The sequence below is a fragment of the Scomber japonicus genome, chromosome 16 (assembly GCF_027409825.1).
Source record: "Scomber japonicus isolate fScoJap1 chromosome 16, fScoJap1.pri, whole genome shotgun sequence".
NCBI lineage: Eukaryota > Metazoa > Chordata > Actinopteri > Scombriformes > Scombridae > Scomber > Scomber japonicus.
In genome coordinates this window covers 13573303-13634250 of record NC_070593.1, presented here as the reverse complement: position 1 = coordinate 13634250, position 60948 = coordinate 13573303, and the positions used below count along the sequence as shown (strand labels likewise).

Sequence of the window (60948 nt, the reverse complement as noted above, 5' to 3'; positions counted from 1 at the left end):
TTTTCAACTCAAATAATATAAGGCATTATAAGGAAGTACTTTAGTGTAACAGTCATAAATATCACAGCTGGAGCTCTTTTGTATTTTACCAGATGTTCTTTGATTTTCTGATCATCAAAACGTGATCATTTGGTTAACCTATAGGCCCTTTAGTGCTCAAACCTTGAAAGGCTTTATCATTACAGGCCCTTAGTTATGTGAATGTGACTCTAACATACTTCAGATGCAGAGTCTGCTCCCTCTGGTTCATCCTGCATATTGACAACACACTGTCTCTTTCTCTGCCCCGACTCCACCTCTTCTGTCTCAGGGACACTCAGCTTTCTCTTGTGAAGAAACTGAAGGTTACAGGGGCTGGGGGATCTCTCCGAGGAGCTATCCACTATCTGGGATGAACTCCTTTCCCCTGGGGTTAGACATCCAGGTGTGTGAGGCGTGGAGGATCTTGTAGCATGCAAGCCCGAATCATCAAGTTGGCTGTGTGATTCAATATCCATGGTTTGGGTGTGCATTGTTGAATCATTTATTTCTTCTGCAAGATCTTTGTAACCATCCCTGTCACTGTGGGAGGGCAACGAGTCAAGCTCACAGACCCACAGCTCAGAGTCACTCCCACATTTCATCTGGACATCTCTCATCCCATTTATCACAACTTCTTTGCAGACAGGGGGAGGGTGATGAAGGATAAATCGCCTGCTCCGTCCTGAGAACCGACATCCTGCTTTTCCCTGCTGCCTTGTTCGCCTGCTGGAGACACCCACATCGATGTTTGACTCATCAGAATCCTCTGAGCTCCCATCGTATGGATCCAAAAACTACAATCAAAGTACACATGCATTCATTCATAAGCACACAGAGTAGCGGGGGTGCTGTTGCAGCAGAAATGGAAGGATTAGAGAGAGGAGGATGCTTACCAAAGAATAACAGCCATGCCTTCCTGCAGGCTTGTGCACTAATGGCAATGTCCGCCCTAAACTCCCACTCTCTGGCGCACTGCTCACACACCCCTGCTCAGTTAGGAATGCAGTGGTTTTTGCATTGACAAGACAGCTATTTAATTTCAAATTAGAAAGCTGCATGCATGCCATCTCACTGTGCCTTCATTAAATGATTTTACTGAAACCACAAAAAAAAGGCAAAACTAGACATGAAGGTGTGTACGTGTGCAGTGATCAGTGGTGGAGCCAAGATAAGAGTCAGTTTCTGGGGAGCAAATTCAATTTGATTCCATTTGAAAACAACATTTATGGAGATATCTGATTTAAAAATATCCTTAGTATAAGTCTGGGAATAATCCCTGCCTAGAAAACTTTATTTACTTTTTTTTTTTTTTTTAAATACTAAAATATAGCCTACTCATACTGTAAAAATGTACATTGTCACTTATCCAATTGTGCCCAGTGTGTCAGTGTGTGAGCAAAGGTTCACATTCAGAACAAAAGTAATACCATAGTGCTGGTGTCTGACCATCTTGGGCTGATCTCAGAGTCAGAATCAGTGCTGGACTCCACTTTACACATCTCCTGATGGAAAACAGGAAGTCACTCGACTCCACATTTGTATGTCAACACAAAAGAAAATCCAATGCGAAAGATTTAAAGTTCATAAACTGATAGCATTCACACTAAAGGTGACGACATGCCTAATTAGTCTCACCATGTATTTGCAAGCAAGCTGGTCCATGTTGTTGGGTACATGGCCATCACTGTGGTCTGGAAAAAATATGAAATTAGAGTGCATTTAAGCATATTCAAAAGATACAACAATGAATAGAGGTTGCTTTACTTCAACGTGACACTAAAAGTCAACCAGTGGCAGGATATCACAGCCAATAAAGGATTTAATACTGACACTTACCTGGAAGTGAATGTTGTCGTCTCCTCCTGTAAGCCATTTTGTTTGGACAAAGTGAAATAAACTACTGAAATTATGTTGTAGCGCTGGAAATCAGTCTGGTGGACCAGTTAATTAACCCAGCGGAGCAGGTGTATTTGATATATAGCCTAAATGATGCACAGACAACGTACAGGTGAGTTTGCTATTTCAAGTTTTTAAACTCTCGCGAGCTTTAAGGTGTGACAACGCTGTGGTTAAGGTCTGGTTAGGTTTAGGCACAAAAAACAGTTGTTTAAGGTTGGGAAGATTACGGTTTGGGTTAAAATGGTCACTTAAAGTCGTGGATGTGGCCATGTGGGTTAAACTTCCTTATAAATCTTGCGAGAGTTGACGCGAATTTAGTTACCATCTAGACGCGACTGACCACTGCTGGATGAAATTCGATGAGCCGCACAGGTCAGGACAAATCTGGAAAAAAAAAAGAACTTTAAAAATTATATTAAAAAGACCTACATTAGCTATCCAACCATATAACAGATTGAGCAAACATCACATAACTGTGTTATTTTCAGGATCGGAGGTTACTTTGAAAATGTAATAGGTTACAGATTACAGTTACCCTATTTAAAATGTAATAAGTAATGCATTGCAATTACTCAAAGTAATGTAACTTATTACATATGCATTTTCTAACAAATGTTTTCAACTGTTATGGTGAATGTACCCATCAAGCCCACCAAAATCTAAGTTCAGGGGTTTTTCATGGATACTGACATGATGTGTAAGGGAGATCATTTCTTATAAAGCAAGATTTATCTCTCCTTTTAAAATGTTTTCATTAGCACACATAGATTTTGGAATATAAAATAAAGATATTTTATTTAAAAAGTCACAAGTCTGGCATGGGCTTAATTGGTACTGTGACCATTTAAACCCATGTGTGCTCCAAATAAACCCACGTCATGATTTATTTATAAAATGTAAAAAAAAAAAAAAAAAAAAAAAAATGTATTGATTTCAAATAATTAAAAACATCAATATATGTATTAAGTAATATGTTAAATATTTTCAAAAGGGGGGGGGGGGGCTCCTCCTAAGCAAAATTTTAAAGGTCTGACTTCAGATGTAAGCCCCTTGTAATCATCATCAAATCAACATTTTCATAAGTAACTGTAATTTAATTATACATTTTTCTCAGTAACTGACACGGATTACAGTTACATGTCTTATGTAATTAAATTACATAACGCCGTTACATGTAACTAGTTACTCCCCAACAGCTCCCTTCGTGTCCTCCTCCAGCAGTTCCCCGGTGAACCGCAGGGGGGAGCGGATGAGTCTGCGTGCCCGCTCCCGTCTGTGCGTAAGATCCGGCCTGGGGGAGAGGGATGAATGTTAATTTCAAAGATGGCGGCGGAGGGAGGAGGGAAGGAGATGAACGAAATTAAAACTCAGTTCACCACTCGGGAAGGCGTCTACAAACTCCTCACTCACTCCGAATACAGCCGTCCCAATAGAGTGCCTTTCAACTCGCAAGGCTCCAACCCCGTCAAGGTCTCCTTCGTGAACGTCAACGACCAGTCGGGCAACGGCGACAGGATCTGTTTCAATGTGGGCCGTGAACTCTACTTCTACATCTACAAAGGCGTTAGAAAGGTAGCGTGCTAACAAGGCTAATGTCAGCGGAAATTCACGACACTGCAAGTTAAATTAGAGTACACCACTGCCGTCCGAACTGTTGTTATGATGTGCTTTTCCTGCTATGGTAAATAAACAACTCTGGCAGCTGATTTGACTATGAAATAAGCAGCTAAGTTAGCTCGGAGCTAGCCTCAACGCAACTAGCGTTAGCGAGCCAGCGGCTACTCCCGAGGCCAGGGGCTACATTTCGTCTCCGTTCCCCCCTCCCCTCCAAGTCCAGTCAGTGTGTTTTAAATGTTGCTGGGTGGTGCGATTCGTGAGGTTGGATAGCGGCTACCAGGCTAAAAATGACAACTTGATCAGATTGAAGTTGTGAGTTGTTGTAATAGTTTGTGATGACAGTGACAGCTCTACCTGTCGACGCCCTTTGACTGACAGGTGTCGGCTAATCACAGGGTTTGTTGTTTCTGTGTCCGGACACATCGATGATTAAAACTAGCTGTAATGTAAAACAACTCAGCTCGTAGCTTGGGGGTATGTCTGGACGAAAATCAATGACCTGATCAAACTAAAGTTGAGTTGTAGGGAAATGCGCTAAAGCTCAGTTTTGACAGCTGTAATGCTAGCTGTTAGTCAAGTCGTTTTTATTTGTATAGCAACCATCATACATAATGGAAGTTTCCAAAAGCTGAAGGACAGCAACAAAGCAACTGGTCAACAGGATAAAATGGTGTGAAAGCAAGGTTTATTAATATTCAAATAAAACAAATAAAAATGAGCACCAAATCAAGCACATTCACACATGTAATCATAATAGTAATAGAAAGAGAAAAAAAAACTAAAAGTGATTTTTTTAAAAGAAAGTTTTTGAACAGTTGTGCAGTCATACATAATCAGGTTAAAACAATGGCTTGTCGTAAGCCTGAGAAAACAGAAAGGTTTCAAGTTTGCTTTTAAATGTGGAAACAGTGTCATGACTGATCTCTGGTCATCTGGTAATTTGTTCCAGAGAGCAGTCACTTATGCAGGGTACAGTTAGACGACAACTACCATATAATCTGAGGGTTCTGGTTGGACTATAGTGAGCAGGCATGTCAGTAATATTAAGGGCAGACACACCACAAAGTTCTTTATAAACTATTAGCAGGATTTTGAAGTTGAAGTTCTGCACTGTACAGAATAACGTCACTAAACATGCTAGTGCTCATTTGGGTAAACCATGTGGGATATACGTCTCAGTAGGTGCCATTACTATACAGTATATTTTCATATTCTGCGTATATGCTCTGTCACCAACGGATAAGTCATATAATTCTTAAATGACTCATGGTCCTGGCAAATATCATATTATATTTCTTGTGAAAGTAAAGGAAGAGAGTGAGTGCTGATCTCAACTCATGATATGTTGTCTGCAGTAATGTTGGTGTCCCTGCGGTGTATCAGAATACAAGTTCAGCTGCATTTTGAGTAATTATACCTCAGTAATGTATATTGTCACTACATTTAGTCATTTCAGCTAACAGCTGACTTGGCATCACAGGTTTACAGGAATCAGCTGACTGCAAACTTGAAGAAGTCCTATTAATAAACTCAGAGACATGAGCGTGTCATGTGTGTCAGTCCACTGTAAACCAGCTACGAGCGTGATACAGAAATTAGAGCAAGTTTAGCGTTTAAATGTCTGTAGTTAAAGGACAAAATATGGAGAGATTTTTGTTGGAGCAGATACGTTGCTACAGGTTTAAAACAAAAATAGCTAGGCTCACCTGTGTATTAAAGCCAAGAGGTTACACAAATCCAGCAGCTCAAGAGAGTTTATTACTTAAAAGTATTCATCTCCACTGATGGCATATCTTTCGTGAGAACATCAGCCATCGAAGCAGTGCTTAATACATGTATGCTACAGTGAAGACTAAGACCTACAGTATGTGTTTTTAAAAAGTTTGACTGGACTCCTAACCTGTGTTTAGGATTTAGTCTGTCTGAGACATTAAGTGGAAACATTCAATGGCACATCTAACAGTAGTGGAGGGACTACTGAGTCATCATCTTACACACAGAGAATTTTCCATTTCATCAGTAGTGTAAACTACAAATCATTAACAAATGGACCTGTTGTTATACTGATCATCTGCAGCATTTGCCTTGGATCACTTGTTCAAAGCAGCACATTAAGTTTTCATTGTAAGACAAACATCATACAGTATGATCGCTAGCATCTAACATCATTTTAAAGTCCTTTTATTACAGAGAATCATACTCCTCTATATATAAGATCTTCCTCATTTTTGCTCACTCACTGTCAGCTATATGATGCTTTGGTAAAAATGTGGCATGCTAAAGGTTGTACACTGTCCCTAGAAGATCTGTTATCATTTCTACACTGTCTATAGTTGTAACACTTTTTTAGAGTTAATTAACTGTCCCTTCTGGGATGAAACACAGGGAACAATAATATACTGCAGACTCCACTCTAATGATTTATTACTGACGGTTTTAACAACTAAAGCCTTTGTAAAATGCATACTTTACAAATTTAAATATTTAAAGGTTACTCTCCTCTTTGCAAATTAGCTAATTTCATGTGAGTTCATAGTCTTTCTCTCTCTCCCTCTCTCTCTGTCTTTTCAGGCTGCTGACCTGAGCAAGCCGATAGACAAGCGCATCTACAAGGGAACGCAGCCCACCTGTCATGACTTCAACCACCTCACGGCAACAGCAGAGAGCGTGTCTTTGCTGGTGGGTTTCTCAGCAGGACAAGTGCAGCTCATCGACCCAATCAAGAAGGAAACGAGCAAGCTTTTCAATGAGGAGGTAGGTCTCTGAAGGATGGAGGGTGGATTGCTAAGAGCAGTGTTTTTCACAAGTTGTACCTGCTGGCCAGCTCAGCAACTTCTGGAGAGGCAGTTGATATTTCTTTTTGCTGACATTTTCACTAAAATGATTATTGTAGTACTTTTCAGACAGACACACATCTGTGTACTTTTTATGCCGTTGTGGGAGAAACTGTACTTATTTTTGTTAGATCCAATTCCACAGGTTTGAACTATGCCTCACAGTGGAGAGCCATTCATTTACAATTCACAGCATATTGCCTTGTATTAAAATTCTCTCTCACATGAGGTGTACAATACTATTTTCACTATGTCATATTTGTATATGTACTCATGTAGTGTACTCTGCAACCTTCTTATGTAGAGGATTTATAACATGTGAAAGAAGGAAAAAAATGTGTTTTTAAGGCATGTTCCTTAGCATTTTTGGTAATTTATGCTACTGTTTGTATTTTCCTGCCCGACCTAGAAACAGTCTGTGACATATTTTCAAGTGGCCTAAGACTTTAACAGATAGCAAGACCTTCAGCACACTCAGAATATCTTTTTCCTGATGACTGCACTGACATTGTTTTTCCCTCTTCCCTCCCTCCTCCCCGTTTGCCTCTCAAACCCCAACCTCCCTTCTCTTCTGCCAGAGACTAATAGACAAATCCAGAGTAACATGCGTGAAATGGGTGCCGGGCTCTGAGAGCCTGTTTCTGGTCTCTCATGCCAGTGGGAATATGTACCTGTACAATGTGGAGCATAGTTGTGGCACCACGGCACCGCACTACCAGATGCTCAAACAGGGAGAGAACTACTCTGTACACACTTGTAAGAGTAAATCTACAAGGAACCCTCTCCTAAAATGGACAGTGGGTGAGGGGGCTCTGAATGAGTTTGCTTTCTCTCCAGATGGGAAGTTCCTAGCTTGTGTAAGCCAAGATGGCTTCCTACGGGTGTTCAACTTCGACGCTGTTGAGCTTCATGGCACCATGAAGAGCTACTTCGGTGGCTTGTTGTGCGTGTGCTGGAGCCCTGATGGAAAGTACATAGTTGCGGGTGGAGAGGACGACCTAGTGACTGTGTGGTCGTTCTTGGACTGCAGAGTCATAGCCCGAGGTCACGGGCACAAGTCATGGGTGAGCGTGGTGGCATTTGACCACTACACTACCAGCGTGGAAGAAAGCGACCCCATGGAGTTCAGTGGTAGTGACGAGGACTTCCAGGATCAGATGATCCACTTCGGACGAGACCGGGCCAACAGTACGCAGTCCCGACTCTCCAAGCGCAACTCCACGGACAGCCGGCCTGTTAGTGTCACATACCGGTTTGGCTCAGTGGGCCAGGACACTCAACTGTGCCTATGGGACCTCACTGAGGACATCCTTTTCCCCCATCTTCCACTCTCACGGACACGGACACACACTAACGTGATGAACGCTACCAGCCCCCCTGCGGGTGCTACAATAATCACTAACACCTCTAGTAACACTACTAATGGAAACAACAGTGGTGCCAATACTCCTGGCATTAACTCCCTCTCTACCACATTACCACGCTCCAACAGCCTACCCCATTCAGCCGGCACCACGACAACGGCAAACAATACCAACAAGGCTGGCAGCGGTGGTGGCATCGGCAGCGGTATTATGGACAGTTCCATCGCTACAGGTGTGAGTAAATTTGCCACTCTGTCACTCCACGATCGGAAGGAGCGCCACCATGAGAAGGACCACAAACGCAACCACAGCATGGGTCACATTAGCAGCAAGAGCAGCGACAAGCTCAACCTGCTGACAAAAACCAAAACAGACCCTGCTAAGACTTTGGGCACTCTGCTGTGCCCACGCATGGAGGATGTGCCCCTCCTTGAGCCCCTCATCTGTAAAAAGATAGCACACGAGAGGCTCACTGTACTCATATTTTTAGAAGACTGTTTAGTGACTGCTTGTCAGGAGGGATTTATTTGCACATGGGCGAGGCCAGGCAAAGTGGTAAGTTCTTTTTAATGTAGGAAATGTGGGTGAATTTGAAGTTCTAACATTGTGTCTGTCAAATATTTAGCTGTCCTAAACTCAGTTGGTGGGTTGTGACTAAGAAGCAAGACATATTCTGAAATGATACAGTAAACTATTGACATTTGGTATAGCATTTTTAGCTTTTATAGTAAGATTGTCACCCTCTGCAGGCAGGCAAGTTTGTTTAATGTACATTTGCTTTCCACTGAAAGACCTATTATGCCCAAGTTTAAAATATAATCAGTGCTATGAAAATTCTATATTTTTCTGGGTATATAATGCATTCTGATAAGGAGGATTTTCTGTGTGGGGAAAAGGATGGTAATCCATAATTGAGTGTGCTCATTGGTTCATCAGTCATCCCACAATGCATAGCAACATAGCCAAGAAGTCATCTACATACACTCGAACATTTCAGCTTTTATGCAAAAGGCTCTGTATTTGCCCAAAGAATCTGCAGTTTCTCACATGCTTTCAGCTTAATATGTGCTCTTTTATACTTCCCCTTTTGTCTGTGTGTTTTGAACGAGTTTGCTATAACGAGGCACACAATAGTCTGGATCTGGATCATAGCTGGCAGTCTGAAGGCTTGTTAGTCCAGTGAGATTGTTACTTTTAACTAGAGTCAGACAATAGCAGGGGCTTAGGGTAGCAATGCCCTTATAAATGTCATCACATATCTCTGAAGTTAAAAAAAAAAAAAAAAAAGTGAGAGCACAAGCAGTGCTATGATACTGTTCAGTACCAATGCAGTCTGAGAGTTTATATTTGTCAAATCATGTGTGGGACTGCTGTCATTTATGGGCCACTGTGGGTGATTTATTTGATTGTCTGACAAAAGTATTATTCCGAATGCTTCCTGTGTGAGAAAATGAAACAAATAACATCCAGAAGCTGATACATTCAGCCTGGTAATTAAACTTTGAGCAGTGGAAATAGTGGGCACCACACAGTCCCCTGGTGGGTAGAACGTCTAATTAATACAAACCACTTAATATGAAAATTAGCGGAGTGGAAGATGCAGTAGTTGAGGTCAGTCTTGGGTAAGGTGCAATTAGTATTCAATGATAAGAAGGAACTTCAAACAATCCTTATTTTATATGGTTAATAGCAGAATTGTAATAAAAAATGCAGAACTGAACAGAAGTAATCCTTTATATTAAAAAAAAAGCCAAAAATGCCCTCAAAGAAGAGAAAGAACAGATCAAAAGGTTTAAAAGAGCCCTCTAGAAAAATATTTCTTGTCTTTTTAAAAAGTGCCTTCATCAAGCAAACCTCTCAAAGAGGACGCTACACTTGGCATCCACTCTGACTGCTGTGCACAAGCTTTTAATGAAATGCAGGGGACCGGGATATGAAAAGAAGATGCTAGAGGCACATTTTTAATGAGCTATTTGTTGCTTGATTTTTGCTACACTATGTGAACTTTCCCAATGCAAATCTCCTTGTTTTCCTTCTTCCAGGGTTTATTGTCATCCCAAAACCAAGCCAGCTCTCCCAGTGGAACAGTAGTATAGCCACAATATTTCTGCTGCTAAAGAACCCTGCAACCCAGAGTCTGATGCTGCTCTTCACCCTGCAAGCATTGCAAGTTTTCCGTTTCTTTTTTTTTTTTCCTTTTCTTTTTTTTTTTTTTTTTTAAATCCCTCCCCCCTCCCAATTTTTTGTTAATGGCTTTTCTGTTGTTTTCGTTTATCACTCACTTGACCTAGAGGAAGAATGAAGCAAGAAAAGGTGTGGTGTGGACTACTGTGCTAATATATTGTTCTCTGGAGTTTTAACACATTTTAGATTTAAAAAAAAAAAAAAATCTTTCTTTCATGTCAGATCTCATCAGACTGTTGTCCCCTCTGGAATTAAGGCTTGGCTTCGTTAGATGCAAACCAGACAATTGTGGCTTGAGATCAAAGGGATAGTTCATCTGATTGTCATACTCTGTGTAGCCCTTCTCCTCCTTATTTTTTTTTTTTTTTAACCTCCGTGGTATAGCCCAATCTCGGCTCAGGGTTACTAACTAAAATATGAATTTTCAGGTGAACTATCCTTTTATGACCAAGTGCGTGAGCATCTGAAAATTTTGCATCCATCCACATTCACCCACCACTTCTGTCTTTTCTTGAGTAGAATCTCCCCATCAATGACTTTGCACTGATTTTTGTTAGTTCTTTTGTTGTTCGTTTTGATAACTATACTATTGGAACAAAAAAAAGAGGGTTGAGGACTGCCTTGTTGCACTTGGCTTTAACATCCTCAGTCTTGAAATCTGAATCTATAAAGCTGGATGCTGCAATCATAGTCTTTTTAAAGAAAAAAAAAGTTTGCACTTAAATTAGTTTATTAGAAGAAAATGGCTTTACATTTTTGGGTGTGCTCAGAACTCACAGATGGCTAATACAGTAGGTGAAGAAAATGATAAAACTATTAAAACCTTTATCTATTGAGCATTTATTTTAATATTATTTCAGATTCAAATCTGCTCTGTATCATAATGTGTATATTGTAATTAATTGATTTGATGGGGGCCTAAGCAAACTTACCATTACTCCAGTGGAAGTTTTGTCATTGATAGTTATATTTCTAAAGCCTAAAGTATACATATTAATAATATTAAAATAATCTTGAATACACTGTTTTCTGTTCTTTTCTTGTCCACCCTCATGTGATGTGTTTACACCATTAAGCTGTGATGCAAAAAGAAGTTGCTTACATTGTCAAAAAAGTGCCATTGCAGCAATAAAGGTGCTGCCAAGTATGGAAGTCTCTGACGCTCAGGAAGTCTCACAGATAACGCTTGTTTCCTTGACTTGATACTTGAGTCTCAAAGATATTTTGCTAGAAAAACATGGAACTTCATGTCCTCTAATTTTCTCCTTAGAAGAATATTAACAATAGTCACATGAAATATTTTAGACTGGAAATTGAGTCTTTCCCATTTGACACTTTTGCACTATTAATGTGTTTTATTTTTGTGTGATAGCCAATCATTGATGCCATTAAGAGTTGAGTGACCCCTACACTAGACAGAAAGCTTGTGAGAGGTAACATTTATATTCCCCACTTCATTGTTGATTAAAATATATAATAATGTTCATCAATTCACTCTGAACTTTTGTGTTTAAGTGTTTATGCAGGCTTTATGTAAGCTTAATACATTTTAATGATAACATCATACAAATGATACTTGACAACCTTTTTTACTCTGATTATGCATCACAATAAACAACTGAGTCACAGTTTCATGTAAATGAGCTCACAGCTCATGAATGAAATGGTACATATTTTAAGCCTCGAGCGAGGGGCTATAAAGGTACTGGCCAAGCTACATTCTACACAGTAAAAAAAAAACATCTGATCAAACTTTTAAAGGCCTAGGCGATAATTTCTGACCACATAACATACAGGCATGTTCATGTACAGAATTATTCTCATTGGAAAATCATCTTATTAATTATTCATTACTGGTTTTAATCAATTTGGGGGTCACATCAGGTTCAGTTTTTGTGTTTAGTTGCCCCATGGAGATATTTATGTAGTAAACAGATGAATCACGGTATGTGCCTTTCAATTATTTTCTCTCATAGGCCATCTTTATGGCTTAGAAAATATAATAATTGTGGCGTGCAGGTGGTTAGAGCGCATGCCCCGTACGTAGCCGACCCCGGTTTGAATCCCGGCCGGAGGTCCTTTGCTGCATGTCACACCCCCCCCCTCTCTCCCATGTTTCCTGTCTGTCTGCTACTCAATAAAGGCGTCTATGCCGAAAAAAATCTTTAAAAGAAAATATAATAATTGTGAAGCACCTAATGTGACTTTCTGCTGTTAACCTTTGTACAGGAAGACTGTTGCCCTTCACTCAGTTTGTCCCGAGGGGGATCATTCAGTTACTGGAAAGACTATCACTAGTAAACTGCTTATAAAAAGTATTCAGCTCTCCTTGGAATTTGATTTATTACTTTACAACTTTGAATCACACAGCTGATTAAATAGAGCCACTACTAAATGTCCACTTCCTGTCTTCTTTGACACTACCATGCTCTTGTTTGTGTTTTAATTTTATGTTTGGAGTCCTTGTCAACTGCAACATTTTCTCCTTATTCTACTGTTTATATTTCACTTTGCTTATATCATATCTTATTCCCAGATTCATATTTTTCAGGAACTTCACTGGAGTGTTTCTTTGTGTTAATAATGTAGTTTTTGCCAGGAAATTGACAAAGTGCTGTAGTTGTTGTTACCCCTACACATCATATTTAAAGAGATCACACTACAGGTACACACAAGCAATCTCATCCAACATATTATTCAAACTTCCAATAATATTAGTGATAATCTACGTTTGCAATCGTACAGGGTGTATTTTTCTTTTGTCAGTGTCTAAAAAAAGCTCACTAAATAATTTGTGATTCAGAGTTGTGAAATAATACAACTGGAACAAGTTCAAGGGGTGTGTCTACTTTTTAAAGGAACTATTATTTTCCAGAAAGCTGATTATGTTTGATTATTTAATTCACCTGGTAAACAGCTGTTCACTTTTTCGATATCTTATTGCTTAACTTGTATCAAAGGCTCAGATTGAAGTATATTTATAAATTGCTGTAAACATGTAACACCTAAATAGGTCATGACTTAACCACACACTCAATTCAACATAATGACATAATTTAGCATTGTTTGTGTAGTGATTACATTAAACTTCATCACATTACAGTGAGGGTGTGGCAATCATAACTGGTGCAATGACAGGCTTTGCAGTCTTTATTGCAATTTTGTTGCTTTACAGGTTTCAACATCAGGCCTGTCCAAACATTGTCCTCTTAAATTACTGTATCTGTTTATCAGAACAGGTCTACCCTGTATTCAGAGGCAATTTTTAATTCAAACATTGAAGTGTTTTTTGGCTCTCAGTAGCCTCCGTGTTTCCTATCCAGAGGTGGCATATGGAAAGTCTTGAAAGTTGCACGGTGTGACTCATCTCTGGGCTGTGGAGAGAGGAAATGCACTTGTTTGGTTGTGTATATTAATAAAAAATAGTCTGCTTTTTTCTTCCATAATAAAACATAGTGATATTTGAATCTTGATATCTAAAGCAAACCTTTCTGATGTGTGTGTAGTGCTCCTGTGTTTACCTTGGCCAACCGTGACTGGCACTTTTTAGTCATGATGGCTGGCAGTGCGCCTTGGTGAGTTACAGTAAAAGCAGGCATAGTGGAGACTGGGAAGGAAATCTGTGGTCCTGGGACAACCATGTTGAGCTTGGGAAGCTCTGTTGGATAATGAGGGATGTTCCGTTTGATGAGGGGCTCTGCCACATGCTTCATGTTGTGCTGAAGATGGAGAACGTAACAGATAGTCAAACAACTTTTTGTATTTCTTTGGACTCAATTTAGTTCATTTTAATATAGGATTAAATTTGAACCTTAAGAATTTGACTTACACTCATTAAAGGTGTTTGCCGTGTATGTCTCCCCCTCAGTTGTTTGCCGAGTCTAGCTGGTCGCCAGATCTGGTCTAAAGAGTTATGTGTCCCGCTTCTCCCTACTCCATCCATAATCCCAGAAACCCTGTGAAGACTCTCGGCTTTCTTCTCTGTTAGCCTGGAAGAAAAAAAATCAAGAGAAAACAAGATTATTTCATTATAAATTACATAATATCATTGTCAAATCATTTTAAATCCTTGCCCAGTTGTCTTAATCCATTCAGCTCATTTTCAGTTCTGGCTTGGCTGCAAGGTCCTGTGTCTCTTTTTGTGTGGACAATGTTATCAATTAATTGTAAAAAAAACCAAAAAAAAAAACCTTTATATTTAAATAGATGTAATTTGCAATGTACCTGACTTCCCTGAAGTATGTGTGCCTCAGGGCTGTTTCTGCAGAGATGCGTTCATTGGGGTCATAGGCGAGCATTTGATAGAGCAGTGACAGAGCTGGGGCCGGGCAGTTGGTGATTAACCGTGAAAGACCAGAGCCTTTCTTAGGATGAAAGTTGAAATGCATCGCTCTAGATCTGCCAGACAATAAACACAAAAGTATTTTTTTAAGTACATAAAACTTTTATATTCCTGATTTATGAGTGATGCTTCAAGCTTTCCCATATTTGAGGAGGAAAACTTACTGCTTGAACTTCTGGAGGAGACTTTGTTCTGGTGTCCCCAGCACATCGTGGATCTTGGCAACCTGGTCCAACTCATTGGTTCCAGGGAAGAGAGGATTCAAGCTGAAACATGCAGGTATATAATGATCCATCTGCCACAACAAAGCTATTTACATGCCATTTGTATGACATTTGTTTATGCCTTTGGTGGAAGACAGGATCACTAAAATTTCAAGGACAGAAACTATATGCAGACATTAGTCATACTGTAATTGTTCATGTAATCAAATACAGCTCTGTTATACTACATGTCATAAGTTTCCCAGTCCTGTACCATTACAGAACATTTGGCTTATACAGCCGAAATGTTGTGGTCAATTCCTGCAGAGTTACCTCATGATCTCAAAGAAGACACAGCCAGTGCTCCAGATGTCCATCTTTAAGCTGTAATAGCCATCAGTGAGGAGGCACTCTGGGGCTCGATACCAACGTGTGGAGATGTACTCTGTGTGCGGAGGCTTGGAGTACACACTGCGACATGAGCCAAAGTCCCCAAGCTTCAGAACATTTTGCTGCAAGTGGAACAAAATGGTTAAGAAAAAAACAAACCAATTGTACAACCAAAAAAACATTTTTACCTTTTTGTGGAGCAAATGAAAATAAAAATTCATCTTACTTTGATGAGGATGTTTTCTGGCTTCACATCTCTGTGAAAGATCCCACATCTGTAAGAAAACCACCAAAAAACAAGTGATAAACTCAACACATATAATGTAGAATTTATATTTCACCATTTCATGTGGGTTTCAGTATTTCCAAAACTACCTGTGCATGTGTGCAAGTGACTTGCACAGCTGGTACATATAGTGCTTTACTGTATGGTCAGGCAGTGGTGTTTCTCTTCCTACAAGGGATGAAGAACATCCAAAATGCACTTCTTAGAAAATTACATTAAATACACACATTTAAGGTCCAGTCAACCCTGATAATTGTTTATTATATATCTGCATACATTCTTACTTACCTTGTATGAACTCATAGATGTTCATATCCATCAGCTCACAAATCAGAGATACAGTTCCAGTTTCTTTGTCACTAAAAAACATTAAATTCGATTGTAAATGACACAAAATAGTAACTTAATGTGTTACAGTAACTTCATATTAGACAGCACTTCAGGACTCACAAAATCAGTTCATGTAGCTGGATGATATTTGCATGTGGACTGAGCCTTTTCATGGCCTGGACTTCCCGCAGGTTGTTGGCCTGCTCCAGACTTAATCACAGAGAATAGACAGGTGTACAGATGCAAAAATGTATTGTTTAGTCATAATACACACATGCTTTATCTAAGATATTGTATTATCAGGATGAGGGCCAATGGATCTAAGAAACTGGTTACAGCGTTATATGGAAATAATGTCACCAAAGTGTGACACATGCAGTAATTAATACATGAACAGATTTAAAGTGCACAGTCAAAAGTAAAAACCAGTGCACTTTAGAACTCAAATTTCAAGCACTGACGTCTATTGTTTCCACATCACTACAAGGTCAAAGTGAAAGAACAGACATCTAATAGGATACTTAAGGCAAGCAGGTTTCAAACTGCTGGCTCCTGTTTCAAAGGTCCATACACAACAGTGAGCTGAGAGCACTATGTTACTCATACCTGTTAATCGTCTGCTTCATGGTTTTACATGCGTAGAATTTCCCATCTTTCAGGCTCTGGGTTTTAAGCACCTCAGAAAATGTGCCCTCGCCGATTTTCTTTATTATTTTGTAGCCTTGAACAAAAAAAAACAAACAACAAACAGACTGGTAAAAGAGAGGCATACACATATATCTGTAATATTACTGCTTAGTTTAATTTCTGAATAGCAACAGCAGAAAAACTAAGAAGAGATAAATCCTAGAGCTGCTCAATAGATATTCAAGTGCTACAACAACACCTTTTGGACACTTAAATGTGATGATTTTATTGGGAGTATCTTACTCACATCTATTTTCAAACTAATTCACAGATTCGCTCCTAATCAATCAGAAAGTAATCAAATATTCATCTGCTTAAACATCTAACAAGCAGAGGCCACGTTTCAGTTAGATTCAGGGGTCCTTATCGAACTCTTTTCCCCATTTGGTTTAAAGATTTATATTTTTCAGTGTGACTTTGATTAATGTTATTTGAGTGTAGAGATAAACACTAGTTTTTTCTCTTCCTTCACTTTGATTTCAATGGTAATGTGTATGTAAATTATTTAACATGCAAAGAAATAAAAACTCTAAATTGTTTCTGATTGATTTTCAACTGTCAATCAATTTATCACTTCTTTAGTTCCACAAACTGGTACATGTCAAAGATCAGTCAGGATAGTGTTTGGAAACCATTTCAGATATTTGAATGGCAGCACATCACACCAGTTGTCCTCTTGGGTCAAAACTGAACTAGTCTGGTTTGACTGTTTAAAAAGCATTAAGTACAAATTATCACACAATAAAATGAAAGTAGTGATGATTATACTTACAAACAATAAAATATAGTATGAAACCATGCATGTGATTTTAAGGCAATTAAATAAATCCATATTTCTGATATAAAAGCAATTTTTAAATGGGTTAAATTGGAACAGAGGAAAACAGGAGGGTTAAGGACCCATGGCAAACATGATACATACACAGATACATTACACATGATGCTATAAAATCAAATATTGATATGTTGAAGGAGAGCAGAATTAGTAGATTTTAAAGGTGCATCTTCTCTCCTTTTATTACAATGTGGTATTGACTACATGTAGTCTTACATACATCCAACATACAGGAGAAAAAACTGCTGTTAGTAAAGTTCAGCTCAGGATTTTCACACTTATTCTCTGGTCAGTCACCAAAGTACTGGTTAAAACTAACAAAACAACTCAATTTCAAGAAAGGACAGGCGTAATTACAAACGAATAAAGCCACAGTAAAGTGCTCCCAAAGGTCATAGTAGCTAGCAAACATTACCTTTTGTCATTCCTGTCATCACTCCATATACTCAGTCAACTCATAACTTACAATGCATTCCTTTGACTCGCCGATTATATCATCCATAAAGTGCACGTGTGGACACGGCATTACAATATGAAGTCTGAAGAGAGATAGTGTTTTTGCCCCGCATCTAATTAATAAAGAAAAGTGCCTAAAACACGCCTAACTGGTGCTAGCTTAGCACTGCTAGCAGAGCCCTGTTAGCTGACCGTCGCCATGGTAACGGAGCACGCCTTCGCCCTCCACTCTGACCTGAGGAGGAAACTGCAAACTCCTTCACTGAAAATAATCTGAATAAAAAATGTAAAAAACGCAACAACGCATCAGAATATTATGACCTGCTATGCATAAAGGGGGGGACTGCCATCAAGATGAATTATTGGTTCTAAGGCCCAAATCTTTGACGCACAGCGAAAAAATTCAGCTCCTTACCTGATTTCCAGAGGTGGGTGGTGACCGTGTGCTCGCATGTCTTTGCAGTGTTTGGCTGTGGGTTGTTGTTCTGCGTGTCCGCAACATTGCCCCTGTTGCTCCAGTCGGTGTTAGGTGGTGTTTTACATGCATTTCGAAGGCTTGCCCTGTTTTTGACGTCAATAAGCCAATTTGAGTAGTGCATCATTAATGCACATTTAACGCTACAAAGCCTACCATGAGCTTAATGATGTCCTGAAAACTGTCCCTGCAAAAGAGAACAGAGTAGAGCGGGCCCACTGCTTTAATGTCATAGCACAGCACAATGTTACCATAAGGTATCAAAGCATCCACACAATCACTTTGTTCACTCACGTTAGTATTGGAGCTCGACCGATATATCAGTCAGCCGATATTATCAGCCGATAAGCAATAGGGTAAGGTATCTTTATGATCCCCCTAGGGCAGGGGAGTTACACTCATCTTCATTCAGGGTGCCACATACAGCCCAATTTGATCTTGTTTGGGCTGGTCTATTAAAACAATGGAAGGAAGGAAGGAAAGAAGGAAGAAAGAAAGAAAGAAAGAAAAGGACAGATGGAAGAAAGGAAGAGAAGACGGGAAGGAAAGATGGAAGGAAAAAGGAAAGAGTGGATAGAAAGAAGGAGGGAAGGAAGGAAAAGAAGACAGGAAGGAAAGTGGGCTGGATTGGATTTGGATTTGGATCCCTAGGGGGAAATCCAAAATGGACACATTAGTACAGTGAAAGTGATACAAATAAATAAAATAAAATAAGGTATACAATAAGCAATCTCTGTGTAAATAATCTGCAATTATATGAATGTGCAATATGCATAAATTCCTGATATTATACAGGTGTATACAATGTTACTGGGATCTACATAGTAAGGACAACGTCAGTCCTTTTAAGTGGGAGTGGGAGGTACTGGGAGGGAGCTATGGTGAATATTATTATATTGGTGTAGGTGAATATGTTGTCTGATTTTTGCCGGTATTAAAAAAAAGATTAAAGTAATATAAGCAGCATTTTGATCCTTTTTCTTAATTCAAGTTTAATATATAGGCCTATATGTTTTCTGTTTGCTTGTTTGTTTGTTTTTTGTTTGCTGTGTTTAAAAAAAAATCATAGCTAATTTTAATTATTAAATTTGCAGTGGTGTTTTTAGTGTTTCGGAGCACTGATGTCAAGATTATTCTTAAACTGTAATATATCAATATCCATTACCTTTGTTATAAGTGATTAATAATCACATTTGAGGGATCACTGCAAAACAAGTGTGTTTATGTGTCTATATTCTGCACATATAACGTTATCAGCCAATATATCGATATCTAAATTTTTTTCCTCCCTAATATCGGTATCGGCCCTTAACATCCCGTATTGGTCGGGGTTTAGTTATTATGTGTATAAAAGGCATGAATCTTTTTTTTGCTCTAGATCGGCTTCCGTCGGGATATGCCATTGTGCGCATGTGCAGGATGTTATGCATGTTTTCCTTGCTGATGTTGCACTAGATATGTGAACACTTGCTGTCATTTTTACCTTTTTTATTTTCTAATTGTCGCCAGCTATTAAGTGACAATGAAAACAAGATTCACCACTGTGGATATCAGGGCAGTTATTGCCGAAATTAACGCCAAGTACGTGATATGCGCCTTTTTCCCTACATGTTGCTATTGACCAACTTAGCCTCCTCTGGCTGTGCTGGCCCCGGTTAACTTCATATAGATTTGTTTACAGATCATTCATTCATTCATTCTGCATTTTCTCCTCTCGCAGCTACATTGGCATGAGGGTGAACAACGTGTATGACATCGACAATAAGACGTACCTCATCCGGCTGCAAAAGTGAGTCTGAAGTCTGAGCAAAGTTAACGTGACGCAGTACTTTACTTTATAGCTTGATGAGGCTTCACTTGAGCACACCAACCATATCATACTAAAGTCGTTTTTAGTAAAGGTGTTTTTATAATAAATGCACACTTTATTACAGCTGATTCTTCTTTGTGTAACGTGTGTTTATGTATTTGTCAGGGACCATGTACAATTGACATTTGTCTTAAAGAGGACTACAAAAACTAGAAAGGATAGACAGACATAAGTACAACTGGCAGAGCAGGTAGCTAGACACAAGCACAATATACATCAGGACAGGTAGGAAAAACGTAGTAACAACAACAATTCAGATAGTACGAGGAAACATGACCAAAAAAATAAAATAATAAATATAAATAAATAAATAATAAAAAAATGTGATAGACCTGTATTCTAGGGTGGCAACTAAAGATTATTTAATAGATTAAATTAAAAAAATATACAAAATAGACGAATCTGCAGATTATTTCCTCAATTAATTATTTTGTCTTTACAACGTCAGAAATCACTACAAAATACCTGTTATAATTTCTTTATAGGCCCAAGTTGATGTCTTCAGATGTCTTTTCATCAGATCATATTTAAGCTGGTCATATATATATATATATATATATATATATTGTGTATATAAAATCTGAATCTGCAAAGTAACTACTAATAATAGCTGTCAGATAAATGTACTAAAGTGGAAAAAGTACAAAGTAGCTTGAAAAGGAGGCACAGAACATGAGTAAATGTACATTCGAGAGTGTAACTGTGTCTCATTGTCATCTCATCTCAGGCCTGACCACAAAGCGATTCTCCTGATTGAATCCGGCACCCGTATTCACTCTACAGACTTCGAATGGCCAAAGAATATGATGCCTTCGGGCTTTGCAATGAAGGTAAGAACATCTTGCTGTTTAGCTTGTATTGATTAGGACTGTCCAACTATTCAACTATATTATTATTATTTAATAGTGATTATTATTATTATTTTTAGTTATTGAGCACTTATTTTTTCAATCTCCAAATAGGTGTGTGTGTGTGTGTGTGTGTGTGTGTGTGTGTGTGTGTGTGTGTGTGTGTGTGTGTTCTTTCTTCTCTCCTCTCGATTCTTTTTAATAAACCCTTTATCAGATCTATATCTCTGTAGTTTTTGGATTTGCTGTGATGAAGCTGAATATTTAAAGCACCTTTTTATCATAGTGTCGAAAACACCTGAAGACACGACGGCTGACCCAGGTTAAACAGCTGGGGATGGACAGGATTGTTGACATCCAGTTTGGCTCTGATGAGGCTGCCTACCACTTGATTGTTGAACTATATGACAGGGTGAGAAAACATTGTTGTATGGTGCACATTCAACCTAAATATGACATCCTTACTGTTGTCAAGGTTCTTGATGGTGACATTTATGTATGCTGTGTGGGGTTTGTGTGTTTGTTGGTCTGTCCATCTTCAGGGTAACGTCATTCTTGCAGACCATGAGTACACCATTCTGAATCTGCTGCGCTTTCGCACGGCGGAGGTAGAAGATGTCAAGATTGCTGTGAGAGAGCGGTACCCTGTGGAGAATGCCCGACCCCCTGAACCTCTCATCAGTTTAGAGCGGTAACCAACATCTCAGTGTTGAGTTTTCAGACAACCAAATGGATGCCCTTCAGAATCCATTTAATGTATTACTACATCTTTTTTTCATGTAGACTCACTGAAATCATCAGCAAAGCACAGAATGGAGATCAAGTGAAAAGAGTCCTGAACCCTCACCTGCGTAAGTATTGTGGCAACAGATATTTATTGAGCTTGTTTTATTTTTAATTGTCTTTTAAACAGCTTGAGCCATGTTTAATGTCCTTTCCCAACACTCCACAGCCTATGGAGCCACTCTGATAGAACATAGTTTGTTAGAAGCAGGACTGCCGGGCTCTGTCAAGGTTGACAGCCAAGTGGATGCTGCCCAAGGTATAGTAGAGCAGTTGGACTTAAGGTTACTACTGTTGAATGGTTTTCTATAAATCCATATTAATCACTATATTTGTTTTCAGTTGCACCTAAAATCCTGGAGGCTCTACAGATTGCAGAAACATACATGGAAAAAACAGAGAACTATAACGGCAAAGTAAGAGATCTTAATTTTTAGCCTTGTTGTTGAGGGATCTGGCTGCTTTGGGATCCTGTATTAAATGTGGTAAATTCACAAATTCTGCTTTGTCTAATTAAAGGGTTACATCATTCAGAAGAGAGAGAAGAAGCCAAGCTTAACTCCTGGAAAACCCAGTGAAGAACTGCTCACGTATGTCCTGTTTTATCTAACACACAGTTTGTGTCATGCTATTTTCCAGCTGTTTTATTTCATATCATGGTGATGTCAATTAATTTATGACGATGATATCTACTTACAGTTATGACGAATTCCATCCATTCCTCTTTGCCCAACATGCCCAGAGCGCCTATTTAGAGTTTGATACTTTTGACAAGGTAAATACTGAAAGAACTGCTCATTTTGGGACCTTGTTTTAGGCAGATATCAGATATTTTTCTAATTACGATGTCAATCTACTCTTTTGGATGAATGTGATATATAAATTCAGTTAATCCTTTCACCTAGGCTGTGGATGAGTTCTTTTCCAAGATCGAGAGCCAAAAGATCGACATGAAAGCCTTGCATCAGGAGAAGCAAGCTCTGAAGAAGTTGGAGAATGTTAAGAAAGACCATGAGCATAGGCTGGAGGCCTTGCACCAAATACAGGTCAGCAAGTCTGCAACTTATACGTTTCTTTGCCAGTAATACAGTAAATGCTTCAGATGATGGCTCCTGCTCTCCCTTATGTGTGACTCATTCATGTTGTAGAGAAGAATTAACAGAAGTGTAAGCACATGACTTTACTGAAACACATACATAAGCAACCTCGTCTCATGTGTTGCAGGAGGTCGACAGAGTAAAGGGCGAACTGGTGGAGATGAACCTGCCTGTGGTAGAGAGGGCATTGCAGGTGGTTCGCAGTGCGCTGGCTAACCAGGTAGACTGGACTGAGATTGGCATTATCGTCAAAGAAGCACAAACTGCTGGAGACCCCGTGGCCTGCGCCATCAAGGAGCTGAAGCTGCAGACCAACCACATCACAATGCTTTTAAAGTGAGATCATTACTGTAAAAGAAATACAGCAGACACTTCAGCTCACCGTTGTACCAAATTCCATATTTTGTGTATGCCTTTTTTTGCTGCCTAGGAATCCGTACATTTCTGAGGAGGATCAGGGAGAGGAGGAGGAAAAACAGACGACTGAGGAGAAGGGGAAGAAAAACAAAAATAAAGACAAAGGACAGAACAAGAAGCAGCAAGGAAACAAGCCCATGCTGGTGGACGTGGATCTCGGCCTGTCAGCGTATGCCAATGCCAAAAAGTAAGTGTAGATGTAAGCCTTTACACACACAATTGAGCATGATGTGTGTGTGAGAGTGACAAGTGTTGTTTTTACTGTTACTGTCCACTATTTAAGGTACTATGACTGTAAACGCAGCGCTGAGAAAAAGGAACAGAAAACTATGGAAGCAGTAGGTAAGGTAAGAAAACAGTTTTATCCTCCAGTCAGGTTGAAGGACTCTGTGATGAAAAGAGCTGGTAACTTTGAATTTATTGTTGTTTAAAGGCTATTGTGATTATTCATTGTAACTAGGACACACTGATTTTTCACCTCCATAACCATTGATTGACACAAGACAGCTTTGCAGTTGACACTTCATTTACCATTAAATGTTGTTCTGTTTTCGTCTCATTCAAGGCTATGAAATCTGCAGAGAAAAAAACACAGCAAACACTCAAAGAAGTCCAAACAGTGATGACCATTCAGAAGGCCAGAAAAGTCTACTGGTAAAACAACAGTTGACTTACCCATACATATATTCAGACCTTGTCACAATTCAATTCATTCATGTGTATTCGTTACTATCTCTCCTCTTACGGCAGGTTTGAGAAGTTTCTGTGGTTCATCAGCTCTGAGAATTACCTCATCATCGCAGGAAGGGATCAGCAACAGAACGAGATGATCGTCAAGCGCTACCTCCGGGCCGGTAACAGATAAACATCTACATGCTTCTTTTAAATACATCAAATATGGAGCTGGTTCATCTCATCATCTGTACCTTGTCTTTGTGCTTTGTCAGGCGATATCTACGTTCACGCTGACCTCCACGGAGCAACTAGTTGTGTCATCAAAAATCCCTCAGGTAATCCCTCAGTGGGTCAACGATGACACTTGATATCAAATTTCAAAATAATTTTCATGCCCTCTGATTCTTCATCCTGTTTCTCCAGGTGATCCCATCCCTCCTCGTACCCTGACAGAAGCTGGCACTATGTCCGTGTGTTACAGTGCTGCTTGGGATGCCAAGATCATCACCAGCGCCTGGTGGGTCCATCATCATCAGGTCAGTCAAGAATAAGTTTGTCATATTTTTTTTAATTTATTTTTGCTTCAGTACTGATTAGTGATTATATTTAATGGGAAGAAAACCATTTTATTTCATTACCCAATCAAATCTGGGAACAATATATCCAACATTTCCTAATTTTCATCACTACTTACCAGTATCAAAACTTATTTTTGTTCAGGTGTCTAAGACAGCCCCCACTGGAGAGTACTTGACTACTGGAAGTTTCATGATCAGAGGTATGATATGAGAGAATTTAAAGAGTCTTGAGGATGTTCAACACACAATGTAACATTTGTTCTGTTTCTCCTCAGGAAAGAAGAACTTTCTGCCACCTTCTTACTTGATTATGGGCTTTGGCTTCCTCTTCAAGGTAAACAATTTATGACTGTGTGTGTGTCTGTGTCCTGTGTGTATCTCCTGACTTTTCCTGTAGCTGCTCCATGAGGTTTACTTTTGTTATTTTGAATGAAATGTCCTAACAGCTAATGGACGGGTTGTTGTTTATGACTGTGTGTGTGTGTGTGTGTGTGTGTGTACCCTCTGACAATAGTGTCATGCTTCCCTCTGCGCAGGTAGATGAGCAGAGCGTGTTTCGGCACAGAGGGGAGCGTAAAGTGAAGACGGTGGAGGAAGACATGGAGGAGGTCACATCCGGAACCTCTGAGCTGTTAGAGGAGGAAGAGGAGCTGATAGGTAGCACGCATTAAAAGTACCGACTTCATTTAGTGTTTGATGGTACTGTACGCAGGCAGGTGTGATGGATTCTGTTGCATTTGCAGGTGATGAGAGCAGTAATGAAGAGGAAAGAGAGGAAGGTGATGAAGAGAAGAAAATAAAAAATGCTGCTATTCCTGAGGAGCCTGCGGCAGATGCAGGGAAGAAGCCGTCAAAGCAGAGCAACATGCAGGAGGAGGAAGAGGAGGAGGAGGAGGAGGAGGGAGATGAGGCTGGAGAGGAAGACAGCGACAAGGAAAAAGAGATAAAGAATGAAGAGAGTGAAGAATTCAGCTTTCCGGATACTACAATCTCCCTCTCTCATTTACAGCCCAAGAGGTGATAGTACCAATGAAACAAACGCTTCAGTCATTTCACAACTTTCTACAAGCTTGAATCACTTCAGCTTACATTAACTTGTGTCTACTTACTTCTAGGAGCGCTCAGAACCCTGGCTTCAAAAGGGAAGAGACGCCTCAGGTAAGTTACAATCTTTGGCCACATGCATTTTAGCAATTTCATCTAAGTAAAGGTGCATAACACTACATAATAATAAATTCATGAATTTCTCTTCAGGCTGAGGCAGACTCACAGGGGAGGAAACACATGACTGCCAAGCAGAGACGGTGAGTGAATAAATGAATACCATGATCCATTTCCTGTTTAGTTCCACTCCTACTCCACCTCTGCAACAGGTGAAGTTTGAGTGAAAAAAGGAGGAAATCTATGCTAAGTTTTATATTTTATGAAGCACTTATAAAGAGTTTAGAGTGGCTCATGTGTAAATCTTCAGGTCTATTTTGTCATTGCCATTAGAGAGAAGAAAAAGAAACAGCAGAAACAGGAAGGTGGTGACACTGAGGAGAAGACAGAGGTTACACCTGCTGGATCAGCAGTTGAACAGGTATCCAAAGGTGGAGGAGGCCCCTCCCAGCCGCCACTGAAGAGAGGTCAAAAGGTAAGCCCAAAGTTTAAATATAAGATTTTTTGCATGTGTCATGGCTCTGTGGATGGCAGATGTTAATGGTCTGTTGGCCCAGGCAACAATTATTAGATGCATTGCAATTCAATTTTGTTTAAACATTCATGGTTCCCTGAAGATTTATTCTGATGACTTTGGTTATCTGCTCCATGAGGTTTACATTTGTTATTTTGAATGAAATGTCCTAAAGGCTAATGGATGGGTTGCCATGACATTTGGTGTGTGTATGTGTGTGTGTGTGTCTTCATCACATCAGAACAAGTTAAAGAAGATCAAAGAGAAATACAAAGACCAGGACGAAGAGGACAGAGAGCTCATGATGCAGCTGCTCGGGGTGAGAAAGATTCAAAAGTTTCCATGACACCATCTACTAAAATGATTCGTGTTGCAGTTCCTCAACACAGACATAATAAATAACATCGTAAGTGCTCTTCTTCTCAGTCAGCCGGTTCCAAAGAAGAAAAAGATAAGGGGAAGAAAGGAAAGAAGGGAAAGGGGAAAGAGGAGCCCGTCAGGAAACCAGTCATTCAGAAACCACCTCCGAAACCTCGCAATGTGGACACTGTAGCAAAGAAACCAGAGCAGACAGGAGGAGAAGATGAGGAGGGGGGGCCCACTGAACAAGAGGATAAGGTAGACATGCTGACTCTTCTGATCTAACCAGATATGAATTTTTACTACTGTTTTCATGTTTAAAAATGGAGCTGTCCTCTTTTCCAGGAGGATGATGCTGACCCAGACAACCCTGGAGCAGAGGTGGGTTCTTAATGTGGGGAAAACAGTTGTAATAAGATCAAAATCATTCTTTACTTCCTTAATATCCTTTTTAATAACACACAATTCATTTTAACTCACCAGTATGTTCCATTAGTATAATAGTGTTTTCACTATGTGTCGTCTTAGGAAGCAGAGAACCTGCTCACCTCTCTGACAGGCCAACCTCATCCTGAAGACGTGCTGCTGTTTGCTGTTCCAGTCTGTGCTCCCTACACTGCCCTCACCAACTTTAAGTATGTGCATCACAACAATTCACTCTCTGTGTAAAAGAATGGGCTGCAAAGGCTAATGAGTCATATATTTACCCACAGACATAAGGTGAAACTGACACCAGGCGCTCAAAAGAAAGGAAAAGGTAAGAATCTATTGTTAATATGCATAAACCCTCTCCTCTGTTTTTACTTGTACAATGGATAGTAATATTATTTTTTTGTTCCTGCCAGCTGCACGCACTGCAGTTCTCAGCTTTATGAAAGCCAAAGAGGCATCAACTAGAGAAAAGGACTTGTTCCGCAGTGTCAAGGTAAATAATTGAATTGTGTTTTGGTCATCTGTTAAGTTCCATTTACAGTCATTTGTATTGAGGAATTATTAATTAGTCAACCAACAGAGAATAAGGCTACAATTTAACAGACAATTAAAGTTAAATTTCATTAACATTTAATACTTTACCACGTGAAACTGTCCAACATTGACTCAGATTTTCAGTTTTATGATTGTAAATTAAGTATCATCTATTTGGTGGTGAAAAAAGCACTTTCAAAAAATTGCATGGGCATTTCACAGTTATGACATGTTATCTCAACCAGGGGTTTTCAAAGTCTGAGATTGTGGGCCCCCTCAGACAAAGAAAAAAAAGCCACCCACACTCCACTTAATTTACTTACTTCAGACTACACCCAATACATAAAGGGCTGCCTGAAAGCATTTCACTCTGGGAAAGTGGGGAAACCAGTTAAATTCCCCCCAAACTGCTGTATCTCTCTTTAACAAAATCACGCACATTTAGGCTTTTCCATGTGATCTCCTCTTGATAACAAATTCATTCACTTAGCCTCCCCTGAAACAGTTTGGAGCCCCCTTGAGGAGGGCCGTCCCCTACTTTGAAAACCTCTGATCTAAACGAATATTTGATTATTCGTAAAGATAATCTAGATTAATCTGTAATGAAAATGCCTCAATCATATGGTAGTTGTGTCTGTTGGTATCAGAGCTATGGATCCACTAACTTCATCTTGTGTTGCAGGATTCTGACCTATCCAGAAACATCCCAGGCAAAGTTAAAGTGTCTGCTCCAAACCTGCTGGCCTCCAAGAAGAAGTGAGAGATGGGTGCAAACACACCTGGCAAGAAGCGTGAAATTAATTATTGATTATTTCACAGCACTGCACAGTGTGATGCAGTTCAGTGGGATAATACAGACTTCATCTATATTTCAAACATGAGGGTTAACATCTGATCAACTGTATTAAAAAAAAGCCCTTGTTTGGATACCATTTGTATTTGAAATGAAAACCATGTAAATGAATATCAAGTGATGGAACATAATTTTGTGGCATGTGTTTATTCTTTGAGTACAAATCAACAGTAGGCATTGTATTCTACAATAAAAAACACCAAGGGAACATTGTGCAAACCAGGCAAATACAAACAAAGCCCTACTGATATGAGGCATTTCAGTGCAATGTGGCTCAACATCAGCATACTTGTAGTATTTTCAAGTTATTGATTAAATAAGATTCAAATGCTACAGGAGCCAATTTAAAAGCTTCAAAAGCCTTTTTTTTTTTAGTAAATCACACTTTAAGAAAACAATCCACACATTTTCTCACAAATATATAAATAACTATATATACAAATAAAACTAGAAGGAACCTTTCTGTGGCTTCAGAGTAGATAGTCATATGTAGCTTAAAGCACTAGTTTGAGGTCTGTGTGAACTTAAGCAAGCGCCTCATGTTAAGTTGGTTCAATATCTGAGGAAGACTCACGAAAACCACTACAACCAACTGTGATGCATGTGTTGTCCATTTTAGGGACTAGAACTATTCCCTTGACCCTTGGGTATACCTGCAGGATGCACTATATTCTTTAGGAGGAAATGGAGTTGCTGAAACACAAAGCTGAAGTTCAGCCCCCCTTTCCAAGCTTTATTCTTTTCTCCCAGCCCTGACTAACACTGCACTTTCCTTTCAATGGTCTTTCTTAAAAGCTTTAAACAAGTGGGATTTTGTGTTTATTGTTTAGTTGGTTATGCAGGTATCAGATAATACAATCTCAACACCTCATTTTAACTAAGATAATATAATGTTGGGGGTTTTTTCCCCATCAAACGCCCTTTCATTTTACAACCCAGCACGGCAGTGGACATCCATCTACAGAAAACATTAACATTTCCATTTTTTCAAAGAATTAACGAAAGAAGCCCACCTGTGAAATGATATCAAACATTATAACCTGTTTTAAGGGTTGCCTGCAAATCTTTAGTGTATCAGTCAGGATGTATTTCTAACATCCACAGCTGTTCACTTGACATTTTTTTAATGCAAGTGTCCACACACATTAAACTAATACTCTAAAAAAGGACTACCTGCTTTGAGAGTCACACTCTCCTGTCCATCCATACAAACATTCGTCCTTTAATCCTCTGGACTAGATCGATAGCTTCTTCATTGTCTAGGAGCCCAGTACGTTGATGCGTGTCATTCTCTGTTTGAGGCTGTACAGGAGGTGTTTGGGCAAGCAGTCCCAATAACTAGCCAAACGCTCTCTGTGCTGCAGAACGCTCTCCATACAAAACCTGGAGAGCAGAGAAATGCACACAAGGACAGAGAGGGACAACATTTCAGTTGGAGAATTTGTACACTGTAATGAATTGTCTTACACTTTTGCACACACTCACCGAACTAGTGATTTGGGCTGAACGTTGAAGACCAGTAATTCATTACTGTGGGCCTGTCAAAGTGAAAAGAGGTGCAAAATTCAGTAGAATGTACACTGTTAATATACTGCATGTGATATCATGTTATGATGCTTACAGCTCTTTGATGAGCTAACAGGTTGTTGGCACACCCTCCAAAAACAAACACCTCCCCATCAGGGCCAGCGCATGCTGTGTGCCATAGTCTGAAACACACAAGCAAATACACTCATGATATATCTATATACAGTAAGTACAGTACAAACATGGTATTCACAGTAAGATGAGACATTTACCTGGGGCTCTCTGTGTGACTGTGTTTAAACTTCTTCCATTCATTTTTACTCACACAGTAGAGCCAAGCATCACCTGTAAAACATAAGAAGATCTACATATGAGAAGGGCATCATTTTGAGGTGATTAGGATTATTTGTGACTCCGGGACTCACTCAGTGTCTCCCTCTCTGTGGTGAAGCCTCCAAATAGGAAGATGTGGTCTGATGACACAGGAGTGAAGGAGTGCCAAGACCGGCCTACAGGACCCTGCTGGGGAACACTCCTACAGCAAAGCAGGGAGAGATCAGAGGGAACATTAGAGCAACCAAGACAATCTCCATGTGTGCTCTGATGAGTAAATGGCAAAAAAAAACCAACACATTTTTGTGAGGCAACACTCACATTTCATGCCACTCCCATGTGTCCAGATCTATGTAGTACAGGTCATTTAGTCGGTAGTTCTGTTGACCAAATCAGATTTGTTAGTACACAACACAAGTGAGGCACAAACGATTTGGATTACAAAGGTTAAAGCCTATTTTTTTCTTTCCTACCTTATACCGTCCTCCAAACACATAACCTCTGTTACCAACTGTGGCACATGCATGGGCTGCTCTGGGTGACGGGGTGTTCCCCTACAACAGGAAAAAGACAACGTAAAACATTTTTCTGCCATTTATCCAAATATCCCAAACCAGTCACAGGTATATATGAAAAATATTGCATATGTGTTCACCGTTGTGATGGGCTGACTCCATGTACATGTCTCCAGGTCCAGGATGTGGATATGATTGTTCCAGCCTCGCCCAGGGCTGTCCCACTGAAATAACAGAAATTAAACACAGGGAATATTTCACCATTTGAAGTCAAAATCAATTACAAAATGTTCTGGTGTGTTGATATGTTTCTGCCTAAATTCAATTTGGAAATACATTATGTGATGTCATAAGAAGATGACAGACCATAAATGAAGACGATTCATCATATTCAAAAGTCCCTCGATGGAGTCCCTGTGCAGCGTAGCCATATCCTCCAAAGAATATAAGTCTGTGGACAAAATATCAGAAAAATGTCATTCATCTTTGCAAGAAAGCTATCTGTATTATATCATCATGATTACATAGCTGAAACTAAATTCTTAATGGCTGAATGAATGCGTTTTGGTCTGACAGATGTATCAAATTTAACATCTTTCGACATTCAGAAAACCCACTGATTTTCTGTTTATAACACCTTGTCAAAAAAAAAAAAGAAGAGACATTTCTTGGCTAAACCAGACAGTTCTAGTTAACTACGTTTTAAGTGGAAGCATGAAATTTGTTTAGTTTTTTTAGTCAAGATGTTGCATCTTTTACATTGGAAGCTAATATTTCATTAAGTGCAGCTTGCCCAAGCATATTAGGCAAATAGCTGGTATTTGGAAATGATAATGTCAGCATTTCATTTCAAACTCATATTCATCTCTCACCTGTTCTTCTGAACCCAGCACCCTAGCTTGTCCTTGGAGGATGGAGGGAGTCCTTTAAGATCCCTCATTTCCTCCCAGACGAGGCTGGGAGCCCTGAGCGGCAGGCGGTAGATCTGTAAAGCAGCCACAGAAAACAGGAGCTCTCTCAAGACGTTCAGCACAAATTGCACACAGACATTCCTCAAGGTCTGCTCTGCACGTGTAATGCAATCAAACGAAAAAACACATGAGGGAATTTGCTTAACGCCACACACAAGCTTTACCCTGTTTGTGTTTCCTCGGGCGTGATGACCCCCAAATAGGTAGAGGACTCCATCGACACACACCCCACAGCTGCCTGACATGGACGTGTGCAGATTACCTCCAGCTACATGCTTTGTCCTGTAAATATAAGGACAATTTACACATTTTCTACATTTTGTGATCTGCATATAAGACAAATTTAATGTTGATGACCAGGTAAACACTTAACAACACGTAACTTAAATGCAAAAGGCTATTACCATACTCCTGACTCCATGTTATAAGTCCAGATCTCATTTCTTGGCAGGTACAAATCAAAGAATCCATGGTTTTGAGCATTCTTGTTAGGAGGGGAAATAAAGCCATTCAAATTAATATGCACATTAATATGCAATCAGTGGAAAACACATCATAAATGTATTGAGAATATATAAATCTCAAGAACTCCCTACCTTGTAACCACCCCACACATACATTACATTCCTGTCAACCACTGCAATATGACCACTGCGCTCAGCCGGGGTGTCCAACTCAAACGACTCAGATGCTTCAGTGTCTAGTGGTTGTTCATCTTCCACTTCATCCTCTTCATCCTCGTCCTCATTCATATCGTCGTTTACAATCCAAGCGAAAGCTCGATCATCTCCATCTCTGTCTGAGTCATTGTCATCCTCTCCAGCTGGAAGATCCCCCATGTCTTCCTCCATGTCTGCCATTCTCTCTGCCATTATCAGTCTCTCCTGTCTCCTATCAGGACGTGTGGTAGGGGAGAAATCATTTTGGTTAGTGCTGATGTGATTAGTTAATCGAATAAATGGTTTGTTCCCACCCCTAATGAGTATAGGCTGCTACAACATAAATGACCCACTTTCAGAGCCCAGTCGATTTTTGCAAATGACTGGTTTTTCAGCTAGCTATCTGCAGTAAAATAGAGAAGAGGGCATCTACATGTTCTCATTGTAAAAGGCAGTATTCACTAGATTCATGCTTTCTTTGCAGCACAAGAAGTCTCAATTTTGCTGCTAAATCAGGAAATAGCATCTAGCTGCAAACGATTAATGCTGCTGACCTACTTCGCTAGCTTGACTATTCAGGTGACAAAATCATTGGCGGGTGTTTGTACTTGAGAAAAGACAGACTGAGGCTACGACTTAAGAGATGTATTTAAATAAACTGCCCTCAAACTAGTTGACTGGTCAGCACGCTAGCAAGCACCAAACAGCTGCTCGTCTCTGTTAGCTGCACAGCGTTTGCAAACTTTAAATGCTAACGTTAGCGCTTTTATATATAGTCACGCCATAAAAGTGTACCCAATCCTACTAGTGTCGAAGATTTTGTATGTGGAGATGCAGCTTTTGGTGCAATTAATTCGCGTATTGCTTCTGACTTACCTCGTCAGATGTTTGTTTTCAAATTTCAAAAGCAGTAAGCCATAAGTGTGAGGTCATCACAAGAATTCTGGGGGCACGACCGGAAGTTACCGACGTATAAAATCCGCCATCTTTATAAGGTCAGCCTCATCGAAGAGTGGTGAAGTCATGGATATATCAAAACTGCTCTTATAACCAAGCCCACGTGTCTGGTATGGTCATTGCACAAAAAAAGAGAAACAAAGTGATGTTTTGATTTGTCCAATAATTTATTTTAAGGTTGTTTGAACAATTGTATTTACATTTAGACATACATTCTGTGTGACCACGATAGTAACATTGTCCCCCTTAAACCCCTGGCTGGCACCCCATACAAAATATACATATAAAATAGTTGCACATTAAATACAATCAAGTTTCATATCCCATTTCAAACTATTCCATTCTGTAAATAGTTTTCATTTCATTGTTTGTTTTTTCAAATATTATTATGACCTTACTCTTGCTCCATTTGTATTCTTCTGTATTGTGTTTGTGCGAGCAAACATCTAGACACATTTTATATATGAAACATAGATACAGCAGCCTATTACTTACAGATATGAAGATTTAAGTTGACCATTCTGGCAGTAGATGCAAAAGTGTGAACTGTATCCGTTATGTAGAACACCTAAGACAAGCTAACCAATGGAATTATGTATATTTGCCCTTTTAAAGTGATATTAAAGACATAAAATCATAATTTGCCATTATATGCTAAGCAATGTCATTTAAAAACTCTACAGCTCTACCTATATTTGCTTGTCTTCTGCGAGGATTGCTCAGTGAATTTATCCATATTCAAACTAAGGCTCAGAATCATGCAAACACACAAATGTCAGGATATACAGAAAAAAGAATAAAACCTTTATTATTCATGACAGAACATACAAATTTAAAAAAGTACAATCTGATTTATTACAAGTCCATTTTAAGCATACAGTATCATACAAAGACATTGTACAAAAAAAGACAGCTCCGCTTGTAATTCCACTCTCTTCTGTTTACATTCCTTGAAGTTTGCTGTAAAAGCATAACACAGATAAGTATAAATATTAATAATTGTTAAAGATAACTACAGTTATCTGTGGTGAATGACCTGAAGTGAAAAGGAAAACTTAAAGAAGAAACATATCTCACCTGTCCTCAACAGTTCTGTTGGATGGGTAGTACACTTTAAATGTAAAGCCACTTTTTGGAAATGAGCCCTGTTATAATAAATGACAAAAAATATAGTGATAAATATCACATGAGTGCACATTGAGAATACATGAAACATGAAACATTTAATCGGTCAAAAGATAAATAAACTCTGCTCTTGTGTTTCTTACCGGGTTGACACATAGGCAGTCTGAGCTGGTGATGCTGAAGGGGTCGTACTTGTCAGCGAAGATCATGACATCAGGGACTGGGTACACACGCATCGAGTAGTCATACGCCCAGAATATAGGACTGACATGCAGTGGCAGTGGAGTCAAGTGACCCTGGGACAGGATGGTCTTAACAAACTGAGAAGAAGGAAATGACAAGAGCATTCTTTTACAAAAACAAAAGGATTTATTACACTGTGTCTGTGTAATGGAAGGTATTTGTACAGGTTTGTCCAGAGAAACTGATGCTCACATGATTCGGTATGTCAAGATTGTTGTTGGGCAACCGGATACAGTTCCTGCACATCTTGTTGACCAGGTCTTCCCTGATAATGATGATCTCCTGGCTGCAGTACTGGATCCTGACAGAGAAAGCATGCTATCAGGTAAAGGTTTCTAAAAACAGATATACTTCCAAAATGTCATGAATCTAGTAATCATTTCTTTAAGTCTGTCACCTCTAAAATCACATGGTGTATTTGACATTGAAAAAGTAAAAAATATAACTGTTCACTTAATGAAAGCCTCAAATCTTTTTTACCTGCAGGGGTTAGTAGTGAACACGGAAAATGGCACCCTCTGTCTGAACTCCTCAGTGATGTGATCTGCCAAGGGAGGTCTGAGGGAGACATATTTATATATATATTTGTCTGAACCAGTAATGTTGTAAGCCAGGTGTATCTGAATGTTTACCTTGGCAGGATGGTGCTTGTACCAGGGTCTTCAGGACCAGGAACAAACACAAAGCGGCTACTGCAGGTTTCAGAAGACATTTGAGTCAAACACAATGTTTTGTCAACAAAACCATGCAAAGTTAAGAACACACCATAGCAGATCATCCTACCTGCTGTGAATGCTTGGGTGTGCACATATTACATCAGCAAGAGCCTTCAATGACTCTAAAAGAGAAAAATTAACAAGATCTAAAAATGCTGCCATTTGTTCATTTATTTCAAATTTTAAGGGACACAGAAGTGCAGTAAAATATGGTTTCAATGAGTCTAACCTTTGAGTGATTTGATCTGTGTTTTTCCATATGGCACAGAGGAGAAATTTCCACATAAAATGAAACAGGTGGGAGGCATCGCAGCATAGCCTGTAAAAAAAAAGAAAAAAGATTATGCTCAATGTGAGTGGTTTGTATTCTTTAAATGTATTTACAAAAAAAAACAATTCATATATTACTGGTCTCAAAGTAAAGTGAAACCTGGCTAATATCAGACCTGAGAACATTAGGTTGAGCTTTTCCATCACTTCAACACTGTCCAGCCACACATCAGAGACAATTATAAACATGGCGTCCTCGTTCTCCTCCTCCAGCTGCTTCAGCTTGGCCGACACCTTCACTGAAGTAGTGGACGGACCTCCAAAGAAGTTAACATTGCCGTAGTAAGCCCTGAAAGTACAGCAAGAACTATGTGGTGAGGAAGGAAGACTGTCCAGGGAGCTTATATAAAAATATTGGATTCAGTTTGAGATGCTGAAAACTAAGCTAATGAATTCAGGCAGAAAATAATAATTACGGTCCATTCATAAGAATCTGTGTTTTTTATAAACTGAACTATTTCTACAGGAGTGAAATCTCTTGTAAAGTGTGAACTTGATGTTAAACTTAAAGCTGAAATACATAGATCTTCTTAATATATTGTTATGTAATTGGAGACACTCTGCTAATGAGCAATGTTGGCAATGCTATCTAACATGAACACTTAAGAATGTGAACTATCAACCTACAATAAGGTAAAACAACTTCCCAGATGTGATACAAGATGCTCCTTCACCTTTAACTGCAGATAAAACTGATACACTGATCTCTGGTCTCTGCTTCAGTCTGTAATTAGAGTTTGTGTGAACTCACTAACCTCGTGGCTGATGAAGGCTCTGTTGGTGGGAATCCAAAACCATTGACGTGGAACACAGAGTCTTCGTACCAACCTGCAGGAAAGAAAGAAAGAAAGCAATCAACAGAAAGTTTTGTGCTTATGAATATATTTATCCAATAATGTAGGAAAAAAACTATTACATTTTTCAGATTTATCTCCTGAAATATTCTAGTGTGGTTATTGTCATAGTTATAGGCAACCTTACCTTCTGCCAAGACAAAGCAGGATTCTGTGTATAGGCCGTTATGAAACTGGTGAGAATCGAATTAAGGAATACGTCCGCTGTAAAAGTCACAAAATGTTGCATAATATAACATTTTCTTTTTGTTGACAGCCTCCAATGAATAGATAAAAGGATATTGCTTTGGACATGTCCAGCTGTACTGTTCCACTTGGGTCCTCCAGGAAGAATTTACCCTTAACAATAAAAAATAGAAATCTGTTAGAAACTGGATGAAAAATATACATTGCAAATTCCTAATTTTCAGTGATATTACTTCTTCTGTTCTTGACTTCTCCATCTCCATCTGATCTGAAATGAATGCTATCTGCGCCGCTCACCTCCTTTAGTTGTGTGACCATCCCGAGTACGATCACCTCTCCCAGTTTAGCTGTGCTACCAAGTAGTGCTTCAATTGTCTTCAGCTGGAACAGATGAATCACAATCAGTCTGTTAGTCAAATGTGTTTCATTTTCAATTTCCAGCTGTTAAGGCAGCTCAGCATAGATGTGCAGTATCTCAAAAGGGAAAAACTGCAATCACTTTTTAATTAAAAAATACTCAAAATAGTGGTAAGAACAGAGTAGCTGATTCAATACCTGAAATTTGTTTTGACCCTCTTCAACAGCAGCTCCTATTGCAGGTGGGGTGAAGAGCTCGTGTCGATGTGTACGCTACAAAAAAAAAATCTCTGTTTAAGTACGACAAATAAACTGCAAACAACGCAAAGTCTGGAAACTCAGTCATGAAGCAGAGCTCACAGACCTGTTGTAATATTGTGTAGCGCTCCCTGAACAGTTCAGCTTTGTCCCTAGCCAAACCACACAGACTTGGGGCCGGATGACTCGTCATGCTGATGCTGAATGAAAAAGGTTGAAATTAAAAACACTTTGCCTGAAACCAGCAGCACAGCACAACATCTGGTGTAACATTATATTATTTTAGCTTAATTCTGACACAAAGGAGAGAGAAAACTTGCATTTACTTACGGAACAAATTTTTTACGCTCCACACTGTAAATGTATCTGGGAACATCAAAGGCTCCAATGATGTTGAAAACATTATCTCTGGAAAAAAGGACAATAATGCTGATTATACATCTTCATCTACTGTAATTATGTGCTGAACATCTATAAGACAAAATATAGAACATTATGCAATTGCTGCATTATTAAAATACAGCCTAGTTGCATTTTTCAAGCTGAAAAGCAAAACATTTGCTGGTTTATGGCTGTCAAATGTGCTTTGCTTTTCTTTGTCTTAACTTAACTGATTTGACAAAATAATACTTGAGTAAATCAACTTGGTCTCTAGGATTTTTTCACCATTTTTGATGTTTTATTGACCAAAATGATTGATCAAATAATTGTAAAAAATATCAATCTTAAGATTGTTGAAATGATAATAAAAATAACTGTTAGTTGCTGCCCCAATCTATTTGACCCAAAATACTAACTACAGGGATAAACCTAATCATTTGCGGACTGTAACTTTAAAATTGAAATACTGGTGCTTTTAGTACTTTATTAAAAAACACTTATCAATATTCTAAACATTTTATAGACTAAATGATCAGTTAAATGATTGGTAATAACAGTTGTTAGTATCATCCCTACTTACATGGTTTCATCACAAGACTGAGTGCAGTCCTGCACTGCAATCTCCACCACAGACAGCTCGATCATACTACTGGACACTGTTGGAAAACACATATGGTCACGACTGAAAACACACTTAAGACAAAAACAGAGGCAGAAGTAAGCAAGTTGTGAGCTATATACACTGTGACTGAATGTACTATACTTACATGGTTGCTTTTCTACTGCATCCAGGACCTTTTCAATAATATCCTCCAGCTCAGAGGAATCGACAGACTCCAGGACCTCCACAAGGTACCTGCTGGCTTCACTGGAGCACATAACAAAAATAAACCATGACAATCGACACAAAACACGGTCTGTTAGTTTTGTTTCTTCCAGTGTCATCATCATTTATTGGAGAACATGTCCATGTGCTCACTTTTGCAGGAAACACTTGATATTTCTCAACTGGTTTTAAATTTTGATTTTCTGAGGCTATTAACATTTGAGATGTTATGAATTGTTATTTCCTTACTTGTGAGATGTTAGAAGGTTATAGATCAATCATTCAATCAAACGTTGTTTAAATAGCAGCTTTCATACAGGCTAGTGTAGTTCAGAGTGCTTCACAGTAGATTAATAAGCAGATAATAAGGGAAGGTGACAACATAAAGAAAGGAATAAAAACAATGAGAGGACAAAAGCAAAGAACAAGAGAAAATACGGATGATAAATATTAAGTGTACTAAGAATACTAGAGAGAACTCGCTAAATGAGTTGAAGTGTCAACAGAAACAGCGAAAGGGTTTGAAGTAGTGTTGAAGCAGTGAAATGAGTTGAGGTGACAACTAATGGATAGAAATGAATTCAGGTCAAAAATAAAAATGAGCTCAAAGTGCATAAACCAGCTGGACTGTCAGCTGAGGTAAAGTTAGTGAAAGCTCATTGACGAAAGGCAGCTGAAATGACATTTATAGGCTTTGAGACCTGCGTCCTGCCTTTGAGATTACTCACTTATGTATTGTGTAAATCTTTATAGCTGCACTGGTTTACATTTATTAATGTTACAAAATCAGCAAAAACATTCTAAACAATAAAACCATTAACGAAAAGAAACACATACGGTCGTAGTATAAGTCCCCGCATCTTGAATCCAGCGCACACTTTCGTCTTTATTTTGCGAGCAACATCCATGATTGTTGCTGTGTATCTCAAGCTTTGGCGCTAAATGTCAACTTCCGCATGTGTTTCGTCACGTCCGCTTTGCGCTGCTTGCTTTTCTTTTTTTGTGGCTGAAAATAAACAGTCGATTCTTCTTTTCCTGGATGTTATTAATCTGTTTCTACTATATCATCTCCTAATATTAAATAATTGCTCCGTTTCCTCTAAACAGACAGCAATAGTAACAAGTAACAGTTCACAAATTAGTTGGTGCATCCCCTCTTACATTTTACAGTTGGTAAGACAGTGACAGTTACACTTTAACACAGCGAGGAAAACCATTGAACAGTATCGCCTGTGTGGCTTTTGGCTCTTGTTCAATTCGATGTTATGGCTCTGAAAATACACCATGTCATGTTGTTAATTAAGAAGGCCTGAGGTGCAGCTGTTTTGGTCAAACACAATGTTGAATTTATTCAAGAAGCCCCGCATAAACACAATGGACAAATATCCCCAGGAGGAACATAAAGTTTGTCACCATAAAAACATTTTCTCTACAGTGTTATGACTTTCTGCAAAATAAGGAAATTAGTTTTTAAAAAAGTATTATTTTACAGCTCCATGGTTATGTTACACTTTTTTATTATTATAATAGTTCTATTGATTTAATATTTAACACTTTGGTTTCCATTGAGTGGGCAAAAAGATTTTATTTTGAAAAGAAAAGAACGCCGGATATTTTATTTTGAAGCAATTTTTCCACCTGCAAAGACATCCTTTACTCTGCCTCTGACTTGCTCTTACTTTAATATTTTTGTGTCATTGACGTGGAAATGGAAAAATGAGTTTCCTACTGGTAAACCTCACTTCAAGTTGAACTTCACGACTGAAACATCTCATGACCACACCGACGTCAGAAAAAACTCTCCCCTCTCTCCTGAAATGGGACCGTCCGAGGAGACCTTGAATGCAGCACTTCAACCCTAGCCTGCGATGTCACTCCGTATTTCCAAACCCAACCAATCCTAGTCGTTCTGGCCTCCTGACATATTTTACGTTACGTGTGCAAGATGTTTTGGTTTTGTCAACATGAGAGAAAACTGTAAGACCGACAAATAGTGAATTGTCGTCCGTGAGTATTTTTAAATTAAAAATTATGCTTAAAATGTCGCATTATGTGGACACAGTTTACCTCCCGGTAGCGTTAGCCCTTCGGATAATCAACTATAATCAACTATCACCTTACACAGGCTGTCAGTTTTGTACAAATCTATCGTACAACCTACTGTCTTTTAACTAAAATGACAACACATTTCAGGGCAGGAAAAGCCTTCTTTATGTGGTGGTCGCTCGCACAGTTATGTGCTATATTCCTGCTGGTGAAAGCTGATGCCGCTGAGAGTCTACGAGACATTTTTAGCCACGTTTTCTATACAGTTTTATGTTTAAAGGAACATCTTCAAAGGTCTTCCCCCTCTCTATTTATAGCAGCCAGTCATGGATTCCGCTTTTGAGAGGCACTGCTCTGAGCTGGTGGCCCGAGAGAGGAGCGGACACACCGCCGTGGTGGAGGACAACCTGCTGTATGTGTGGGGAGGATACATGGTGAGAAACACACAAATAAGACCAAACAGGCTGTCTGACGTGTTTTACTGTTTGCTTAGAGACAGTGTACTATGCGTCACACACAGTGAAGTAAAACATTTCCCGAGGTACTTAATTTACATTTTATTATAATACTTTGGGCCTATATAATACTCCAACTATCCAACATAGCCCATATAAAGTGGCTAAAATGAACTGTATCAGTCACAACATCCAAGTGATGTTTAGTGTATAAGTACTAATGCATCAATAATAATCCAGTAATACACTCTGAAAGGAGCCCTCTGATAACACTCTACTTTTGTACAAAGGACAGGTTTTAAACAAAAGTCAGGTGCTTGTATTGATTGTTGACACATTATTTCTGCTGTAATCATTCCTCTTCTTCATACGGGGGTGGGGGTGGTGGTGGGGATTACAGAAAGTAAAACCTGTTTCAGTGTTAAGGAGGAACCTGTCCTTTAAGGATTTACATACTTCTTCCACCACTGGTCATACAATACACACCCATACATAGTGAGCATGCTATTGTGTTTTAGATTATTTTATATATCTATGTAACATATTTTTTGTTTGCTTGGGTTTTGTATTCAACATAATTGTTTTATTTAATATTAATGATATATTTCATTCAGAATGACTCTGCATTAATTGTTACTGCAGATATTGATTTCATTGTAATGTTATATTCTTTACAGTCAATTGCTGATGATGAAATTCTCCTACCCAGTAATGAAATCTGGGTATATGACTTAGATCGAGGTGTATGGTAAGAATATTAAATAAATTACAAATGTTTGTGTAGTAATGAAGTGATATTCACATATTCTGAACCCTCATCTTCTCTCTGTTTCTACTGACTGTCATACTTTCCTGACACAGTCCACTTTCTGTCTGTTACTCTGAAAAATGTGTGATGACATCAGTGAATGTGAGCGGCCCATTCACTTTTTTTTCTTTCTTTTTTTTGTTCTGAAGGCAAGTGTTCCACATGACAGGGGAAGTTCCGCCCTCCATGTCTGGGACCTGTGGCTGCTATCTGAATGGACACATTTACATTTTTGGAGGTTGTGATGACAACGGACAGACCAATCAGGTGAGGCTGATATGTGAGGAAACTGATGCTCCACATAGAGTACATGATTTTGGTAGATGTGACAGATTTATTTTTGTGTGCTTTTAAAATCAGAAACAGTGAATTTAATTTTTAAAACCTGGATAAATTCCCTTTTAAGGATGTGAGCACTTATGATACACATATCTATTTTTTATGGATGTGAATTAAATGGAGGGTTTGTTAAAAATGATCAACTAAATTCTACCAGCTAAACACATAAGATGCAGCCTGTGAACAACTATGGTTGATTTAGACACAGTGAATCAGGGTGGACATGCCTAAAGTTTAGCATACACAGAGCAAAGTTGACATGAAGTAGTGATCTGTGTTTGACTTCAAACAGATCTATTGTGTCAACCTGACAGACGGCAAATACACATGGAGAAAAATCATACATGAGATGGGATCTGCTCCCTCACCTCGAGACAAATTATCCTGCTGGGTTTATAAAGGAAGGTAAGCACTATGGGGATGTCTGTCTGACTTCTTTGATTTGATTTAACCCTAACCCTTAAAAAAACACCTATAGACACAAACATAATCAGAATTATACCTAAAATCTGATTAATAGTCTAAAATGTGTAATTGTATTGTGAATAAAAGTAAGATCTTATTATTTGTGATGATGCACTAGCATGATAGTAACCATCATCATTTTTCCTTAATATTTTCCAGGATAATCTATTTTGGAGGTTATGGTCACAAACTTCTGACCGATGTCGACAGCAGAAACAGAAGCTTCATTGTAGATGAAGCATCATGGGTAATTTAAAATTTAAAATGTTCAATTTTCGATAGTAAAAACAGGAAGTAGTGAAGTAACGTGCCAAGATGTTTATCATCCTCTGTTAATGTTTGTAAGAAGCAGCAAATCTGCAAATAAACGCTGACTTTGACAATTTATATGTTTTCCTCCTTGAAAGAAGCTCCAACTACACAACAGGTGTCATTAAATATTTAAAATAAATTATCAATCAGGGCCATGTTTTGTTGTGTGGACTGCTTCTTTTTCCTTTAGATTGTAGTACATGTGTCATTTTTATATGAGATTTTGTTCCTAAATTGTAACACACAACTGTTAAATCATTGGTACAGACAAAGAATCCTTTTTACATGCCTCCAGATACATGAGTCATTTTGTGTTAAAAACAATCATTCTTGCCCCCTGTAAAGCTATCTTGTATTTTTCAGGTAGAGGATGTCTTCTGGGGATGGAACAATGAAGTTCATGTATTTGACCCCATGCAAGCCAGCTGGGGTGAACCACAAACCCACGTAAGTCAGAGATTCATGCCTCTGGGGGAGTTTGCAGTATAGGAAATCTGTTGAAATCTAAGAAAGTGTCAAAGTTCTCTTTTCTGATTTTCCAATGATCGTTTTGGTTTGCAGGGCCGTGCTCCAGCCCCCAGGGCAGCTCACGCCAGCGCTACAATCGGTTGTAGAGGATACATTTGTGGAGGCAGAGTCATGGTGAGAGAGCTTCATGATTTCCAGTTTTCTCTCATATATCAGCATTTATTAATAGCAGTGGTGATTTCTACTTCTACTCTTTTCTTTAAATGCAGGAAACCAGGACGAGTGACATTCACTGCTTAGACCTTGAATCATGGACGTGGTCAGAAATGTATGTGATTGAATGACAACCTTAAACCATTACTTGAATAATTACACTCTGTTGTGCTTCCATCCTGGTCAAGTATTAGAGACAGAAAAAACATACACATAATCATCCCAGAGACTAAAGCAATCTTATAAGACTAAACTCCAAGTAAGGCCAAATTACTCTCTCAACATTATCATTAATATTAAAAGGCATAATTTTCCCCACATTTCTCTTTGATAATGTTGTGCAAAATATGTTTTGCAGAACCCCAGTGTCCATGACTCCATTGGGTAGATCGTGGCATTCACTCACAGCAGTGTCAGATAACACCTTGTTTGTGTTTGGAGGTCTGAGTGTAGACTGCAAACCAATGAGTAAGGAAATCTAGCCACTTGTTCACTTTTCCCTCCTTGTTCCAGTGTTGTAATTCTGATATAATTGTTTTCTTTTTGATAAAGTATTGTCTTCCTCTGTCAGGTGATGGGTGGCTGCTTGATGTTGAAACAAAGAAATGGAGAGAAATTGAGCATCCCTTTAAGAATAAGCCAAGGTAGCAACTTATACGTATTTGCAGATTACTGAACCAAAAGTTTCAGGTTGAGCATTCAAATATGATCATGACAAAATGATGGAAGGTTCTTTTGTGAGAATTGTATGTCTTTTCAGTAAAACTTGCATCTGTTTTTCTCCTTCCTCAAGGTTGTGGCACACAGCGTGTCCAGGTAAAGACTCTGATGTCATTGTGTTTGGAGGAAGTTGCGACTACATCCTCCTTGTTGACACAGTGAGTATCATTGGGAGAGGTAAAAAACTAATTTGACATCATTTTATTTTTAGTTAAATTATTCTAATTTCACATAACTTTGGAAATCATCACATGGCAAGCTAAATCCCTTTGAATTAACAAACATACAAAACAATTAAACACCTCCTTAAATTATATTGATAGACTAGTGTGTACAATTTAAGGGGATCATTTGGTAGAGATGGAATATAATATTCATAAGTATATTTTAATTAGTGTATAATCACCCAAAATTAAGAATCATTGTGTTTTCATCACCTTAAAACATGCCCTTTATATCTAAATAGGCTCCGTAGCATCGTAGTCTCCTACATGCTTGGAAGGGGAAGGAAGGGGTTATCAGTTATCATCAAGTAATCATCACTGCTAGATGTCACTAAATCCTACGCACTGGTCCTTTAATTCTGGCACAACTTGAAACTATGTGGATAGACTATAGATAAATATTTGGCATGTAACACTTAAGTGATGCCACACTAGTGATGCCTAGGCTCAGTGCAGACCCCAACCAAGCAGCCAAAGCTTGTGCATTGCTCGTTAATCTTCGTCTTTTTTTTTCTATTTTTTACACATCTTCACCGGCGTTGCTCAGCAGTAATGCAAAAGTAATATAACTAGTAGTGTAATTACTTTCCACAGGGAGTAAATTAAGTAACGTAATGCATTACTTATATAAAAAGTAACAAGTCATGTGTAATATATTTCATTTTTTGAGTAACTTCCACAACACTGACTCTGACAAGAAGCATTGCTCTTAACAGCTGTATTTAGTTAATGGTCAGTGTCTACAAAAGTATATTGTGTATAAAAAGTTACACAGTTATACAGTGATGCTTTCACCAAATCATTAAGCTAAAATGAACATGAAATACAAATCTTTGAAAGAAATTGCTTTGTACTGAAATATAGCCGTCCAAATGATGACACAACATGAAATAACCCATTGTATGTTTCACTTTAGGGTCACTGCAATGATGCACTGGTTTTCCAGATGCAGCCACATCCTCTATACAGGTAAAAACTTTCTATATTTGAACAGTTTCTAAGAGAGACATTAATGAAAACCCACATAAATAAAATACAGCAATTTTATGGCAGCAAAGGAGCTTTGCACAATAGACAATACGTGGAATTAATAATTGAATTGCTTTCATGTAGTTGTGTCAGTTTCAGGGTCCTAGTAATGTGCATATTAATGAAATTAGTTTCACCTGTGCTGTCAGAATATTGGTTACGCAAATATGTATTGCTTTGTAGGTGTTTTTACCTAAAACATCTTATTTTCCTAAAATAGAAATGAAAATGAAATACTTTTTCTTCTGATAGGATTTGTGAGGATTACATTGCCAAGAATGTGAGGAACTATGAGACCATCAGAAGTCAGCTCCCTCTCCTTCCTCCCAAACTACTGACAGCAGTACAGAGGAGGATGTCTTTCTACCGGCCTTCAAAGAAATAACAACATTAGTTAAGAACTCCTGGAAAGCCAAGAACAATGCATTATCATACAAATCATTATTTAAGTACTGTACTCTTTTTATTTTATGAACAGCTCAGCCAGAGAGTGAGGTAGCATTTTTATTTTTTAAATATAATGTGAAAAATATTTTATGGTGTTACATTTTATTGTTTTACAAATGCTAATTTTATTTTGTACTGTCTGCCTGCTGAAACTGTTCCTGTGATGACTGTGATGATTAAATGGCACATCAAAAGTTTTTCCCTGACGTGGATTATTAGATTACACACGTATTTTAAGTATCAGTCACCTAAGCAATGCTGTAATACACACACACACACACACACACACATAGCACAGCACAGACTTTTCACATGGTCCTGAATATAGGAATAGTCCATTTTTATTTGCAATATAAAACAAAACAAAATTCACTCTATTCTCTGGTTGAAATTCACCGGTCGTTAAAAAGTTACAGCTGCAGTTTCTTGATGCATATGATATTTATATGAGTATATTCCAAATATATTCACAAACACTGTTACTGTGTTCCACCACTGAGTGGCAGCACACCCTTATGTTTAAATGTGGTTGAATCATGTGTTCAGCAGAAAAGGAGCTGGGTCAAACTGAGCCTAATTCAAAGTCTCTCTGTTGCCGCACATTCCTTCTTCATGGGTGGAGAAGTGTAGGAGCTGTGGTCAGGAAGGAAACCTTAAGTAAACAATCCAAGCTCATGCCTTTTGCAGGTTTGCCACTTCCAAAAAACTATAACCCTGCACACCGCACTACATGCACAAAACCACTGGTGGAAAGTTTTTTTTTTTCATATAGTGTCACCACAAGGCCTCAAGAATGTGACTGTGCTGCTAGATTTTTAAGAAATGCTGAGTTTAAGCAACCAGAGAAATGTCTGTTCACTCTGTTTCCCATTAACAGACAAGTTAAAGTAAAGTAAGAAATAGGTTACAAATAAATAAGTGCATGCTCTGTGGGAGTCCAGCAGGATTGGGGGGGGGGGGGGGGGGGCAGTGACACTCTCTCACTGCAGATAAACTGAGGAGGCCTCTATCTGTTAACAACTCAGTTCTCTGTGAGGACAATCTTCTGGTATCTGTTCAAGTTGGTGTTATAACTCTACAATTACACTGTTTTGGTGTTAAATAAAACTTGGGCAAAGGCCTGGGGTGCAGCTGTTCAACACAAATCTATACTAGAAACTGCAAAAATACAGTGTATGCAGCCCTGTGAAGAAACCCTGGCCCCCTTTCTTTTTTTTTTCCTTTTCTTTTTTCCCCCTGCAAACTGCTGCATCTCATGAAGCTGAAAAGGACAGCAGCTCCGAAGCAACTTGGGTGTCAACTAAACTCTTTCTCAATAGTGTCCATCAGCTCCTCTTCTGATTCATTATACATGATGAATGGCATGGTGAGAGAGGAGCCATGGAAGCTGCTAAAAGTCCTGAGGAGAGCAAAGACACATTTCAGCAAAATTATAATAAAGAACAGAGACTATGAAAATGAGACTGTGAAATTTGATGTGTTATTTATATCATATTTTTTGAGTAAATCAAGCCTAATTACTAATCAGCTGATGAACTTCCAATTATTATAATGCACAAAAGGGAAATGATGGTGATAAAGCCACTGCAATGAAATACATTGATCCCGGGATTTTTGCTGGGGGGTTTCTTTCTGTACTGTCTGCAAAAACTAAATAACAAAATTGGGGTGGGGGGGATACATTGCGCTCACACTCACCTCGCAACAAAGCAGCAACAGACAGACACTTGTTTGTTCCTGGCCTGCTTGCAGACTTCTGACTAATCTGATCTGCTCTGAGAATAATGGGTTGGTATTTTTATCCCTTTCAGGTGAATTTGATCTGGACTTGCTCGGCTTTTACTACTCCACTGAGCTCGGAAATCAATTATTGATCAGAGTTGTCTACTTACGATGTTTTTTCTGATGCGGGAACAGCTTCCAGCAAAGCGCCTTGCGAGGAGGACTGAAAGAAAACATATCATGTGTTTTCATTTAAGCACTAAACAATTTTCTTATGATTATTCTGACATAATCGAGATGTTAATGATCTGAAATAAACTTAATTAGACTGTTAAATGATCTCATATCAAATCATTAATAATGCAGTAATAAAATGATCCTTACATTATGCTGGCCGGGATCCGGGGGTGTGTGTTTCCTAAAGTGTGTGAAAGCATCATTGCTCCTCTTGTTTACATCTCTTGGTCCACCTTGTGAACCACCACGTGGTTCCTCGTCTGTCCCCGTCTCTTTCAGTGGAGGAGCTGAGCTAAAGTCATCATCAGCTTCTTCCCGGCTGAAATGACACAGTCCGTATGTTTTGGATCTGATAAAAGTCTTCTTGGACGGATGTTTCTTCACAGAGGTCCTCTCTCGCTCCTCATATTCTGCCATAACTGTGTCCAACATTTCTCCGTCAATGTCATCGTCCTCCCCAGAAAATTCAGAGTCGTGCCCCTCACTGTGGCAGTCTGGTGGCGCACGGTTACGCGCGTTGCGCAAAATTGTGTGTATTTTGAATGCACGGCTTTGCTGTTTGGGTGAAGTAACGCCGGCAGCTGTTTTAGTCACGTTTACCTCGCTGACACATGCAGGTGCAACTTTCTTCCCTCGGCTCGTCCCGCTGCCCATCCTGTCTGGCTGTGTTCAAGTTCTGAATCCCATTCCCAAAGTTCCCTTCCAGCACACCAAGGGCGTTACAGGTTGAAAATTAACCAAAGATCCTTGGTAGGGTTTTGAGGTCAGTTTTCGAATAGGTTCTAAGATAGTTCTTTGGCTTAAAATCGGATGAAAATGTTGAGCTCAAGATCTGCAGATTTGAAAGAAATAAAAAAATTCCATGTTTACAGAGCACAGGACTGTTCCAAACTTTAGAGTAACTCCACATCAGGATGAGAAGCAGCGTATCCGTTACATAACCCAGTTGGCTCAGGACCCCAGGGAGAAAACTCCGCCTTTGTATATGGAGAAACACACCCTTGATGTTTCCACTACTGCACTAAACTTCCAATTTTAGAAGCTTTTCCTTCTGCGTTTCATGAATTGCCATAAATAGAAGTGTTTTCTGATGAAAGACTAAACAGAACAAGGTCTGTATTTAAATGTTTAGCCATTCTCATCACATAAAAAGAGATTACGTAAAGGTTTAGACAGTAAGATGTGAAAAGGCTAACAGAGGACAATCAGCTTGATTTATCTGTATCACATCAGCAACAATGACCCGCCTATTGCTCGTCTGTGCTCAGCTAATAGATTTTATTGAGGCAAGTGAGGTCAAGAGTGAGTGAGTTCCTGTCTGCCTGCCTGGTCCAGGAGGCCCCCAGCTCACCAGCCAGTGACTGATGAAGACTGAAGCACTGAGCCACAAGAGACAAGGGGCATTCCTTTCCAACAGCCTGGGCTTCCCAGAGATTTCTCAATAAGCTTTTGTTTGGTCCACTTGCACATACAAAAGGCACAGCGGGGGCATCTCCCTGCCAGAGCTGTCCAGCAAGAACCCCGAGTCCACCCGAGTATAAAGAGGTTGTTTGCTATCTTTCATTAAGTGCCTCTTTACTCACTTTTGTCTTGCTTGTGTGTGCACATATGAGTATGTGTGTGTGTGTGTTTGTGTGTGTGCCAGACAGCTGTGCAACCTGTTCTCTCTGGAGGATGACCAAGTCAAAGACACCTGCCGTTTAGGCAGCTGGCATTTTTCTAACTGTGAATGTGAGAAGAAGAAGAAGAAGAAGAAGGAGAAAAAAAGTCCCAGATGTCTCATCAAGGAAATTCCTGCTTTTCCGTTTTTTTGGAGAGCATATGTATGTTGTTGGGTGTTTTCATCAAAAGTGGAAATACTGATACTGTTCCTCAACTTCGATTTTTATTAATGCTTGATGAGGACTTTGTGTAAGAGTAGGAAAGGGCATATTCATTTCAATGTGAATATGTCCTATTAATGACCTACTCTTCCATGTAGAGATGCTTTGAAAAGAGCTTCAGAACTCCTGTTCTGTGTGTAATAATTGCATAATTGTATACTATAATTCTTGCCTCTCCAATGTATTTGAGCCCAACACGTCATTAAAACCTTCTTAAGTGAAAGCCAAAAGACTCATTTTAGAATGTACCCAAAAGAACAAGGACATCAACAGCTTTACTTTCTGCCCCTGCTTCTCATGGGGTCTTATTTGTGTTGTTTTTGACCCTCATCTCTGTTATTCTCTGCCTGCACCAGTGTATCATTAAAGAGATCAGGCGGCCACATCTGGAGAAAAACTCAACAGCTTCCAGATGAGGGGGAGGATCTGCTGCTAGACGGAGGCCACAGCCCAGTACGATACATAACTGTGGCTTTTCTGACTGCAGTGTCAAGAATATTCCTGCTTCCAGAGACTTGGAAAAACTGGGTTAAGTTCTGTCTTTGTACAGCTTGTACTATATACTGCATGTATACTGTACGCTGCTTAATATCCGCCAATCAGTGTGATTAGTGTTTTGCTTTCCCTCTTAACAATAGGAAGGTGCATGTGAGAAATGTTAATTGTTATGACTCAACTGCTCCATTTTTTGCAGGGAAACAGATAAAACTATTGTTGCCATGTTTGAGTCAAATAAACATTTCTTTGCCATATGTCTGGCAAAGACAAATCTCTAGAGAGTTTTTAACAAGCCAGCTGCCCACTGATAGGCATTCCTGTAAAACAGTCTGGGCCTCTTTCTCCACCAGCAAGGTACGCAAATACAAACATGCCATGGTCAAAAAGAAGAGCACAACATATACATACACAATGTCCTGTTAGTATGCAGTGTTACCACAACATTGTTTACTGTAATTCAGACCCTTATTATACATTTGAAACATACGAGGATCAATAACTCCTTAAAAAGACACACACACACACAAACCCCTCACTCAGATATTTAAAAAAAGGTACTTCATATAACTTCTGCTCTCGACTCATAATAATCATTTTCAGACTTTTGCAGTATCTTAGTATCAACAGTAGCAGTATGCATAATTATCTGTCCATCATCACCATCATTATTGCTTGGAATTTCATATGCCATTCTATCATAGCCTACTATTAAATCAGCATTTATTTTGGTTTGGGGGTTGAGCATTAAACCTCTTTAATTATTGTAATGAATATTGTATATTATGAAAAATAATTGTGTTTGGATTACTCTTGCCCCCCCCACCTGCATGTAGTTCACATCTTGTTCAATTTAAAGGATAAGGTTGGTAATTTCCCACGTTTTTCTTATTGTCAACAAATCTGAAGTGCATAACCAAACCAACAATGAGTTGCTCCTACTAAAAAGTATCATGTGTGTATCTAAAACCTGATATATTATATTCCTCTGTCCTGTAAACCCCAAATGTTGTCCAAAAATGCTTTAAAAAAACAATGTGGTGAAGGAACAGTCACTGTGGCTCACTGACATAGTTTTAGTAGTTTTTTGAGAACAATGGAGGTCTATGACACAGAGTCATAAAATATATCAGGCTTTATATACACACACAATACTTGTGAGTTGATCAGTTAATTGTTGATATGACTGTGCACATAAAAATTTAGAAAATCACAAGCCTTACCCTTTAAATTATGAAATTGAATCTCTTCTGCTATCAAGGTATGAAACATGAAATACATAAATCAATGCAGTTACAACATATTTTCTTTTGTGACTGTGTGTGTTAAGGGATAAATATTTAATCTCTTTCATCTTACATTTTACAGGATTGAAGTCAGCAACCTAAACTCTTTTAATTACATAATATACCATACATGAGAGACACCAAAAGACAATATCTATAAGACACTACATAGACGTAATCGACTGACCTGATGAGAAAAGCTAAGACAGAGGGATATTGTAGCTCTGTCATGGTGACATAAGGTTGGCATGGTAACAGCCAATGTAGCCAAGGGGAGTTGGCCAATACAGCCAACTGTAGTAAAAGAAGTGGGGTCAGCCCTATTTATCTTTGAGCTATCCTTCTTAATCTACTAGATTCCCAAATGTAAATTAAGGCTTTTGCTGTTGCGTTGACGTCGAAAATACGTCACAGAGATGAACTTATGACCTCTGGATCTCCTGTGGGAGGAAGATGGTGGGAAAGTTTTCAATACTTACCACAAACCTTTTGACTCCCCGGTCAACACATTAATACCTAGTATATATCTCACTTAGATTCACCAACAGCTTGCTGAGAAAGATAAAGCATCAATATTTGCTGTGGTCTGCCTCATCATTTGCCTCAGGTTATCCACCTAATTTATACCAAGGATCTTGTTAAGGTTTATACAACCAGCAGATGGAGCCATCATTCAATAAAAGTTAAAACACAGCAGCTCCTCTTTTGAGTCCCGTCAGTACTGATAAAGATACTGAAGGCTCGTCATACAGGACAACGGTAATTCCACTACCAGGACGTATAACATTGTTTTCCAGATTTAATATATGCGATATGTTATGGTAAACTCAGAAGGGACCCTGTGATTTTGACAAGGAAGATTAAGCAAAACTGTAAACAGAGAGCTCCTTGGATGAGGGTTCATTTGTGCCAAAATATCTGTTTTCATATACTATTTAGGGTGTTTTTGTTTTTGTTGTCTTTGGTTAGAGAAGAATTGTTGAAAATGAATTTGGACATAAGGGTAACAATCTATGTCAAGGAGCTAGCACACTGTATGCACCACCAAGAGCCAATAAAGACTGACAATTGAAATGTGGACATTTAGACAAAAAACCATGCAGGTATCACATTTCCAGGTCTATGTTTATATTCTGGAGCTCTTCTGGAATATCTTTGCATGATTTACAGTCCAAAAATTGTTGTCCTTAATGCAGTCCCTCAGTTCAGCCTCTATTTGAAACACAATGTTTTTGCTCCTGTGTCTTGAATGCTCCTCTCCTGATGAGACCACTCTGTTCTGATTGGTTAGCTCTGGAAGCCACATAAACAAACAATAGTAGTTGAATTAAACATCTTTTTCTTGTTTTCTACTCAAAATGGAAACTTCTCAAAAACATCCATCCATCCATGTTTGAGCTTGATTACCCAGCCAAAATATATGAGTGGATAACTTGAACAACCAATGGAACAATCAACAAACGCAATGTCCGTTTGTGGGCATGTGCAAACAATGTGAGGTCATCATGAGGAGGAAGGAGCAGAAACCTTGCAGAGTATTCCTAGCAGGCTGAAGCAGTGGTTTTTCACTTGAAATAAATGTTTTTAAGTTTTGGATGTCTGACCATGTTTAACATTGACATCTGACATGATACCACTATCAAAATAACAGAAAATCACAAAAAAGCACGATATGTCCCTTTACAAATAAAATTATATAAATGGGTTTTAAAGTCTCAGTTTTATGGTTGGATTTCCTGTCACTTCCTCAAACTTGCCATGCTTCCAAAAGTGGGTGCTGGAAGGTCTGCTCATCCCAGTCTATGGTCACTCCTGCAGTGACCCATTTTTCTGTCAAAAGGCCATGTAATCAACAGAAAACAATTACTGCTTCTCTCAGCTGCTCAAAGCGCTCAATACCAGCATCTGCTCACTTCCTAATTACTTACCAGGTAAGAGGCTTCATTTGGAAAGAAACTCACAGTAATCAATCCTCACATTATACCTGGCTTGTTTGTCAGCATCCTAATGTGTTAGATTGGAAGTGTCAGGTCTGTCCAATTCAATTCTATTTGATTAATGTCTATTTTGCCTATGTGCTTTTTTATTTTCATATTATTATTTTTCTTGTGTTGTTATTTTGTCCACTAATCTTTTCTTCCACTGTAAACTTGTGACCTGTAAGTATATCCAGGTTTGTCCATTTCCCTCCTCAGGCTCATTCCATCCATTTGCTCCCAGGCTAGTGCTAACCTGGTTCTGACTCCATAGCACACCATTTTAAATGCCTCTCCTTTGTTTAGTGATGTTTTATTTTTATTTTTCCTGAGCTATTCCAGATACCTCCTCTGGCAGACAGTATGTCATGTCGATTAGAGCAAGGTGCTGTGAAACATTGCCTCAGTCAAGTCTTGGCTCCAATGTTGATGTGGTAAGAATACACCAAGGTAAAGCCATAGTACACCTTCTTTCCATCCCTCATGCTCCTATTGGCTGTACTCTAATTCCTTGTGCATTCACGGTCTAAATCATGCCTGTAAGGGAAGATATGAAAAGTTATTTAGGAGTTTAAATATACAGTATGTCTTTAGAGTTATTGTTTTTAGGGCTGGAATGGTGTTCAATGCTGACATATCTCAACAATTATGAGTTGACATTCAATTTCACAAAGATTTATGGTCCCCAGAGGATGAATCCTGCTGAAAATGGTGAACACCGGACTTCTCATCTTGCATCACAATGAGGATCACATTTGTACTTTAAAGTGAAAAAGCAAAACCATAAAGATATATATATAACCAAATATTGGACGGATTGCCATAAAATCTGGCACAAACATTCATGTCCCTGTGAGGATGAATTGTAATAATTTTGATCCCCTTACTTTTCATCTAGTACAATTATCAGGTCAAAATATGAATTTGCCCAAAAAAGTAAATATTTGACTAATAAAAGAATCAACATAGAGAAAGCATTTTCACAAAGTCATACTGTTAAGATATTGTTTCCACCATGACAAAAAAAGCTTCTTAGCAGCATCTCAAACAGGTTTTTTTGTCAGTGATTTCTTGTATTTTCTCTTTTACTCAGTCTGGAACAACACAGAGAATATGAAACTTGATCTGATTCATTCCCTGGGTATTTCTGATCCAAAAAACATTTTGATGGCAGAGGAAAAGTACAGAAGTTCCAAGAAGAGGAAGCAACACCAGTTTGATGCTGTCCATGGTGCTGACAGGCCACAGATGGCACTGAATGGACAGCTGCTCTTAAAATCTTACTATCTAATTTATAAATCCTAAGGGTAAACAGCAATGTTAAAGCATTTGTGCCTTAGGAAAAGCCAGTGGACCTTCTCATATACCAAGTCACCTTAAATGTAAGTGGATTACAATAACTTTAAATACAGTATTAAATTCTGTATTTCCAACTGATCTGTAATAAGAAAACATTCACAGGAGGCTCAACAGTCTTCCACCTTTGGTTTTGTTGCACAGTTGCCAGATAACAGAGCATGTGGTGGGTTGCAGAATGATCTCACAGTCACAGTATTTCTTTTTTCTACAAAAACAAATGTGGATGCACTGCACGACATCTCTACCAACATACAGTTATACAGCTCAGTGTTTACTGTACATGTGAGTGATATAGGGAAAAGTATAGTGTGTTGCTGAAAAAGGGCTATGCATCTGCATACAGACCCCTCTTATATAATGGGACTGTTGATGGCTGGCATCATTATCGACCCTGTCTATGCCAGTCTAAAAATACAGTTCAGGACTCCAACAGAATGTGGAATTTATGTAGCTGAAGAACAGGAGAGGGGTTTGGATCACAAGCTGTTTTTATGACAGTCCATAGCCAATATGACAGAAAGGGCGGGTGAGAGACTCCAGTAAAAAGAGAGCGCGAGGGAATTGTGTGTGCGGAGGAGTGTTGAGAGAGAGACTCAGATGGAGTAGTGGAGGAAGCTCAGCTTCGTTACCAAGCACATTTTAGATATTCCTGCAAGGTCAACCTGCAAAGAAAATTTAACTTGTCTGCAGCATATTTCTTCAAACTGTGGTTCATCTTCTGCTAATGCAGTGTTATATTACATGAATCGTTACATTTGACTTCCATTCAAACATTCATTTTTTAACGCTTAAAGGTATTATCCAAATAAAGGCTATCACAAACTAACACTCTCAACTGAACTGAAAGCAGAATTAAATTCAGTTTCAAATTAGAGCAGAATGAAAAACCAGAATCAAGTTATATTTGAACTTTTTCTTTTTCTGGCTTCAAAGAACATGATACTCAATTATTTGTGAATGTCCTCTTTAATCTAACTATTCCTTCAAGCATTTGAAAAGTCTAAATAGGTAATGTCCTTGATGATCACTGTAGTGTAGTTGGTTAACTTTATTTTTGCCACTTCTCTACTTTATATTTCCAGGGTATCCATGGCAATGAGACAAATAGCACACAGAAAAATGCTAGATAAGGAAAGAACAACCTTACATATTTCATGATAATATTAGAACGTTTTGTTCATACAGCAATGCTCCTTTAGGGTGGACTTGTTCTTTTACGTTGATGATGATCGGCTAAATTAATTATTAAGAGGTCTGCTTTTATTTGGGACAGAAAGCAAGTAACCGATGTCTCACCCCCCTCTTCAAACACTGTTTTGTGACACATGTTAACAATGGGGAATACCAGACTCTGCCCTTCTTTTACAGTCAGTTTAACCAAGATCAGTGTGCTGCTAATTGAAATCTGAATCCACAAGATATGATGTGATATGCATGATTATCGTTACTAATTATGTTTTGGGTTCTATTGTTGTATTGTGTTGTATTGTACAAAAAACCCATTACTGTCAGGTAACAGCATCAGGATGCATTGAGGTAATTTCTTGTTTATTAGAGTGACATTCTTCTCAGTTCCCTCCTTTGTTCCCTTGTACTTATAGATCAGAATCAAAGTCTACTTAGAGCAGCACTATTGGCTAAATGTTTCCCCTAATTAACATGCAGTTAAAGTGAATTGTAAGACCTTATTGTCATTTGCAGCATCAATAAACCCTGATGACCCCTCCCCCACTTTTCCAACATCCCTGACAAACTGGCACACACAATCAAGAGGAATTTAGTTAAAATAACATGAAAACTGAACTGAAAACTGAATTGACAGCTGAATATTTGGATTAATGAATAAAATTGTCCAACTGGAAAGCCTTACATTATTTTAAGCATCATAATATTATAATACAAAATAGTCAAAGTGTTATTGTGTTGTGGTAGTGGTTTTGAATAAAACAGATTTCTTGTCTTGTCTCGGTCTCGATGACAACTCTGCCATGGTCTGATGTATTGATGCCACACTGAACACCAAACCCTAACGGCTGTAGCGAGCAACTGAAGCAGAAGGCTGCACTCTGTGTGGAATAAAGTTACCCATTCTTGACAAATTACACCTGGTAAGCAAGTCTGAAACACGTTACCTCAGTGTTTGTAAGATTTATGAGCACGTCTGCATTCACATTTAATTCACTTAGATCTAGCAGACACGGCAGAAAGTCCATGATGGGAAAAAAAAGGAGATTTCCTCAACAGTTTTTTGTGAAGACGTATGCACTTCCCCTGTCATTCAAAGGAGGTTGTAAAAGTTAACAACCTCTGCATATAACAGAAAAGCAGTAAACATACTCTGACATATGGCAGGTTATGCTGATCAAAGCCTTACAATGGGGTTTTGAAGAGGGGCATGCAAGAGTGGTTGAGATTTCTGTATTTCTTCACTTTATGACATTTTCTTGTCTGAAAATCTGGAAGCAAGCTTGTAATGTTACTAATTACACTGTGCATGTTATTAAATATGACTTCATTAGTAACACAAAGGATGTTTATATGATTTTTTGAGAAACTACGTTGCAAAATTATTTTATTCGAAAGTACAGAAGTCCTTCTTTACCCCTATAAAATGCTCAGCCCTTTCTTGTTATGTTTGTTGGATTTAAAAAAGCACTCCAAACAGGGTGTGAGGTATTGCCCGTGTAAACTGATTTGGTTCTCCGGCTGTCTTGCACAGAGCTCTGCGCTGCTGTTGTTCTGCTTGTGTTATCAGAGCTCAGCGGACTGGGTTGAATAATTCAATGCTCCCAGCAGCACCTCTCTCTCTCTCTCACTCTCTCTTTGCACCGACCTAGTTTACATCAGGAGTTTACAGGTTGGGTAGGGGGCAGGAGACTTGCAACCCTGTAGCCTTTGCTATCAACCCTCATCGAGAAATAGAAATTCCTCCTGTACAACAAGATGAACCTTTGACAGCCTTGGAAATTTCTGTTAGAATGTATTATTAGACAGATTTGTCATGTGTGTGATGCGCTGTAGCTTCCTAAACGTGCATTTTGGCTCTGTCCTCTTCTATCAGGGTTGATGAGTCACAGCGGCACAAGTCCAGAAGTCAAACAGGTTTCAATACTTAACTTTGAGATCCCATCCAGAGGCACAGTGTTAGTTAAACCACCTGCCAGGCTGACAGAGGAGAAATGTTACGCCTGTCAAACAGACCACCAACATCCAAGGCTTAGATCAGTGACAAGCCTGATGGTGCTCATAGCTCTGCTTTGACCTGCCAAGACTGTTGAGCCCAAATGAGCTTAAAACGCTGCATGAAATACAGGCTGTCGACACTCATCTTGGAGTGGAAGTTCACTCGCCACAAGCTCCGGATTCAAGAGTTGTTGAGTGGTGACAGTACAAATCCGTCACACAAAATTCAAGTTTTGGAACAGAAAGTTTTTAGATAAATGTATGTATTACATCTTTCCCTCCTGGCTCCAAAGAGCAGTGCACTTTACTTTGAAAAAAATAGGTTGACTGTACCTGTGTTTTCTTTTTCTTTTTTTCAACTAAACTATGAGTGGAACAGCAGATGCCAAGCACTAGAGTTAAGAGTTAATGAAATTTACCCCTGAGAGAGGAGGGAGATGGAAAATCCAACAAAAATTGAATTGGGCAGCCTTAGGTTCAACGAAGCCAAGGTTAAGGAAATGCAACAAAGCAGTGTAGTGTTTCATAGAAAATCAATACTGTGCTTCTCATTAATGTCCTCATACTGCTGTGTAGAAGACCGGTCAGATTTTTCAACATGCAGGGAACACTGAAGGAAAAAGAGATCAAACCCAGTGGGCCCCGTGCTTGACACTTCACACTCAGGAGCCATGAATACACAAATAACCCAATTGCCACAAAAACAGGATATTATTTATTATTTCTCCCTGTCTTTCAACTTTCAAGTTCCCTAACTCAACAAACGGAGTTCACTTTTGAGAAATATTTAGGCAATCTCATTAATCTCACCTCACATGTTCGCGGCACATCTCCCTCTTTTTCCTTTGACCTCTGGCTGACCTCCCATTAGCAGCAGCTATCACAGTCTGACATTGATATCACTGCTTCAGGTCAATATTCAAATCACACCTCAGATGTGGAGTGGCCTTTCCTGCCAAGTCTCTGTTAATCCATTCTGAGAAAAAAAATGAAAGAATTATCTCCCCATTTGCCAAAAAAACTCTTCCCTAAAATACTTGCAAGATGGTTGCTGGAATACTGATTAGAAGTGAGAAATTAGTAATCAGGTAGCTCAGTATAACTAAAAACCTCTTTTACCAGACTTTAAAGATGTCAGCCAGCTCATGTGGAATAGATTATTATGTGAATATAGAATATGTACACCAAAGGGTCTTACAGTAAATATACAGAAAGGTTACTTACAGTATATGATATGGCAGAGAGAGGTCATGTCCCCAGAAAAAGTCACTATGATCACCAGTTGATCCATTAAGAAACAGCACAGTTAGCTATAGTTAACTGTAGTTAACTGCTTATGAAAAGAGAAAAGGTTTTTAAGATGAAGACCAACGTAACGGTATCTAAGATAACAAGTTTGGCAGAGTCTGGTTGTAGACATCCTCAAATCTAATTAAGAATAGGACAGAGCCATAAATGTTAGCCTTTAGCTTTAGCCATACAAGAGAATGCAGTATGACATAATCATTGGTCTTGGAAGAAGACTAATACAAAGGTTAGCTTACAACTTTAGCTAATCTGGTCGGCCAGACTGCTGACGTTTGCACCTTATGTCTGAGTACTTCTGCTTTTGTACTTTTGGTTTCCTTTATAACTAACAAGGCCAAAACAGATTCAATGTTTTTTTGTTGTTGTCAACTTGTAACACTAATTTCTAATTTTTCATTGTTATGAAACGCAGGTTTACAACGTGACTGACAACTAACAGCTCAAGGTCAAGCTACTCTTTGTACAAAACAAAAGACTACATTTTACCTCTTTAAGTGCTACCAACAATATGTCACAGTAAATTAAATTTCTCCGGGACACAAGCTGGAGCTGCTGCTTGATCCCCTCAGACACTGACCTCTCTTGGCTGGTCAGTGCAGTCAGGCAGGGGAATGAAGTGAATGAGCCCGGGCCATAAAAGGCCATCCCTGCTTAGCTCGCGATCTGCCCTGCCAGAGCTGACATCAGAGGTGTTATTAGCATATAAATGAGATAAGGTCTTTGGTAATTGCTGGCTGAAATTAAAGCCAAATAGTCATGTGTTGGAGACACTTTGTCTGCATGTGGAAGGAAATAGTGATATCTTACAGTAGATTGACTTAGGAGATAAAACTTAGATTGAATTATTGAATTAATGTATTATAAGAATTAAAACAGTGTTAAGTTATATAACATAAGCAGAAATAGACTCAAAATGCGTCATGGCAGAATGTTTAAACATACTATTTTCTGTCTTTTGCAACATATTTCTTAACAACAACAATAAAATAGATAGTACTGACACCATGAAACGATGAAATAGGCTGAAAAGAGCAAATGAAACATCAACACCAGTAAACTGCCTTATTTAGAATCCTGTTAATTCCCCATAATGCCATCTGATTACAAAGAGCTCTAATCACATTATAAATTAGTCCCAATATAAACAGAGAGCAAATGAGATCTTGATAACTGCTGCTAATTACATCTGCTGTGAGGTGTGTGTGTGCATCTGGTGATTTTTTACGAGTGTTATGTCATGTTATGCTATGGTGCTTTGGTGCTGAGAGAGGGGCAATGGCATTTATTAGTTGATGGAATAGCCCACCTGGGATAAGAGCAGCCGTGACATTTCAGCAGTGGAGCCAGGGCAATTACCCCAGGTGTCAGCCGCAATAGAACAAGCTGGCCTTCTGTTGTAGTTCAACTCATTGAGGCTTTGATTTGTACATAGATATCTCTGGTTGGACATTTAGAGATGAAAAAAAAGCATCAGTCCTCCCTCTTCAGACCAAAATCTAATATAGACCAGAGGCTGCAACCCAAAAGGTGGGTTATAGGATTGTTAATATAATATTGTATTCATATAGGGATTAGTCATGTTAGAAATAGATACCAGGGTATGTAAGTCCATTTTCATTTCAGTCTCTATTTATCTCTATTTATTCATACACAGCCTTATATATACACATCATCATTACTTTGTATATCT

General features: G+C 38.8%; 6 protein-coding genes across 7 annotated transcripts; 3 read left to right on the top strand and 3 right to left on the bottom strand.

The window, feature by feature from the left end:
- The first annotated feature begins 3228 nt into the window (after positions 1-3228).
- Positions 3229-10934, top strand: wdr20a (WD repeat domain 20a). Its single transcript, XM_053336349.1, has 4 exons — positions 3229-3492; positions 6109-6291; positions 6950-8290; positions 9778-10934. Exons 1-4 carry the CDS (start codon positions 3229-3231, stop codon positions 9829-9831), a joined length of 1842 nt encoding a protein of 613 aa, XP_053192324.1. The 3' UTR covers positions 9832-10934.
- Positions 10935-12957: 2023 nt separating this feature from the next.
- LOC128375930 (MAPK/MAK/MRK overlapping kinase-like) lies at positions 12958-18050 on the bottom strand. Its single transcript, XM_053336350.1, has 12 exons — positions 17864-18050; positions 16077-16191; positions 15591-15680; positions 15429-15499; positions 15230-15308; positions 15081-15129; positions 14798-14976; positions 14426-14527; positions 14144-14317; positions 13749-13908; positions 13441-13638; positions 12958-13293 (listed from the first exon to the last, which is right to left on the bottom strand). Exons 1-12 carry the CDS (start codon positions 18048-18050, stop codon positions 13216-13218), a joined length of 1482 nt encoding a protein of 493 aa, XP_053192325.1. The 3' UTR covers positions 12958-13215.
- Positions 18051-19336: 1286 nt separating this feature from the next.
- Positions 19337-28119, top strand: LOC128375220 (ribosome quality control complex subunit NEMF-like). The gene is made up of 32 exons (XM_053335510.1): positions 19337-19504; positions 19644-19712; positions 20521-20623; positions 20928-21053; positions 21184-21332; positions 21425-21492; positions 21594-21683; positions 21767-21840; positions 21944-22014; positions 22124-22199; positions 22330-22470; positions 22649-22857; positions 22952-23125; positions 23222-23285; positions 23504-23592; positions 23689-23792; positions 23886-23948; positions 24037-24149; positions 24334-24391; positions 24467-24525; positions 24728-24848; positions 24935-25208; positions 25307-25349; positions 25446-25495; positions 25686-25827; positions 26108-26185; positions 26293-26484; positions 26572-26607; positions 26755-26861; positions 26940-26983; positions 27072-27151; positions 27875-28119. The coding sequence occupies exons 1-32, from the start codon at positions 19446-19448 to the stop codon at positions 27950-27952; spliced, it is 3204 nt and encodes a 1067-aa protein (XP_053191485.1). The 5' UTR covers positions 19337-19445; the 3' UTR covers positions 27953-28119.
- A 53-nt stretch (positions 28120-28172) lies between these two features.
- klhdc2 (kelch domain containing 2) lies at positions 28173-32978 on the bottom strand. 2 transcript variants are annotated; one of them, XM_053335512.1, is made up of 14 exons: positions 32927-32978; positions 31988-32282; positions 31796-31875; positions 31556-31673; positions 31293-31405; positions 30787-30871; positions 30561-30644; positions 30379-30459; positions 30227-30285; positions 29998-30107; positions 29845-29917; positions 29667-29754; positions 29531-29583; positions 28173-29428 (listed from the first exon to the last, which is right to left on the bottom strand). In XM_053335512.1, exons 2-14 carry the CDS (start codon positions 32261-32263, stop codon positions 29305-29307), a joined length of 1344 nt encoding a protein of 447 aa, XP_053191487.1. In that variant the 5' UTR covers positions 32264-32282; positions 32927-32978; the 3' UTR covers positions 28173-29304. The 2 variants fall into 2 exon arrangements, with proteins under 2 accessions (XP_053191487.1, XP_053191486.1); XM_053335511.1 differs by having other exon boundaries at positions 31988-32279; positions 32927-32972.
- A 901-nt stretch (positions 32979-33879) lies between these two features.
- Positions 33880-39193, bottom strand: pole2 (polymerase (DNA directed), epsilon 2). Its single transcript, XM_053335394.1, has 19 exons — positions 39121-39193; positions 38225-38325; positions 38038-38113; positions 37407-37484; positions 37183-37276; positions 37017-37091; positions 36759-36842; positions 36558-36614; positions 36403-36451; positions 36177-36249; positions 35538-35710; positions 35321-35410; positions 35159-35213; positions 35008-35067; positions 34856-34933; positions 34568-34676; positions 34276-34452; positions 34085-34152; positions 33880-33967 (listed from the first exon to the last, which is right to left on the bottom strand). The coding sequence occupies exons 1-19, from the start codon at positions 39189-39191 to the stop codon at positions 33949-33951; spliced, it is 1587 nt and encodes a 528-aa protein (XP_053191369.1). The 5' UTR covers positions 39192-39193; the 3' UTR covers positions 33880-33948.
- Positions 39194-40232: 1039 nt separating this feature from the next.
- On the top strand, positions 40233-45959 carry LOC128375125 (kelch domain-containing protein 1-like). Its single transcript, XM_053335392.1, has 14 exons — positions 40233-40290; positions 40647-40763; positions 41462-41532; positions 41742-41859; positions 42224-42336; positions 42556-42643; positions 43072-43155; positions 43270-43350; positions 43446-43504; positions 43748-43857; positions 43961-44033; positions 44183-44267; positions 45250-45302; positions 45615-45959. Exons 2-14 carry the CDS (start codon positions 40656-40658, stop codon positions 45745-45747), a joined length of 1176 nt encoding a protein of 391 aa, XP_053191367.1. The 5' UTR covers positions 40233-40290; positions 40647-40655; the 3' UTR covers positions 45748-45959.
- Positions 45960-60948: the final 14989 nt, after the last annotated feature.

Bases quoted from the DNA above. Each gene is read 5' to 3' on its own strand.
- LOC128375220 (XM_053335510.1), top strand. From the start codon at position 19,446: ATGAAAACAAGATTCACCACTGTGGATATCAGGGCAGTTATTGCCGAA. The intron at 21,684-21,766 runs GTATAGTAGAGC...ATTTGTTTTCAG, and splicing joins CCAAGTGGATGCTGCCCAAG to TTGCACCTAAAATCCTGGAG. The intron at 22,858-22,951 runs GTGAGATCATTA...TTTGCTGCCTAG, and splicing joins CACATCACAATGCTTTTAAA to GAATCCGTACATTTCTGAGG.
- wdr20a (XM_053336349.1), top strand. From the start codon at position 3,229: ATGTTAATTTCAAAGATGGCGGCGGAGGGAGGAGGGAAGGAGATGAAC. The intron at 3,493-6,108 runs GTAGCGTGCTAA...CTGTCTTTTCAG, and splicing joins TCTACAAAGGCGTTAGAAAG to GCTGCTGACCTGAGCAAGCC. The intron at 8,291-9,777 runs GTAAGTTCTTTT...TCCTTCTTCCAG, and splicing joins GGGCGAGGCCAGGCAAAGTG to GGTTTATTGTCATCCCAAAA.
- LOC128375930 (XM_053336350.1), bottom strand. From the start codon at position 18,050: ATGATGCACTACTCAAATTGGCTTATTGACGTCAAAAACAGGGCAAGC. The intron at 15,681-16,076 runs GTATGAGTAACA...TCTGTGATTAAG, and splicing joins ATGAAGCAGACGATTAACAG to TCTGGAGCAGGCCAACAACC. The intron at 13,909-14,143 runs GTACATTGCAAA...TTTTTCTTCCAG, and splicing joins ACATACTTCAGGGAAGTCAG to GCTAACAGAGAAGAAAGCCG.
- LOC128375125 (XM_053335392.1), top strand. From the start codon at position 40,656: ATGGATTCCGCTTTTGAGAGGCACTGCTCTGAGCTGGTGGCCCGAGAG. The intron at 43,505-43,747 runs GTATGTGATTGA...TATGTTTTGCAG, and splicing joins TCATGGACGTGGTCAGAAAT to AACCCCAGTGTCCATGACTC. The intron at 44,268-45,249 runs GTGAGTATCATT...GTTTCACTTTAG, and splicing joins ACATCCTCCTTGTTGACACA to GGTCACTGCAATGATGCACT.
- klhdc2 (XM_053335512.1), bottom strand. From the start codon at position 32,263: ATGGCAGAGAGAATGGCAGACATGGAGGAAGACATGGGGGATCTTCCA. The intron at 30,645-30,786 runs GTCTGTCATCTT...CTGTTATTTCAG, and splicing joins ATGAATCGTCTTCATTTATG to TGGGACAGCCCTGGGCGAGG. The intron at 30,286-30,378 runs GTAGGAAAGAAA...TTTGGTCAACAG, and splicing joins TGTTTGGAGGACGGTATAAG to AACTACCGACTAAATGACCT.
- pole2 (XM_053335394.1), bottom strand. From the start codon at position 39,191: ATGGATGTTGCTCGCAAAATAAAGACGAAAGTGTGCGCTGGATTCAAG. The intron at 36,615-36,758 runs GTGAGCGGCGCA...TTTATTGTTAAG, and splicing joins TGGTCACACAACTAAAGGAG to GGTAAATTCTTCCTGGAGGA. The intron at 34,153-34,275 runs GTAAGAAACACA...TTATTATAACAG, and splicing joins ACTGCCTATGTGTCAACCCG to GGCTCATTTCCAAAAAGTGG.